Source organism: Triticum aestivum, chromosome 1A (genome assembly GCF_018294505.1).
Source record: "Triticum aestivum cultivar Chinese Spring chromosome 1A, IWGSC CS RefSeq v2.1, whole genome shotgun sequence".
NCBI lineage: Eukaryota > Viridiplantae > Streptophyta > Magnoliopsida > Poales > Poaceae > Triticum > Triticum aestivum.
This window is the reverse complement of record NC_057794.1, coordinates 147,824,488-147,896,576: the sequence shown is the minus strand read 5'-3', so window position 1 is coordinate 147,896,576 and position 72,089 is coordinate 147,824,488.

Sequence of the window (72,089 nt, the reverse complement as noted above, 5' to 3'; positions counted from 1 at the left end):
AGAGAAAAGGATGAACGAGGGAAAGCCGTATTTGCGAACGTGGAGAGGGGAGTGGGTATATTTTTGCAAAATTTCCATAGTTTCCTTCCTATCCATTAGATATAAATCCGACGACCTATATTGCAGGATGGCAGCACACCATCAACCAACTCTGTTTTCTACTCCCTCCGTTCCTAAATATTTGTCTTTTTAGGGATTTCAACAAGTGACTACATATGGAGCAAAATGAGCAAATCTACACTCTAAAATATGTCTACATACACATCTGTATGTGGTAGTCCATTTGAAATCTGAAAAAGACAAATACTCCCTCCGTTCCTAAATGTAAGACCTTTTAGAGATTCTACTATAAACTACATACGGATGTATATAGACATACTTTAGAGTGTAGATTCACTCATTTTGCTGCATATATAGTCTATAGTGGCATCCCTAAAACGTCTTATATTTGGGAACGGAGGGAGTATTTAGGAACGGATGGAGTATAAGAGCAGACATGGAGATATATCTCCAGCATGGTCTAAAACAAAAATGTGCTGGACTGGTTAGCGCCAGATGCTCGCAATGCGATGACATGAGTTCGAATTCTGTCTTTAATTTAGATTTTTATATTATATATTACTTATTTAATATATACTTCTTTCACTACTGTACTGACTGTGGAACCCATAGAGTACTTAGAATACAAGATTACGGATGGACTTGTTTCTTTTTAACTTTCTGTACGAAGTTGTAGCCACCCTGCAAGTCACGTGTAGACTGTACATGCAATTAACTTTTTATAGAGGGACAATCGTACACGCAATTAACTCAAATGGATTGGATGCCACTCTATTATTTCCAGCATAAGAGCATCTCCAATGGCAGCCACCAAATTTCCTCCCGCTTCCTTCCGCGGAGGACGACATCAAACGCCAGCGGCATAAACTTTCACAACTCTAACCAACCAGATGAAATTCGTGCAAACACGGACTGATTTCATATAAGCATGAAGGATTTCGTATAAAAAAGCCAGATCGTCATATAAACATGACGGATTTCATTACATTTACATGAACTAAGCGGTGCCAATCCGGCTCTCTTGGTATAATTAATACTCCCTCCATCCGGAAATACTTGTTCTAGAAATGGATGTATAGAGACTTATTTTAGTTATAGATACATACAATTTATCTATTCTTAGAACAAATATTTCCCGCCAGCTGGAGAGGGAGTACATAATCTAAATGGCCGCCCGCGGATCCCTTTGTCTTCCTCATGTCCGGCAGACACTTGCGGGGTCGACGAAGGTCCTCGGAAGAGACAAAGCAGCAAAGAAACCACCTGAATGCGCAGTTGTCACCTCGGTGGTGCCCTTCATGGGACCCAAGTGGCGGCGGCCTCCCATGTTCTACTTCTCCTCAATAATGGCGGTGGACACGGAGAAGCTGGCCACCGACTCGTTGCTCTCCACGTACTCGGCTTCTGTCTCTGCCTGCATGGTGCTGCCACAGGCACGGGAGGCGCGCCCATAGACACTGGTGGCACGGTACGACACGATAGCAACGACGCCCGTACCGATGTGCTCTCCGCCGTGCCGGCGTGGAGCAACTCGCCACTCTTCATCGAGTTGAACTGGAGCGGCAAGTTGCTGAACCACGCGCCTACTTGGGGCGGCAACTAGCTCCGTCGGGCCAAGCGAGGTTGGTGAAGCACCGAGTGGCCTCGCCCGTATCTGGAGGGCTCGACGGGCCACCCAGCCGGGTAATATGCTGGAGAATGGCTCCTCGGAAGCCATCGGAAGAGTGGAGAAAATGGTGAAGAAGGAGATGGGGGAGCGGCGGAGGGGTGCGATTCTTGCCCGCTATCTGTCTAGCCTCGTCTAAATAGAGGGCGGACGGTAGGAGCTTGGCTGGCGTCTGGCCACGTTTAAACTGAGGGCGGACGGGAGGAGCTCGGCCGGTGTTGCATTTAATTTTGGCCTGCTCATGAACGGACGTGTGGCCGGAGTAGGTTTCTCGGTTTGCATGCGGGTTTAATGGAGGCAAGGAGGTGTGTTCAGCCGGGCATGCAGCGGGCGGCGCAGTACTATTCGATTTGACAGCGGGCGGTGTAGTTCCCGATACGGCTGTAATGTAGACGAGGGAGGGAGTAGTAGTTCCCGAAATGTTGAACGGCCAATGCATCCTTCTTCAATTAATGCATGAGGGAAGTAATGGGAGGAGGACCGGGAAAAGAGGCTGCACGATGTGAATGCAACGCAGTTTGCCCTCATATAAAGGCACCCCTCCATTCCAATGCATCTACCACATCATACACACCTAAGCATTTGCCTAAGCACGTACACTATGCGCAAAAGTCCTCGCTCCAGACCCATGGCGGCGATGTGCGCGAGCGGCCAGCGGCTGTGCCAGATGGTCCACGATGCCGGCCTGCGGCATGGCGCCGAGGATCGTCTCCAAATGGTGTTGGCGACCGACTGGTGGATGGCCGCCGTCGATGCCAACTATGACACTCAGTTGGACCAGATGATCGTTGCCACCACCAACAAGTTCACCGTCCTCAAGAAGCTCACGAACGACATCGCCGTACTCCTCCAGCCCGCGCACCCAGGCTCCTCATTGCCTGCCACCCTAATCGGCCTCCATGGCCAAAACCTCTTTCAAGCACTGGTGGCCCTGCGCCTGCCCGCCGACGCCATGAAGAATGTCCACCTGGAGGTCGCGCTCACCGCGAGGCGCCTCGCCCTGCAAGAATTCTTCGACCTACACATCCACGTGTACGAGCAAATCGTGTTCTTAGGTATCTACAAAGCCAGTGAGGACGCTATGACGTTGGCCTTCCTCAACCGTATGGAAGCCTTGGATGCCTTTGCTGAGAAGCACCTCGACCTCGCCACAAAAGCTACCGCTCCTTAGCCATCGATCGGTGGCCCGACGCACTAAGTTGAGGAGGAGGAGGTCGTACGTTGATGGATGCATCTTTCTTCTTGCCTTCTGTAACCACCACTGTGATTGCATCATCATCGTGTCCTTAATTCTTATTGTGTTGTTGCATTCTCATTCCAGTCAGTACCGACATGTGCGATCCCTTTGCTTAATTATATGCATCACTGTAACTAGTACTCCATCCGTCAATTTATAAGTTGTGCTTACCTTTTCCATCAACTTCGTGCAACGCGCGGGCATCTTGCTAGAAACACTAGAACATGTCGGACCGCGTGTGACCAAACCGACGATGCGCCAACCTAGCTACTACGTACCCTGCTTATCTGGTGGTCGTTATTTCTATCGATTGTGCCAAGGAGCAGAACCAAAATGTTACAATTTATACATGTTTCACTACTCCTACTCCTATGAAAACTTAGTTGGTGACAGTGGTGTGTCTGCCATCCGTCGTTTCTGACCATTAGATCTGCATCTAACGACTGTGTGGTAAGTTGTGGCATTTTTGCAACGATAGCCCACTTCTCTGCTCGAATTTGCAGAAAAACCCCTTATTATCTTGAAAGCAACCACATCCCTCCCTCACCTCATCAAAACAGCGTGAGAAATATATTTTGAGTGAAAAGTACTCCCTCCGTTCCAAAATATTTGTCTTTCAAGAGATTTCAATAAGTGACTACATACGGAGCAAAATGAGTGAATCTACACTTCAAAATATGTCTATATAATCTGTATGTGATAGTCCATTTGAAATCTCTAAAAAGACAAATATTTAGGAACGGATGGAGTAATATATTAGGAGTATATCAAAACAAGAGTGATTTCTTTCAAGTTTGTGAACAAGTACTACTATTCTACTACTTTGGATTCGTCGCAGCGCACGGGCACATTGCTAGTAAAATGAAAAGGTCTGCCGCGTTCACATCACACTCCCTCCCACACACGCCCGGGAATCGGAGTACTCCACGGCCCGTCCGGCATGACACATAGCTTAGGGAAGGCGTGTTGCCTAGCATTTTCACTTTCACGTGGGACCGCCGTTGAGCAAACCGACTATTGGCAAACCGCACCCTGCCCGCCACTGGGTTGGAAAACAGAAAGGTGGGGAAGATCTAGCTGCAGCACGGAAGCCAACAAATTTGGTATCAGATGGGGCTTGTTGATAGAGTAGGAGCATTCTGCACTACTCTACTCCTACTAGTACCAAGTTTGTACTATACAACTAGTACTACCACTATACAACTAGTAGGTACGTGCACGACACAACATCGTAGGAACAAAAAAGGGAAGATCTTGTTTTGGGTGATCTATCTTTTTTCAGTCAACGTAGTATGAATAATATGATGTGGGGGGTACCCATGAAGCTTATGTGGCTTGGTTGCATGGCTATGAAAGGTTAGAGAAAAATAAATAGATATTGTGTTTAGAGTGCACTCCACTAAATAGATATACTTTGGATCCATTGCAACGGGCCAACACATCTATATCTATACCCCCTATATAGTGTGTGAATAACTTTGAAAGTTGGTCGTTGGATGAAGCCAATCTGATGGTACAAAGATGGCAAATCCAAGCACTACTCGTCGTTGGATATCATCTACATTCCACCAGATTCTGCCACATGTAGAATCTAGAAGACTTCATGGTTGAACTTCATTCATGACTAACTTTGCCACAACTAAGCTTAGGCAAAGTGTGTCTACCACAAAAAATGTGGCTAACAAAATGGCCACCACAAGTGTGGCAAGATTTGGCAAGAAGTTAAGTCTATGACATGTGGACCATGTAGCTAGAAAAGTGTGGCAAGCCACAAGTGTAGCAATGAACCAAACACATGCCTGGTGTGTTTGGTAGGGTGTATGAAGGGTGCATGATCCCAAGAGTTCCCTTCTCGACCCACTTTTGGGTGTTTGGTAGAGTGTATGTAGGGTGCATGGGTCCACACTAGCTTAGCACAAATACACTAGAAGCATGCATGAAGAGAGCATACATGAAGAGGGGTGTTGAGTTGAGCATGCATGGAGAGGGAACAACTATGCTGAGAGGAGAACGCAACCAAACACACTTGTGGCACGCCTAAGCTTAGGCTTGGCAAACTTAGCCTGCAAACCAAACATCTATACCCCTATATAGTGTGTGAATAACTTTGAAAGTTGGTCGTTGGATGAAGCCAATCCGGTGGTACAAAGATGGCAAATCCGAGCACTATTGGCCATTGGATATCATCTACATTCCACCAGATTTTGCCACATATAGAATCTAGAAGACTCCACATTTAGAAGCATAATGCACAAACCACCAGAATCTCATATGTGCAATGCATGTGTACCTTACTAGTAGTTGGGAGTAGTCATAAGAAACAAATTCCGGGTTTGGCACGAGCTCGTACTGCGGGAGCACCACAAAGCCTGTCGCAGGAGTTACATTTCCTTCTCGGGGCCCACGGGACCGAACTTCAGTGGCTTAGTACCCGACCTATGAGTTAATGACATGCAGAACTTAAATGCGGCTGGCCCACATGTCATTCTCATGGTGGTGGTGTGGTTCGCGACTCACTCATTTGACATGAACCGGCCGGTGGTGGCATGGCCGTGGCGAGGGTGCCACAGCTGGGTGTCGGGGCGTTACGAGGCGTAGATGGCCACACCGGCGGGTACTACCTGTAGTACAGAAGTACTCCAGCTGAGGATTGATGCCCGAGACGAAATGTGTCACAGCCGCTGGATGAAAATTTGATGGTGCGGGAGTACGGATCGGAGCACAGCAGCGGAGCAGGCAAACCGCGTCCAATCGGGTGTGGCTGTGGTAGAAAGTTGATGGTCGCCGCAGTTCAGCTGGCCCGCATGTCTGCTACCTCTTGAGCACTGCGTTGGTTTTCCCTTGAAGAGGAAAGGGTGATGCAGCAAAGTACCATAAGTATTTCCCTCAGTTTTTGAGAACCAAGGCATCAATCCAGTAGGAGGCTACGTGCGAGTCCCTCGCACCTACACAAAACAAATAAATCCTTGCAACCAACTCGATAAGGGGTTGTCAATCCCTACACGGTCACTTACGAGAGTGAGATCTGATAGATATGATAAGATAATATTTTTGGTATTTTTATGATAATGATGCAAAGTAAAATAAAAGGCAATGAAAATAACTAAGTATTGGAAGATTAATATGATGGAAGATAGACCCAGGGGCCATAGGTTTCACTAGTGGCTTCTCTCAAGAGCATAAGTATTTTACAGTGGGTGAACAAAATACAGTTGAGCAATTGACATAATTGAGCATAGTTATGAGAATATCTAGGTATGATCATGTATATAGGCATCACGTCCGAGACAAGTAGACTGACTCCTGCTTGCATCTACTACTATTACTCCACACATCGACCGCTATCCAGCATGCATCTAGAGTATTAAGTTCTTAAGAAAGATGACATGATGTAGAGGTATAAATTCATGCAATATGATAAAAACCCCATCTTGTTATCCTCGATGGCAATAATACAATACGTGCCTTGCTGCCCCTACTGTCACTGGGAAAGGACACCGCAAGATTGAAACCAAAGCTAAGCACTTCTCCCATTGCAAGAAAGATCAATCTAGTAGGCCAAACCAAACTGATAATTCGAAGAGATTTGCAAAGATAACCAATCATACATAAAAGAATTCAGAGAAGATTCAAATATTGTTCATAGATAAACTTGATCATAAACCCACAATTCATTGGTCTCAACAAACACACCGCAAAAGAAGATTACATCGAATAGATCTCCACAAGAGAGGGGGAGAACTTTGTATTGAGACCCAAAAAGAGAGAAGAAGCCATATAGCTAATAACTATGGACTCGAAGGTCTAAGGTAAACTACTCACACTTCATCGGAAGGGCTATGGTGTTGATGTAGAAGCCCTCTGTGATCGATACCTCCTCCGGCGGAGCTTCGGAACAGGCCCCAAGATGTGATCTCGTGGATACAGAATGTTACGGCGGTGGAATTAGGGTTTTGGCTCCGTATCTGATCGTTTGGGGGTACGTAGGTATATATAGGAGGAAGGAGTACATCGGTGGAGCAACAGGGGCCCCACGAGGGTGGAGGGTGCGCCTGGGGAGGGGGGGCGGGTAGGTGCGCCCTCCTACGTCGTGGCTTCCCTGTTTGTTGCTTGACATAGGGTCCAAGTCTCCTGGATCTTGTTCGTTCCGAAAATCACGTTTCCGAAGGTTTCATTCCGTTTGGACTCCGTTTGATATTCTTTTTTTGCGAAACTCTGAAATAGGCAAAAAAACGGCAATTTTGGGCTGGGCCTCCGGTTAATAGGTTAGTCCCAAAATAATATAAAAGTGAATAATAAAGCCCAATAATGTCCAAAACAGAGGATAATATAGCATGGATCAATCAAAAAATATAGATACATTGGAGACGTATCAATGTCATGCACACAAAGGCAGAGGAGCGGTGGAGCCGAGAGGGATGAGGCGCACGTGGTGGGGATGAGGATCCCCTGACGTGAACAATCCTACCATTCTTTCATTGACATGTGGGACCCTCAAGTGTGGGATCCACCTGTCAGCGAAGGAAAGGCAGGGTAAGGCAGTGATAGCCACATCAGAGGTTCCATGTCCACGTCGGGGGACGTTGTGCTTACAAGTGCGGTTGGAGTGGCGTTGTGGGAATCATGTGTGGGTGTGGCAGTGATGCAAACAAGAAACGTGATGGTCGCCATGGTTCAACTTCCATGGACAAGTTGTCATGTCTGCCGACACATGTATATCAAAACTAGAGTGTTTATATTTCAAGCACATGAACAAGTATTATTCTACTACTTTGGATCCATTGCAATGCACGGGCCAGCACATTGGTAGTAGTAGTGTCTATCTCTATCTCTAGAGGCCTTCCCTCATTCATCCTTTTCTCTCACAAGATAAACTACTCATACAAATGCATCTTGATGTTCCATGGAACGCACGAGGATATTTCCTTGGGGGTCTCTCCAGCGCGGCGTGGCCGTAGTTGCAAGTTGACGCCCCTTGAGATGCAGACGTTGAGGGGCACTCGGATTTCCTCCGATGTACAGGTAAGATGAGTTTGATCATGTAGTAAATGCATTCTAAAGACTACTTCCGTGTCCATTTCCTAATTCTCCCCCTGCCCACTATTTCACAGGTTAGGCTCGGTGCGAGTGGAGATTGGCTTGCATATGTACGGGAGGGTACCAACATCAATTTGCACAACATTTACAATGGTGACACCATTCCCATAGAACCTTTGTCCAACATTGGGATCAGCCATGCAACGGGCCACCGCATGAATTGGTACGATGGAACCACGGTGAGATTGAATAAGATATCACGAACCTTGCACATGGCGGTCAAAGGTGGACCATGCTATATGCGGCTGATTTGTTGCCGTACGAGTACGAAGAAGATGTGCTCCTTTCTAACCACATCTTCGTGGTGACAAACCAGGGGACTTGTTTCGTATGAGACACATCCTACGATATACTCCCTCTCTCCTAGTTTATTTGTTTTGAATCTTTTCGTTTTATATGTTTCAAATTCAAATTTAGAGCTCCCAATCACATGTTGAGATTACAATGTCCATTAAATCGTTGCGTGCATGTATAGTAAAGAAACAAATCTTGGGTTTGGCACGAGTTCGTGTAGCGGTAGCACCAGCCTGGCGCAGGAGTTACATTTCCCTCTCAGGGCCCTCAGGACTGAGCTTCAGCACCTTACTACACCTTCCTTTGAGTCAATAACATGTGAACCCGATAGGTGGCTGGTCCACATGTAATGCTCCCGAAGGAAGAGGGGCAGTGGGGCCGAGAGGGGTGAGCCGCAAGTCGCGGGACGTGTGGTGTCATCGGTTCGTGCAACATCGTGGGAATCGCGTGTGCCTATGGTAGAAACTTGATGCTCGCCGCATTAAAGGTGGCCCACATGTCATGCACACAAAGGCAGAGGGGCGATGTAGCCGAGAGGGGTGAGGTGCATGTCGGGGGACATTGTGTCGTGGGTTGGAGCGGCGTCATGGGAATCACGAGTGGCAGTGGATGAAATGTGATGGTTGCCGTAGTTGAACTTCCATGGACAAGCTGTCATGTCTGTGGACACATGCATTGCATATCGATCACTAGAAGGAGTAGTAGAGAAAGCTAGGTGGATAAATAGTTCCTTATAGTCAAGCGGACCCACGCTACTACTTGTTCCAAAGACATGCACACCATCAAAATAGTCCATCTATATCAATATACACCAAGAGGGAATAATTGTTTTGTACAAGAGAGGAAATAGTTCATCCATCCATAATGCCCTGCTGCTGGTGCAGCCTTATCTTCTTCTTCTTCTTCTTCTTCTTCTTCTTCTTCTTCTTCTTCTTCTTCTTCTTCTTCTTCTTCTTCTTCTTCTTCTTCTTCTTCTTCTTCTTCTTCTCATTTTCTGTGGGAGATGGCTTCGCAACAAGCTCTTTGGACCTTGCAGCTATCTCAAAACTCACACAGGAATCGAGGGTACCATATTTTATCCGCTCGTACGTCAAGGGATAATTCTCCCATCCAGATGACCTTAATGCCACCGTATCGTCACCCTTCTGAAGATTTGTACCGACCACAAAATTTGCTATGTTGAATAGGGATGGTGTCTGTTTATCACTTTCTTCTACATGAATTTTGATTCTGGTTTGTAGGTGAGCGATGCTTTTCAAATCAAGGTTGTACGGCTCCAGCTTCTATTTGTCCCGTTCGATGGCTTCCCAATAGAAGTATCTGTCCTCCCGAGACAAGAAATCATGAAGCTCACCTGGTATGGAGGCGCGTGTATGATGTGGTACACCAAAAGATCATCTTTGAGGCACAACTGAAGGACGACAGTGCGTTGGATCTTCCCAGTGGCATGCTCCATGTACTCTGCGTCAAGACCGATGACCCTTGTCTCTACCTTTTCGAGGGAGTTGGATACATTGTTGATCCACTTCCGAACAACCCTTGGGTGGATGGTGACAGTGGCAACTATGCTCAATGAGCCTTCGACAAGGACATGTTAGACGCTAAAAACTTGTATCTCGATCTCTTTCGCCATTTGGAACTGCTGGAATGGAGGGCTATGGTTTGGATAATTATGATTAGATGGCTAGTCTAACTGAAGTAGTAGATGATTATCTAAAGAGGTTAAAACAATGTGAACGTAGTGGGGTTTGGATGCAAATGGATATGAAGGGGAGGTGAAGAAGCCAAGGAAAATCAGTTCCCGATGGAGAAGTAAATGGGAGAAGTGGCGTGCATGCAGTTGATTAGACGGCTACGTAGACTAAACAAAAAGGCTATGTGGGTAGACTGAGGAGTCGTACCTGTTCGTGTACGTGCCCATCCTTCCTGATAGGTGGGACCTATGCAAACAGATAAAAATGTGTCGTAGATGGTTCAGATGGATATTGGTGCATGTGTGGGAGATACAACATTCTCTGGTTAAGGAATACATGGTTATCCTCATCAAAAAAGAAAAGGCCCATCTTCTCGCTTCCGCATGCACTAGAATTTGGTTCTGCTCGCAATATGGGTGATACCCGGAGGATGAAGTGAATAGGCATGCTAGCACGGGAGACATATTTCCGCTATACAGTACTGGAGTACTCATGTTCCTACTACTACTAGTAGTAGTACAACTGTGGTACACTTGATGGTCAAAATACTATTCATCGGGTCCTCATAGTGATGTGACAACACCCTACGCTTGACACTAGTCCCGGCGGCGTGTTCGAGTTACCAAAGTCAGCCTCACCATGTGCATTGTGCAGTCTGTCACCGCCGTTGTACAACACATTAGCATGCCTCGCCTCGTCTCCCTCTCCCCTCCCATAGCACCACTCCATCTCCATCTCCGTCTCCGTCTCCATCTCATTGTGTGCCCATGTACCATCGCCTCACTCACACCGACAACCTTCTCCCCCGTAAATCAAGCCCCCCAAAACCCCCACCTCCCAAACACCACCATAGCCGAACGCAAACTGCGCAGCATCCATATGAGCCGTGATTAGAGTAGTCTCCCCAGTGACATCGTCGACCTCTGTTGTCCGTGTATGGATATGTTAAGCGCCCTGCGGCTGGCTGCATGCTCGCGGGGCATGCACACGGCCATGGTCGAAGCGAGGTCTAAGCTTTTCAAGGCACCCTGCTTGCTGCTATCTAGTCTTGCGAGATTGGCTCACAAACATACGGATGCGCCCATGATTCCCCTCGACTTCAATCCGATCTCCATTAGCCGAAACTTCTTTGCAGGTATGTAGTGGGTCGCCGTACATCATTTCCCTCGACTTCGATCCGATCACCATCGCCCGAAACTTCTTGGCAGGTATGTATTGGTTCGGCATGAACTCCCATTGGATGGCTGCCTTTAGAGAAGGGGAAGATGGTAAAAAGTTGGTGCTCGTGAACTTCCAGACCTCCCATGAGATTATCCTTCCTCCATTGGATTATATAGAGTTTTACCATTGCGGTCTAAGTCATCTAGATTACCACGTCAGTTGGGTGGACCTTGTTTTGCAGAAGATTGTAATCTGCCAAGTGCCCACACGACATGTGAATTACGCAGACTTCAAGCTAATTGCCTTGTTCGACCGCGGACTCGCCTATCTTTACGCCGGTGCCTTCTTTACCTGGAGACAACTCAGCTTGCAGTGGATCATCATCAAAGCTGATACACACTTCTGTGATGCTATTGAACACAATGGCATCATCTACGCGATCGACAAAGCAGATGGCACCATGTATGGATGGGATGGCGCGTGTAAGTTGTTTCCGTCTCATGTTAATGATGACACCATGACACTCTTTGAACTTTTTGTGATGATTAGCATATCCCTGTTTGAGCAGAGTTCGAGTAGAACTATGGCAATGTATTAGAGACGCCGTAAATCAGCTATATTTGGGATGAGTTAATTCATGCGATTGTGACCATGTCATTACAGCCAATTTGTACCCGTGAATAATCAAACAGTTTGGAATATATGGATATTCTCCTTATTTTACAGTAATCTATATACTACTACTAAATATGAGTGTGTATCAATGGCCATGTTAGTTTCCTCATTTTCATGATCTAGAAACATGCACCACACTGTTGGTTTCATCTAACCATACATTAGGGAAGTAAATGTGCATATGGAGAACTCTATATTTGGAAGTAGTGAAATCCTGTAATGCTTACCATGTGTACATACCTATATTCGCCCTTTAGCAATCAATGGCTAGAATAATATCCTCACAAAAATTTTGCCCACAGAACACGAGTATATAACAATGCATGGTTTGTTAGTTACCTTGAAGAATTTGTTTGTGAGGGCAGAACATGATTACATAACATGTATGACATGGTAGTTTCCTGTGAAGAATCGATTGCGAGATAACATGAGTATAACCATGCATGGCACTTCTATATTTTCGAACCCAGTATACATTTCCCTGTATTTTCCTCCCAGTTCCAACAGGGACATATCAATGTTGTTTCTTGCATTATCCTACTCATACTCTGAACAATGCTGATCTTACATTAACAATGTCTGTCCTTTTTGATATGATGCAGTGTCCCTATAGTTACTGCCCTTGGTAATCACACCACCTTTGCCAAAAACAGGGAAGCACAACTGGTTCCTCGCTCGATCAGACGACGGCAGAAGATTGATGATCATTCGGACACATGAGCCGGAAAAGTTATATTGTAAAAACCCCACTATATACAAGCATCATGAAATACATGAGTATCTGGACAGTTGCTGTTACGTCTATGAGCAGGATACCAGCTTGTTGGGGCCTTCAGGATTTTTTAGTTGGAGGTGGGTAAACAGCCTTGGTTCACACTCTCTATTTCTCGAACTCAATTATCTGATTAAGCAGGAGATCACCGTTGGCAAGGACCTTGATGGCAGAGAGGCTCTATTTGCCATGGAAAACTGTGTCTACATGGCGAGCCCTAGGAGTCCAGGAGCAAACTCCCCAGATTGTCAATGATATAGCCTGCAGCCAAAACAAGGTGAGAATGACAAAGGCATCTGGATTAACTTTGATCCTTGGATGTCTCAATTATGATAGGAAGTGATGTGGTTCAAGCCTTCAGGCTGATAGGCAATTGGGCTGTTGCGTCGAAAGGGTGGAGTACTGGTGTCTCCGGATCATTGCTCACTGAAGCGGGGCTACAAATTATTATGGTGTTGGATCATCTCTTCGAATGACTTTGTTGTCTTTGCTGCTTGTTCTGGATGGGTAGTTCTTTCTTTTGTTATGCATATTCCTTGTCATTTGGTCATCCTCGTCTATGTCACTCTTACTATGTAATAGTTGCCCCTGTTTAGAATGTCATTCTTGTCTAGATCACGAGAGTCTGAGCGTTGCATATGGGTGCGTTTTGGTGGTGTAGCAAGACTTCTTATGAACTATTATGTCTTGTTGTTTATGTCAGTAGTAGTCACTAGTCAGTGTTTGAATGTTGTATGTATCATTGTTTCGAACTGTTTATTGTCTCGAACTACTAGTGGGCTAAATGAGGGCATCACCATTCTCCAGTGTTCAGAGTGTATCTCCTTTTTTCAAGTTATATAATTTGAGCTCAGTATCTTTTCGATGATGTACACTTGTTTGGGCCAGTGAGGTGTCGTTGAATATGGGCTGAGTAGTAACGCAATGCCAAACAAGTCAATTATGACTCTCAGGCTGGGCTCTCAAAAGATCCTCAAAAAAGGCTAGGCTCTACAAAAAAGAAAGAATAAGGACTCTTAGGCTGACATGTGGGCGCCACTGGTGTTTTCGTGCGCTTGCGCGCCGAGAGCATATTGGTGCGTGTTCGAAATTCATGCCACCTTTTCATCCCCAATCTCCCGGCCCTCCCCCACCTCTGGAATCTCGATTCCTACTCCAGTTCCCCCAAATCCCCCTCCTGTACTCCCTGTACTCAAGCGCACTATCCTATCACCGGTCAACGCGGATCTCCCAGCCGGAGATCCTGAGGTCCTTCCTGCCTTCGGTCGTTGCGTGCTGTCGCTCAACAGTGGCATGGCGGTGCTTGACGACCAGTTTGCCAGCAAAGTGCTAATGGTAACAATCAACGGTGACCGGCCTCCCGTCTTGTCGGACGACCTTGTCAAAGCTCTTGGCATTGCGCACGACATCCAAATAAGTGACTTGCTCGTCGAAGTCTGTCCGCCACCGGCTGATTTCTTCGTCAGGTTTTGGACAACTTTCGACTGCAGTCGTGTGTTTGAATCTTCCCGGTGTTTGTTCTGCGATGGCGCGCTGGTGAGATTTGATCGGTGGCACCCAGGATGGGGCTCGGTGCACTCTAAGCTTGAGTTTTTAACAAAGCTTACCTTCCACGGCATGCCTCGACGTGCTTGGAGCAGCGAGTCCATGAATGAGCTTATCAACGACCTTGGAGGTGAGCTCGTAAGTATGTTTGTTCCTCCAAACAACTAGGCTCTGACAGTTATAGCATGGATGAAGAAGCCGTCCACCATACCGAAGGTGATTGGTGTTGACATAGCAGTGTAGTAACCGGGGTTGTACTATTCGTCGCCACCAAGGCCGCCGCGGACCACATTAGGGATGTACTTGTATCGAGTGTTCGTGCATGTCGAAGAAGTGGTCAATCCATCAATCAAAGTCCTACTGCCGCCGCTGGTGCCAGGGTCCGTCGACGACGTCCATTACAGGAGTCAACATCATACTTTCCCCGTGTTGCTTGGAACGATGGATGGCACCGGGCCTACTCCATCACGCGTCGGAGGCCACTGCTTCTTTGGGAGAAGAGGCAGGGCTGGCTGCCTGGATGTGCTCTAATTTGAGGTAACAACCGAATCTTGTCAGATACTAGTTAAATCCGAGCTATGGATGTGAAGCACTGATGTGCCAGTACATTTGATTGTGACCTGTTCTAATTTTGTACCAGAACTTTTTTTAGAAAGGGATGTACGTCAACTTAATGTGCTAGCAGAACTTATTGTGTTGTCTATCTGTTTTCTTTGCACAACATTCAAGATATTTCCATGTCATTGATAAAGACGATGAACAATTATGTACGAGTTCGTTGGTTTCAACATATCCCTACCCGTAGCGATCCACTGCTTCCATCCTAATTGTGCTGCCTGCGTGAAATTTTTGTATGCAAGTTCAGTGTGCTATGATGTTCTATATGATTGTGTCAACTATATAAGTTTTTATTGAGCATCAACAATGCATATGGCTGAAAGATGTATTTACGAGCATTGACCGATGGGTCTCTCTCTCTCACACACACACGCACACACACACGCACACACACACACGCACACACGCACAAGTGGGACCCGTTGAATTATTTCTTTGCTCGTGACAGCTTTTAATTAGGTTCCAATGTAATCTAACTTTTTTCTTAAGTTATTAACTGAGCTCAGTGACTTCAAAAAGTTGTACAGAAGTCTTTTTTGTGCCTTTCTGGCTTCGCTGAATGTGGGCTGAGTAGCCATGTTAGGTTGTACTGTACTACACAGGCCTTTTTCCAACATCAGCAATGCAACTGGGCCGACAATTGTACACAATATCCGGGTCAACTTCTCCGCCCCGCTGGGATACAAACTTTCCTAGGTGGTATGCATTAGGCTTAACAAGAAAATGGACTTTAAGAAATAATAAATGGGATGTAATTATAATAACTGGGCAGTAACTATAAAAAATGCACCAAACGCGTAATTAGTTTAAGAAATATATTATTTTTGGAATTTGAACATTTTAATTTCATTATTTGTTGCGCGCGCAATATTTCGTTGGCTTTTAACATAATACAACTTTATTTTGAAATTATATTTAATTTGACTAGACATTTCGGGTAAAAATATTTTGGATCCCATAAAAATGTGGGAATTTTTTTAGTTCTGTTTTGAGCGGTTGGTTGAAACTATTAATCTTTTTTTTGAGGAATGGTTGAAATTATTAATCGTTGTCCTAGCTAGAAAATGGGATGTACTTTTAACAAACTATAAATGGGCTATAGTAAATTCCATTAGAATTAAAAATGGGTTGTACACTCTTACAAATCGCAAATGGGCTATATGTTCTCTGCCACACACTTGTGGGCCTTCTAAGTTGATGCGTCCCCTAAAAAAACTAAGTTGACGCGTATGCAAGGCTTTGTCAACAACACACGGTTCTGGCAGCTGTGGCCGTTGGATGTCCATCCAACGGATGTCGTGCTTCTTCTTCAATCTTGGATATTCTTGCTTCAGCCGCCCAAAAAATGATTCCTCCCCGTGACATCTGGGGCGCACCATTTCGGAGGCTGACTTGTGGGCCTGCTAAGTTGACGCGTACCAAGGGCTTTGTGAACTTAGTCAATGTAAACAATTCTAGCTGCAGTGACCGTACGATGTCCATCCAACGGCCGTAGTGCTTCTTCAACCTCTGGACCTCTTGCTCCTGTCGGTGTCAAAACCGGCAGATCTCGGGTAGGGGGTCCCGAACTGTGCGTCTAGGATTGATGGTAATAGGAGACGGGGGACACGATGTTTACCCAGGTTCGGGCCCTCTCTATGGAGGTAATACCCTACTTCCTACTTGATTGATCTGATGAATATGAGTATTACAAGAGTTGATCCACCGTGAGCTCATAATGGCTAAACCCTGGAAGTCTAGCCTATATGGGTATGGTAATGAGTATATGTGGTGTCCTTTCCGGACTATTCCCCTCGGTTTATATAGACAACGGGGGAATCTAGGGTTTACATGGAGTCGGTTACATAAGAAGGAATCTTAGGTCGCCAGGCTTGCCTTCCACGCCAAGTAGAGTCCAATCCGGATAGGGTGCAGTCTTCGGCCTTTATGTCTTCACAGCCCATCAGTCCGGCCCATGGATAACAGGCCGGACGCCCGAGGACCCCTTAGTCCAGGACTCCCTCAGTAGCCCCTGAACCTGGCTTCAATGACGAGGAGTCCGGCGCGCATGTTTCTCTTCGGCATTGCAAGGCGGGTTCCTTCCTTCTGAACTCCAAAATAGTCTTCGGATGAGGTAAGTATATCCGGACCTGTATATATAATTGCAGAAAATATAATACCCCTTGAGCCCAACCTTGTTGATAACTGTTCACGACATCGTATCATGCCTGCCCGGTTACTATTTCCAACCGTCGGCTAGCGAGCCGCCCCACGTCTCGGGGCGCGGTTTTACTGGCACGTCCCATCAAGGCAGGGATCGTGTCCCTTTATTTACAGGATTTTCATTAATGTAGGCGTGGGTAACTCAACCATCCCCTGGGTACAACTCCTTGGTGATAGATAAGTTTAGAGACCCCGGGGGAGACGCCCAGTATTCGGGGCCTTTAAATAGAGACCCAGTCTCGTCCTCTCCCCTTGTGCTTGCTCCTTCCTCAACCCCAGCCACTCCAAGTTCCAACCCTCGGGTTCCAATCGCCACCAGCCCTAGTCATGTCCGGATCCAACCGTCAGGGCCGGTGGGTGGCTTCTTCTATCACAGAGGAGGATATTGCGGAGCTCCGCATAGCGAGGTATCTGACCCTGGAAATCTTTCATCGGCTTCCGGTGCAAGGGCAAGTCATACCGACCCCCAGATCTGACGAGAGGGTAGTATTTGTATCCCACTTCCTTCACAGGCTAGGGTTCGCGCTTAACCCCTTCGTACGGGGGCTCATGTTTTACTACGGGCTAGATTTTCATGATCTGGTCCCGGACTCTATTCTCCTCATCTCGACATTTATCGTCACGTGTGATTCCTCACTCCAGAATCCTCCGCACTTCGGTTTGTGGCTCAAGATCTTTGATGTGAGGCCGCAGGTGGCAGAGGAGGAGCAGGTAGAGTGTGGCAGCGTCATAATAGGCAAGCTGGCCGGCGCGGTTTGGCCCGAAGGATCTTTCGCCAACTCTTCCAACATATGGCAGCATGGGTGGTTTTATAGGCAAGCTGAATTGGAGGGCCGGGCCGAATTGCAGGTGTGGCCTCCATTCACACATCTCTTAACAAGATACTGAACAATCCGCCCCTGTACAGGACTGGATAAAGAAAGCGGTGCTAATCTGGTGTCCGACACCTCTTCCCGAAGGCCCTACGACCGACCTGCTGACGAGAATGCTGATCCCGACACCATACCAGGTGGCTACATACAGGGAAACCGATATCCTTTTGCCCAAGGGCAAGAGTGCAGAGGGGTCCCTCCAGGGCAAGAAGAGGGTCGCCTCCGAAGACCAGGAGGGGAATCTTTCCAAGAGAGGAAAAACGCCATCGTCGAGCGGCTTGGGCCGGGCGAGCGAGGCTGCCGTAGAGTTTGATGATGAGGATGAACCTCGAGGCAGACTGTAAGCGAGGCTGGGGTACTTTAAACGCACCTCATTCTTTTCCTATTAGTGAAGTAATCATTCGATATATGTTCGTCCATGCAGGTTAACACCTGGTGCTTCTCAATCGTCCTCCTCCTCGGGAGATCTTCTTCCGAAGATGATGGATAGTGACACGCCTTCTCCGGCCACATTGCCCAATAGGGGAGATGATACCGAGGTATCGTCCCGACAGGCTCCTCCTGAACACCAAGTAGTGCAAGAAGCAAAGAAGGTGCTACCCGAAGGCGGTGCCTCTGTCACTCGGGGTTCCCGGATCAAGACTGGCATCCCAAACCGTCCGGTTCACAGCCAGAGATGATTCTGGATGCAAGTAAGCGGGTTCCTTCATATGATTGTCATACTCCGGAGGCGGGTTCCGAAGACCCAGGAGCGCTGAACATGCTGACGGGCTTGCTACATCGAGCATCCATTTCAGAAGAGCACCGTACCTCGATGGCTACGGCGGTCAAAAGGGTTCTATCCGCGAAGAGTGGATTGAACGAGGCCTTTACGAGCCTTCTAAGAGGTTTTGAGGTTTGTGATGTAGTTTTGTCAATTGAATTTTATTGACAGAATGCACCTGTTGTATATGTAGTAGCCCCTGAGACTCGGATTGTCTTCCAAAGGAAGCGATCGGAGGATCAAAGAGATATTCTCAGATATTAACATTGGTTTAATTTGAAATAGATGCTGTCTCCCCTCCTATGGCTGCCCAGAATACGGAAGTGGCCGAACTGCAGCAAAAGCTGGATATTGTGGAGGATGACCTTGCATTGATCAACAGGCATCTTGATGACTGGCAAGGTATGTATTTCGAGCATTCTTTACACGAGTGTGCTTGATGTGGGAAAGTGCTTTATATGAAATGCGCATGAAATGCAGATGGTGCTGCCGCCATGGAGGCTCTTCGGGCGGAGCTAGTCCGGGCCAAGAAGCGGGCCCGGCTTAGTGATGCTGCTGGTGAAGAGGTATCGGTTGAACTGAAGGCCGAACAAGCTGCGCGATGCCAGGGCGAGGAGAAGGTATCCATGATGACACTCGCTTTGGAGAATGCTACTGGCGGCTGTGAATTACTTGAGAAGGAGAATAAAGCCTTAACGATTGAACTAGACAAGGGCCAACAGGAGGCAAGAGAAGCGCGATCAGAGTCCAGAGCACTCCGTGAGGAGGTTCGGCAGGTGAAAGAGATAGTGTCTAGAAAGCCTTTTCTGCTGCAGACTAAGTTCGGTGACCCGGACTATGCTAAGCTGAACAAAGTGTGGAGTTCTCCGGACGAGTATTTGGACTTGCCGAAGTGTCCTTCGGATGCAACGCGGTATTACCAAGCGGGAGCTGGATATGCAACGGAGAAGCTTTTTTTGTCATAGTTCGGTGCATCGAAGTGCCCGCTGCTGCTCAATGAACAGATGTCCCAATGGGCTGAACTTCATTTGGTATCTGGCGCTGCCATGAAGGATGTTATAATCCGGCTATGGCCAACCGAGCCTGTGCCGAGTAGCTATTTCGGCTTGGTGCAGAAGCTTGTCGATGTGCTGCCGCGAATCGATGTTGTGAAGCGGTCGGAGTGCATTGAAGGTGCACGGATGGCCCTTGCCCGAGTCAATACATTCTGGGGAAAGATGAGGGCCATAGATGTCGCCACCAAGGGTCCGCCTGGTGGCAGGGACCGTCCGGAACATGAGAGTTATTTTGAAGACCTCCTGGAGGCCGCCCGCTTGATAGAGGGTCACTGCTCGAAAAACATAATGTTCGAGTGAGGTGTATGATGATTGTAAGGGACAACATTATAGTTAATCTATTTATGTTTTGCTCGAAGAGCTTGAATTCCTCCTGTGCGGTCGTTTCAATATAATATGTAAGTTTTCCAGTCGTCGACTTTAGCCCCCTCGTAGGAAGTACGGGGGTGTTCGGAAAAACATTTAATCACTCTTTATCCAACATCTTGGTCCATGAAGGAGGTGATAATGCAGCGAACCAGGCAATCAGACTATAAGGAGTTAACACATTCACTTAACCATAGGAGTTTTATGGTGGGGCTACGACATAGCCCCTGGTGTGTATGCGGCGCGTGGTGCCTTGCATATCTGATCTGAAAAAGATCCCTCATGTTACACGGAGAATCGCTAAAGATTCCAATAAGTCATCAAGTGGTTGACCAGCTCTCGCCGCATCATGACAGACAATTTTCGGCTTTCTCTAGTGAGGTGCTCATCCGGTCTAGGCCAGGGCACAATCGTAGTAGTTCTCCCTTTACTACCCTAGCCGATAGAGCGGAACATAGGGTAGCAAACACAGGAGCCAGGCAACCCAACTATTGACCCAAGACAATGATTCGGAGCTGATGCATATAAGGCCAAACTTGCGACGCCGAAGTACGCTATAGAGTTGTTCGGACTTTTACTGGCAGCTCATTCGTTCCCATGCCGAGCCCTTGGCAGGGTATGCCGAGGTGTATTTGCGGAGCAGCCGTTAAGGCCATACTTATTGTTGAAAGAGTATGAAAGATTGGTTCGGATGAGAATTACTGAGAACGGAGCGATGTGCCAATGATAAATTTATGTATATATATAATAATAATAAAATAAACCGCGAACCCGGGTATTTGACATGCTCGGGGTCGGGATCAGAGTAAAGAGGGCATAGTACAGGCTCAGAATAAAGAGTGTGGTCCACAAAAAGTTATGTTGGACCTCCTGTCGCACGTCTGCGTCGCCCGTCCTCGGGGAGGGGTATCCTTAACGGAAGTAGCCCCTTAGGTGAGCATACGGATCTGAACTCCGATAGATTCCATTGTAGATGCTGTCCAGCTGGTCACCTGTTCTTTAGGGATGATACAGAAAAATAAGGTAAGCAGATAAAAAATGTTACGGGAATGCTTGTAGGGTGGTCCATATTGTGCTTCCGCCGATGCCCATGGTATCTTGAGTGCATAGTGATGTGCGCATGGTGCAAATTTTGCCATTATGACACGTGGCCTCCTCCCCTTGTGGTCAGTGTTAAGCTTGCCTGCCTGCTTGAAGAACCAACAGTTTCGGTTGGTATGATTGGCTGGCCTAACGGGGTGACCGTGAATCTGACAAGGTCGGTCCAATATCCTGTCAAGGGTGGATGGTCCATCCTGGTTTGCCTTTAGTGGCTTCTTCCGTTGACCGGGCTTCGGATTGTGAAATCCGGCGGTCACCGCTGTGTCGCGTATATTACTGCGACTATTGTGTTTGGTTCGTCATGGCTTGCTATTGCCATCTCAGATTTCGGAAGTGCCTGGGCCGCTGGCATCGTTGCTTTTACGAGCAAGCCAGTTGTCCTGTCCCGCGCAGAAGCGGGTCGTTAGAGCGGTAAGGGCTGCCATGGATTTGGGTCCTTCTCAGTCGAGGTGACGTGCTAGCCATTCATCCCGGATGCTATGTCTAAAGGGCGCAAGGGCTTCTGCGTCCAGACAGTCGATAAATTGGTTCTTTTTGACTAAGAACCTGGTCCAGAGCTCCCTGGCTGACTCGCTGGGCTCCTGGACAATGTGACTTAAGTCATCGGTGTATAGTGGTCGGACATATGTTCCCTGGAAGTTGTCTCGAAAGGCGTCTTCCAAATCTTCCTAGTTGCCCATGGAATTTTCTGGCAAACTGTTTAGCCAGTATCGAGCTGGCCCTTTAAGCTTGAGAGGTAGGTATTTTAATGGTGTGGAGGTCGTCTCCACGGGCCATGTCAATATGGAGGAGGTAGTCCTCGATCCATACCGCGGGATCTGTTGTTCCATCATATGATTCGATGTTGATGGGTTTAAAGCCATCTGGAAATTTGTGCTCCATTACTTCGTTAGTGAAGCAGAGAGTGTGTGTGGCTCCTCTACGTTGGGCCACACTTTGAAGCACCTCCGGCGGGCTCCATTTATGGTGCTCGAACCGGGCATGGTCGGCTTTATAGCGTCCGAATAAGCGACCATCATCGTCGGTCGGGGTATATCTTCGTGATCTGTACACCGATTTTTGTGCGTCCTGCTCTACCCTCCGTGTCTTGGTTGATATCGCGGGTATTCCCTCGAGCTGTTTTGTTTTGAATGCCAGATGGGTTGGTATGGTGCTCTGCTTGGGTTGCTCCTATGTATGGACCGAACTGTGGTCGGCCCATCGCATTGTTCAATGGTGGTATGGGTTCTATCGCTCTGCCATCGTATTGAGGGAGCCACCTATTCTTGGGCTGGCTTTTGATTGGGATGCTAAGGCCATATTCTTCGGTGGCCAAGACCTCAGTCCATCTATTGTTCAGAAAATCTTGGCTTGCTTGAAGCTGCAGCTGCTTCTTTCTTAGGCTCCTTGTCGTGGCTATAAGCCGGCGTTTGAAGCGCTCCTGCTCGAGAGGTTCGTTGCGTATGATAAAATCCTCGTTGCCGAGGGTCTCCTCCTCCTCGGAGAGTGGGAGATAATTACTGTCCTCCGAGTCCCCATATGTGGTGTGTTCATCAGAGCTGTCTTACCCGCCTTCCTGTTCCTCCTGCTCGGGTTCTACCTCAATAGGGTCTTTGTTGTTCGGAGTATCGTCTTCTCTTGTGCTGGTAGTGTTTTCTCTTGGGCGATGTGACCTACAGCGCGGTGTCCGTGCTGTGTACAAGGTGGTTTATTCTCGACCGGATGCTCTTTGTCATTGTCGAGAGCGCCGTAAGGTGTGTCTATCATACACATGTCATACCATGATGTGGTCATCCTGTGTCGAGCGGGTAGTAAGCTCTGGCCCTACCCCTTATCGTCGTCCACACCGTCGGTGTCTTCGGGGCGGAGGTCTTCAACAGTGGCTACGAAGTGGGTGGTGGGTGGGAAACAAAATTCTCCATCGTCCGCTGAAAGTTCGAACCGAACATAGTTTGGCGACGAGCCGTTTGCCAGGGATAGATTTTTAGTGAGTTTAGTATGTCACCCATGGGCGAGTGTTGGAAGACATCTGCGGCGCTGAACTTGAAGGTCGATAACCGACCGAGTTCGGTATAAGCGGGCTCGCAGGGTCCAGAGCTCGACATTAGAGGTGGGTCCGAGGTTTTGTTGATGCAGATACTGTATGAAGTGGAATCAGTAGCCCTCGTGATGGGGTCAAGCTTCCCATCTTCGGGCGACTTGATCTGCTCCGGATTTAAGGCCAGAGCTGCTACAGGAGCTATCTCCTGGATACGGCCCGATGACAGGTTTAAGCCATGTTCATCGAGCCGATGGGGAGCGGTTGCCGCGTTCTCGAATCCGTCAAAGACCAAATCTCCATGGATGTTCGCGACGTAATTCAAGCTTCCGAATCTGACCTGATGTCCAGGGGCATAGCTATCGATCTGCTCCAGATGGCCAAGCGAGTAGACCCGCAGTATGAAGCCACTGAATATGAAGATCTGTCCGGGGAGGAAGGTTCCTTTTTGGATGGCATCGTTATTGACGATTGAAGGGGCCATCGAACCTCTTGTCGACGACACAGTGGAACTCTCAATGAAAGCACAAATGTCGGTGTCAAAACCAGCGAATCTCGGGGGTCCCGAACTGTGCATCTAGGATCGATGGTAACAGGAGACGGGGGACACGATGTTTACCCAGGTTCGGGCCCTCTCTATGGAGGTAATACCCTACTTCCTGCTTGATTGATCTTGATGAATATGAGTATTACAAGAGTTGATCCACCATGAGATCATAATGGCTAAACCCTGGAAGTCTAGCCTATATGGGTATGGTAATGAGTATATGTGGTGTCCTTTCCAGACTATTCCCCTCAGTTTATATAGACATCGGGAGAATCTAGGGATTACATGGAGTCGGTTACATAAGAAGGAATCTTCGGTCGCCAGGCTTGCCTTCCATGCCAAGTAGAGTCCAATCTGGACAGGGAGCAGTCTTCGGCTATTATGTCTTCACAGCCCATCAGTCCGGCCCTTGGATAACAGGCCGGATGCCCGAGGACCCCTTAGTCCAGGAATCCTTCAGCTCCAGCCGCACAAATCTACACCAATCGTGCCGCGTGCTCCTGCCTCCCCTGGCCGGCTGTGATGCCGCGGAGGCCTCACCACCCCCTACTACTCCCACTGCTGGCCAGGCCATCCCTCTACTCACCCACACCCCTATTATTCAGCGGCGACGGCAACCTCACACCATAGCGAACTAGTGAACCCTCATACTCCTCTACGCGTGGGCATCCACTGCCACGTCTTCCCCGGCTCCGCGTCATCCCCTTCCTAGGCCTCGCCGTCGTCCACTGCCCTGGTGCTCCCGGCGCGGCGTGGTCAACATGGTCAAGGAACGGCTTCCATCGGGCGTGGACTGTACGTGGAGAAGCTGACAGCTGGGTCCACGGCCGTAGCAAGGAATTGCCTCCTTATTACGCGGAAAATAATGATTCCTCCACCTGATAGCAGGGACCCACCGGACAAGCAACCGTATTTCGTGAAAAAAATGTTTCCCCCCTGACTGCTGGGACCTACCAGCTACATCTTCGCACACAAGGAAGTGCGTCCGGGCAAAAAGAAAAATTATTCGCCCCCCTGAATGCTGGGACCCAGCAGCTACATCTTCACACGCAAGGAAGTGCCTGACAGTCTGGACCCACCTGGTCGAAGCGTACGTAGCATTGTCATTCTAGTCATGAATGTGTACGTACATACCGGTCGATGTAGAAGCGCTCACGTGTCATAGTAGAGGCGTGCACGTAGCATGTACATGTACGTACAACGGCTAGTGTGCAAGAAAGAAAATACAGTCACGTACGTACATACGGGCGAGATCTCGAACGCCTACTCACACATACGTACGGTCAGGGCTCGTGTACATGGCTAGGTCGGATCGGAGAAACAGCGTCGTCGTCGCCCACAAAAAAACAACAGTGTCATCGTCGTGTTCATGGGGAGGCAACGGAATGCATCGTGTTCATCGGGAGGCAATGCAACGCATGGGAGCCAACCGACTTGGACGGAACCGCCGATGGAAACGAGGCCTGGCATAACGCAGAACGGAGGAAACAGTCGTCCTGTTCATCCAACCCTCCATGTGGTCCTGTTCATCCAGCCCCAACCGGCTTGATCGATCGAGGTCCTGTTCATCCAGAGGCAACACCACGGGGTCCTATTCATCCACCCCCACCGGGAACTGTTCATCCAACCCCCCCAACAATTCTCACTATTCATCCAGAGGCAGCATCGATCAGCTTCAGTTAGCAGCAGTAGCGAAGGAATCGCTCGATCGGGTTCAGTTAACAGCCATCGATCGATGGCTCGGGTTCAGTAACGCGTAGCTTGTAGTGCAATCGCTCGGGTTCAGTAGGTGAACGCCTCGCTCGGGTTCAGTTAGAGCCCAACGCCTCGCACCCACGCGCGTGCATGTACGAGAGAAACATGCAAACTTCCGTGCATCGCTCGGCCCCGACCACCAACCATAACCGGGAACACCCTGATATTTTCCTCGCCCTCGCTTCTACCACGGTTTTTTCCGTCATAGATGGCCCAAAGAATGTCATGCAGCTGCGTCTCCGGCCCGCCCAGGACGAAAAGCCCATTTTCTGTCATGATTTTTTGTCATAGAAGTAGGAGCTCACCACATCTATGATGATACCGGGTTTTGTCACAATTATCGTCATAAAAGTGTCATAAGTTCGACCCAAAATGTCACGAATGTGTCTTTTTTTGTAGTGTAAACCTTAGGTCATCCACTTGAGGGAAAATTGCTACTATCCTACAAAACTCTGCACTTGGAGGCCCAACACGATTCTACAAGAATATAGTTGCATAGTAGAAATCATCTATCGTGTGGTTTGCTGAACATACCGTGAAGATGCCTCGCTTCTCCTCGTTCCACGCCCAAAAATCATGGATTCTTATATTACAAAGGGTATTTATATATGGCTTCCGCATCAAAGGGTGTAAAGACAGTCCACACCATGTCTTCTTTCCAGCTAGCAGTGTTACTGTCAATGAACTCTGCCACTTGGGTCGGTGGATTTTGGATCAAAGAAGATATAGGGCGCTTAAAGCTGTCCCTCGGGATCCAGTTTTGCTCACAAATAAGAGTTCACTCACCATCACCAATTCTTCTTATGATCCCTTGAGCTAAGATGTCGCGCCCATCTAGAATGGCTTTCCAAATTTGAGAGGGATGAGATCCCAACTCGGCTTCTAATATACTCGCTCCCGGGTAGTATGCCGCTCTCAGGACTTGTGCGCTTAATGATTCAGGGTGATTTAGCACTCTCCATGCCTGCCTAGCAAGCAAGGCCAAATTGAAAATCTCAATATCATAGAAGCCCAAACCTCCCATATCCTTTGGTTAGATCATAACATCTCATGCAACCCAACATGGTTTTATTTTACCCCTTTTGCCGCCCCACCAAAACTGGCATATGATAGAAGTGATTTTCTCACACAACCCTCTAGGTAATCTGAAACAAGACATGGAGTAAACTGGCATTGCCTGGGTAACTGAATTGATTAGAACTTCTCCCCCCCTACCGACAACAATTTCTCCATTCATCCCTTTACCTTTTCCCACACCCTGTCCGCAAGATATTTGCAGGTTCCGTTATTAGAGTGACCTACGGCAGTAGGCATCCATAAGTTGGCGGGGTGGTTCAGGCCCCGCAAGCCCCGGCAGACACTGCCGGGGAGTCTTGGTTGCTTGCTTCTGGTGGTGGCCTGGCCCCATGCCGCGCCCGCCTGCCCGGCGAGGGAGGCCCTTCTCTTGCCGATATCCTACTCCTTTGGCTCGATCTCGATCTCTCTAAGCTGCATGTTGGTTCTTCAAGTCTCTTGTTTCTTCGACCTCTGACTTAAGCTGGTGCTCCAATCTTGATCTTGTGCCTGTGACAGTTGGGTAACATACCCGGGGTCTGTTGCACCGACAAAAGCCCCCGGGCCTGCCCAGATCGCGCTCCGAAGCGTCAGTGGGGTAGGGCTTAATAAGTGCACAGCTAGGGCTGCTGAAGGGTTGCCCCCTTTGATGTTTTCTGTTGCTGCTTCATTAGTTTTTATATTGGGGCGGTTTCTGATTCTTTCGCGCGTGATGTAAAGCCAACAGTGGTGGGGCTGCGATAGTGATGGCCCATGAATGACTTTAGCGCACAGGGTAGAAACCACCAAATTACTCTTCCCACAACACTTTCTTATCCTTAGCCACATATGCCGCATTCATAGCACACGGTAGGTAATGGAGGCGCGTGGTGCGGAAGAGCATCTTGAAGTGGGTCCATCCATCTTGAATTGGCAGAGGACGGTGGTGGTTGCCTATTAATGGAGCAGCTGCCCTTCCCCGCCTGACCTATAAAAGGAGGGGTGGAGGAGGGCGAAGTCATCCACCTCTGCACCCCTCTCATCTTTCTTTCCTGGTTCTCTTCTTCTTCTGGTAATGCTGAAGGGAAGGGCCCGGGGCCAGCCCTCGAGCTTCTGTTCGGGGCAACTGCTGCCTCATGTTGGTGCTGATGCTCGGGGAGTGAGCTTGGTCCTTGGTGTGGTGAACCTTTCAGTCTCTTTGAAGCTTGGCCGGGAAGCAGAGCTGGAGATCACTGGTAATCCCAACATTGTCCCTCCCGGAGGCCTTGGGGCCATTGTTGACGAGGCGTGCGCCTTCCTGCCTGCCAAGGAGGGGTGTGACGCGCCTCGGGTCTTTCGGCAGCTCAGACTGCTTGTTGTTTCTCCGCTGGAGGCGCCGGGTCAGGGGCATGGCGCTTTCTGGGAGCAGCAGTGGTGAGAAGAAAGTGAGGGAATACTGAGAAGGCGGGTGGCAGGGGGTCAGGTCAGAGTATGATGGTGCGGATGCCCTTCGTCTCTGACCGTCGACCTGCCGCCTTGTCTTTCCACTCTTCCCCTCCCTCCCCGGCACCGTCCTCACCAGCCTCTTCGGGTGGTAGCCGGGGAGGGATGTTCTCTTGGCACCTTCTCCTCGCCTCCAACAGTCTTTCGACTGAGCTTTGGTGGATCACTCCACCAGCGCTCAAGTCGGGGCTTCTTGCTAGCTCTGGAGGTGGCGACCAGAAAGGAACTCCTCCATAGCCTCGCCACTCCCGGTCTTGTCCGGCCGTGCTCGACGGGCCCTGACGGGATCGGGGTGGGCTCCTGCTTGGGTGCCCCTTTTCTCGTCTTTTCCTCCTTCCACCGCAGTGCCTGAAGGAGGGGAAACGAAAAGAGGGGATCACGGGGAACTTATCTTTTTTCAATCTTAAACTAGCCGACAATTGCAAAATTTTAATTCAAATAATGTAATCTCTCAAGTCCATATTTGTATCCTATAATGCTTGTATTTGTAACTGCATATGAATGAAAAAGATGATTCTTGTTGGGAACTCGTGCATGTGTATGTCCATGTAGAGGCAAAGTGCCTCTTTAATAGAATAAACGAGTTTTCCTCTTCAGGATATCCTGTCGGCACCCTCTTTGTTTGTCAGAGAACTACGTCTGCCGGGGAACAGACAGAGGGGCCAGCCCCCCGCCAACTCCTTTTTCCCAAAGGCCACTGTGACCACCCTGACTGAAGCAACGTTCGAGTCATGGATGGGAGCACCTAAGTTTCCAAGAGGGAGGCGAAGTTTTCTCATGCAAAGTTGTAGCTTTACAGAATACTAATGGACAAGAGGTGATCTTATCTGTTTGGCTTGCTGGGAATCACCGTGCCGTGCAATCTTCTCATCCTTTGTTGAAACCAGGTTCACGACAAGAACGTGCAACTCATGTAGATGAGAATGAATGCAGGATGCAATCCTATCTATATGCATATGAAAATGCTCATGAAGTGCTTATGCAATGATCTAGGTGTGCTTGTGCATGCATGCAATCTTAGTTGAGCCCCCCTACATCGCTTCATTATTTTCTCTTGCACGGGGTGATTGCCCCGGCTTGTATAAGGGGTTACATGCAACTTCGGCAATGCCATGCACAATGGGTGGCTGCCAGGCAGGGCCCGGCAGCCTCTGCGCCTTACGGGTAGTACTTACGGAGATGCTCAATGTTCCATGAGTTTTGCAATGGTGTGCCATCTCCGGTCTCTAGACGGACTGCACCAGCTCTGGAGACTCATACTACCCGGTAAGGGCCTTCCCACATCGGTGATAACTTGGGTGTACCCTTGGTCGACTGAACACGCCTAAGGATAGGGTCACCTTCCTAAAAACACCGGGCACGAACGGTTGTGATAGCAACGCAGGGCTTGCTGATAGTGTGCAGCATGCATAGCGGCCCAGAGACGGTTCTCCTCGAGTAGCACAACATCGTCACACCGGTGTTGATCTTGTGCTACTTCATCAAAGGCAAGCACCCAAGGAAACCCGTAAATGTGTTCTGTGAGGATAACTACTTCTGCCCCGTAGACCAGGGAGAAGGGAGTTTCCCGGTGGCTCGATTAGTTGTCGTTCTGAGGGACCAAAGAACTATCGGCAGCTCCTCGATTCACCGCCTGTCGTGCTTCTGCAACTTATCGAAAGTCCTTTTCTTGAGTCCACAAAGCACTTCAGCGTTCGCCCTCTCAGCTTGTCCATTGCTCCAGGGGTGTGCCACAGAGGCAAATGAGATCTTGCATCCGAGGGTTTGAACATATTGCATGAAGGCGTGGCTCGTGAATTGGGTGCCGCTGTTAGTGACGATCCTTGCCAGAACTCCGAAACAACACACCAATTCTTTCAAGAACTTGATAGCTGACTAAGCAGTCACCTTCCTCACGGAGTCACTTCCGGCCACTTTGTAAACTTGTCGATGGCGACGAACAACAATTCAAAGCCCCCGATTGCTTGGGGGAAGGGGCCAAGGATATCGAGCCCCCAGACCAAAAATGGGCATGACAGAGGGATTGTCTAAAGAGCTTGGGCAGGAAGGTGTGTTTTCTTGGAATGGAACTGATAGGCTTCACATGTCATGAAGAGCTCAACTGCGTCTTGGAGGGTTGTGGGCCAATAGAATCCTTGCCAGAATGCTTTTCCAACTAATGCCCTTGATCCAATGTGTGAGCCGCACATTCCTCTGTGAATCCCAGCCAGCAGTTCCTTTCCGTCCTCCCGGCAGACACACTTCAATTTCACACCATTGGGCCTCCTTCTGTACAAAGTTTCATCGACAAACTAATACATACTGGACCTCTGGGCTACTTTCTCAGCTTCATCTGGGTCTATGGGGAGTTCTCCAGCTTGGAGGAAGCGGACGATGTGCCTTTCCCATGTTGGAGCCTGAGGCTCGGAAACAAGGACTAGCAGCACCTCCACGGCTGTGGGAGCACCAGCCTCGTTCGCGGGGTCCATAGGCTCGGCTGGATGGGGTGGTCCGACAGGCTATGAGGAGTTGTTTCAAGCAAGGTCTCTGCCAGGAGCGGATGGCTCGATTGGAAGAGGCTTACCGTAGTCCAACTTTCTCCTTTTTCCAGGCCATTTTGGTTGGTGATACGGAGGGTTGAGAGAGGTGGAGAACAAAAGTTCCTGGTTCCATAGGAAGCTTCTGCGCAGCACACTTTGACAGGTGATCAGCTATGCTGTTTTCCGCATGGGGTACGTGCTCTGTTTGCAACCCGTCAAAGCGCTCCTCTAACCTCCTTACTTCCTCAATGTATGTTTCCATCAATTGGCTTTGGTAATCCTCGTTAACTTGTCTCACCACTAACTGTGAATCTCCTCGAATGGTCAGCTTCTTGATTCCCAATTCTGCTGCAATCCTGAGCCCGGCAAGCAGCCCTTCATACTCGGCTGTATTGTTGGTGGCTTCTTTCCGAGCTATGTTCATTTGGATGACGTACTTCAGGTGCTCCCCGGAGGGGGCAACAAGAAGCATGCCAGCTCCTGCACCTTGTAGGGAAAAAGCACCATCAAAATACATAATCCATTCTTGGGGTGATTCCTTGCCAGGGAGAGTTTTTTTTGTTGCTTCCTCATCAGGGATTGGCGTCCATTCTACAACAAACTCTGCCAGTGCCCAGCTTTGAATGGTTGAAGTGCTCTCAAACTTCAAACCAAATCTGGATAACTCCGAAGCCCACTAAACTATTCTGCTAGTAGCCTCAGGGTTTCATAGTATCCTCTACAACGGAAAGCGAGTAACGACCGTGATCTCATGGGCTTGGAAGTAGTGGCGCAGTTTCCTTGAGGCCATGACGAGGCCAAAGATCAACTTTTGCACACCAGAGTACCTCGATCTAGCCCTTGCAACAAGGAGCTGATGAAGTACACTGGGCGTTGCACCACTTTCTTCCTTGCCACGTCCTTAGGGTTGCACTTGTTATCATGCTTACTGCTGTTCTAGTCCTCTTCTGACTCTGTCGCGGTCTACCGCTCTCTGCTTCATCCACTTCTCACTGTGCTACCAAGGCTGCACTGACCACTTGGTTGGCCGCTGCCGAGTAAAGAAGTAATGGCTCTTGAGGTTTGGGTGCAACCAAGGTAGGCACATATGACAGGTAAGCCTTCAACTCTTGCAAGGTTGTATCTACTTCCGGGATCCACTTCATAGGCCCTGCCTTCTTCAAAATTTTGAAGAACGGCAGGGCACGCTCAGCAAACTTGGAAATGAATTTGCTTAGCTCGGCAACGCATCCTGTTAAGCGCCTCATATCCTTAACTATCCTTGGCGCTTGGACCTGCCCAATGGCCTTGATCTTGTCAGGGTTGGCTTCAATCCCACGATGGACAAAAGAATCCAAGTAGCTTGCCGGAGGGAACACCAACCACACACTTCTCCGGGTTAAGCTTCAAGTTGTTCTTGCATAAATTAGAAAATGTCTCCTCCAAATCCTGGATAAGGGTGGCCTTATCCTTGGTCTTTTACCACAATGTCATCCATATATGCTTCTATGTTTTAGTGCAGTTGTGGCTCAAAACGAATCTGGACTGCTCTTGCAAAAGTAGACCCGGCACTCTTTAATCCGAAAGGCATGCAGACAAAACAATATGTACCACATGGAGTGATGAATAATGTTTTCTCCTCATCTTCTTTGGACATGAAGATCTCGTGATATCTGGAGTATGCATCCAAAAAGTAGAGCAGATCACACCCTGAAGTGGAATCCACAATCTGATCGATGCACAACAAGGGGAATGGGTCCTTTGGGGAAGCCTTATTGAGATCTGTGAAATCAATGCAAAGCCTCCATTTCCCATTCCCCTTCCGAACTACCACAGGGTTGGCCAACTATGTAGGGTGCAGTACTCCTCTGACCAATCCAGCTGCCTCTAACTTCGTGATTTCCTCGGTAATGAACTGCTGCCACTTCAAGGCTTGCTTCCTAACTTTCTGCTTGATGGGTTGGGCATGTGGTCAGACAGCAAGGTGGTTCTTGATTACCTCCCTGGGAACACCAGGGATATCAGATGGTTGCCAGGCAAACAAATTGATATTCGCCTGCAGGAAGGCAACAAGCGCACTTTTCTATTTGTCGTCAAGGGTGGCGCTGATGGTGAAAGTACCATCAACACCAGCCATCCCTGTCGGGACCTTCTTCACTTGGGGTACTGCAACCTTGGATCTCTTGCTGTTGGAACACTCCGGTACATCGTCAATGGGTGACGTGCACTTGGAGAGGGCATGCTTCCCGGACTCCTTGCCGGAGGTCCTACAATCCCTCTTCTTTCCTTTTGCTTTTCTTGGCGGGGACCGTTGCTGCCGCAGCCTCTGCTGCGATGGCATCCCAATATATTCTGTCCACACAGGTAATCACATCCTTCTCATCTAATGGGATGATGATGACTCCCAATGGCCCAGGCATCTTCAAGGTGTTGTAAGCATAATGGGATGCTGCCATGAACTTGGCCAAGGCCGGTCGTCCCCGAATCCCATTATACAGCAGGGGGAGCTCGACCACATTAGACACAATCTTCTTAGTCCTATAGTTCAGCTCTCCCCCAAATGTCACCGACAACATAATCTTTCCCTTGGGACAGCTCCTGCCGGGATTGACTCCTTGAAACGTGCCAGTAACCTCTAGCTCTTCTTCTCCTATCTAAAGCTTGTTAATAACTACTGGGGAAATCAGATTCAACCCGGCCCCGCCATCCACTAACATCTTTGTGACCTTGAGGTTACGAATTGTTGGGGAGACCAACAATGGCAAACACCCTACCATGGTGGTGCGGCAAGGGTGGTCCTCCTCATCAAAGATTACGGGCGTGCAGGACCATTTGAGCGGCTTCTGGGCCTCTGGCGCTGGCTCCACAACATTGACCTCTTGTGCCCATCGCTTGAGATGGCGATGGGAGGAGTGCAAGGACGCACCCCCTGAGGGAGTCCTGGATTAGGGGGTCCTTGGACAGCCGGACTATATACTTTGGCCGGACTGTTGGACTATGAAGATACAAGATTGAAGACTTCGTCCCGTGTCCAGGTGGGACTCTCCTTTGCGTGGAAGGCAAGATTGGTAATTAGGATATGTAGATCTCCTCCCTTGTAACCGACTTTGTGTAACCCTAGACCCCTCCAGTGTCTATATAAACTGGAGGGTTTAGTCCATAGAACAACAATCATAATCATAGGCTAGCTTCTAGGGTTTTGCCTCTACGATCTCGTGGTATATCAACTCTTGTAATACTCATATCATCAAGATCAATCAAGCAGGAAGTAGGGTATTACCTCCATCGAGAGGGCCCAAACCTGGGTAAACATTGTGTCCCTCGCCTCCTGTTACCATCAGCCTTAGACGCACAGTTCAGGACCCCCGACCCGAGATCCGCCGGTTTTGACACCGACATTGGTGCTTTCATTGAGAGTTCCACTTTGCCATCATGATAAGGCTTGATGGATCGTCTTGTTGTCAAGGACAACATTACCTCTGGGGGAGCCCTGGCTGTAGGCCAAACTCTCCGACTAGGCGGCTTCGTCGTGACCGCCCGTTCGGCCGTCGCGCCGACGATGACTTCTCGGGTCATCAAAAACAGCCTCCACGTCGGCTCGGGATTCACCGAGCAGATGGATCCAATGGAGCTCTCTTCCTTGAACAAGCTCTTGGATCGCATCGCCGCCTTGGGAGTCGCTACGGACTATGATCGGATCGGGCTTAAACCCGACCAAAGGGAGATTAACTCTCCGCCAGTCACCCATCAAATAGCGGTGGTGGAGGAGCAATGAAGTGATTCTTCCTCTATTTTGAGGACAAACTATGTCCGGATTCCCGAGCTCCGAGCCGGATACCCGTCTACGGCAGGACATGGCCCAAGATTCAAACCTAGAATCAGACAGCGGGCTAGAACTATTGGGCAACATCCCGGAGCCCGAACTGCCAAGCTCCGAAACGCCTCTGCCCCTGGGTCTCAGATCGGGTCAGGGTTTGGACCTAAATCTACCCACCCACCCTAACATAAGTGATCTTTCCCACATTAGACAAGAGCCCCAAGAGACAGTACATCACTATTGGGCCAGATTCCTCCTTGTAATGAGCAAGGTCAAGGACTGTTGCGAGGAAGATGCAATTTCATTCTTTTGCAAAAATTGCACGGACGAGGGAATCCTCAACGCCAAAAGTCGCCATGACATATCACACTTCGCTGACTTGGCGGCCATAGTACAGAAGTACTGGGCGATGGAAAGCGCCTGGAAAACCCAAACAAAATTCTGGGATCCTTCGGCTCTCACTAAACCCCCCTCTGAACTAAAAGGGTGTACTCTAGTAAGTCGCCCGATCCAATTACAAAGAAGCCAAATCCCACTACAGGGCGTGGAACCATATTGGAGGGATGGCTCATGGGCCATGCAAAATTCACAGTACACCGGATACCATGCCAAAACACAACCTTAGAGCATGTTGGATACTCCGGCAGGTGGCCAAGAGTGGCGAGGATCTCCTCATCAACATTACCACAGAGCACCATCCCGTGGAAAATAACAATACAATATTGACAGTCTTTGAGACTTTCGCCTCAAATAATTGGCGCAAGCAAGCACTCCGCAGCCTCGCTGAAGTCTGCCACATTGCAGCAATAAATCCATGGAACGATACGGCCATAACCTTCAATGCCTGTGATGAACCTCAATTCCTAACAGCCCGAGCACCATCCGCTTTGGTCCTTAGTCCAATTGTGGACGTCTTCTGGCTTAGTAAAGTGCTCATGGACGGTGGCAGCGGATTAAACCTCATCTACGAGGAGACTTGTAGCAAAATGGAAATAGACAAGAGCCGCATTGAGCAAAGCAGCATGACCTTCAGAGGAATCATCCCTAGTCGGGAGGCACGATGTGCGGGGAAAATCACACTAGATGTGGTATTCGGCACACCGGAGAATTATAGGTCCGAAGAAATCACACTCCAAGTGGCCCCATTTAGTAGCAGATACCACGCCCTCTAAGGGCGGGAGGCATTCAAGATCTTCCAAGCTATACCCCATTACGAGTACATGAAGCTCAAGATGCCCGGGCCACTCTAGCTAGTGATCCGGACATAGCACTCCGCGCCGAAAATAAAACCGCTGCACTGGCCCTCGAGGCATTATCCGAAGCCCTTGCAGCCAAAGAACTAACTGCGCTGCGCTCCACAGTGGACGAGGACGACGTGATACTTGACAAAAGACCCAAGTCCACCTCTTTTAAACCAGCAGACGAAATAGTCAAATTCTAGGTCCACCAAACAGACCATATAAAAACAGCATCCATCGAGGCACAACTGAACCCCACAACAGACGCCGCACTGCGGGAGTTCTTGCGCGAGAATTGGGACATCTTCGCCTGGCATCCTTCAGACATGCCAGGAATCCCATGCAGGCTGGCCGAGCATAGCCTAAAAATTCTAAAGGGATACAAGCCAGTCAAGCAGACTCTTCGGCGTTTCTCAGAGCCTAAGCGACAAGCCATGGGAGAAGAGCTAGCCAAGTTACTCGAGGCCGGATTCATTAGAGAAATAAAACATCTAGATTGGCTAGCAAACCTGGTGATGGTACCAAAGAAGGACAAATCCTGGCGCCTATGTGTCGATTTCAAGGACCTTAACAAGGCTTGCCCCAAGGATCCCTTCCCCCTCCCCTGCATCGATCAAATTATCGACGCTACCGTAGGACATGACTCATTGTGTTTCCTCCACACATACTCTGGATACCATTGAATCAAGATGGCGGAGTCCAATCAAGCCACAACGACATTTATCACTCCATACGGCCCCTTCTGTTTTAACACCATGCCTTTCGGGCTCAAAAACGCCGGTGCAACCTATCAACGCATGATTCAGACATGCCTGGAAACACAAATCGGCAAAACAGTGGAGGCATGCGTGGACGATGTGGTCATCAAAACCGTACACATCGAATCTTTAATAGACGACTTGAGGCTTACGTTCGACAATCTCCGAACATATGACATCAAGCTCAATCCGGAAAAATGTGTTTTCGGCGTGCCCGCTGGAAAGCTCTTGGGCTTCATCGTTTCCAATAGAGGAATTGAAGCAAATCCGGCCAAAATCCAAGCTCTGTCACAGTTGGCTATCCTAACAGACCTCAACCAAATCCAGAAATTAACCGGATGCGTGGCTGCCTTAAGCCGCTTTATCTCCCAATTGGGAGAAAAGGCATTACCTCTTTATCGCCTTCTTTGATGCACCGAACACTTCAAATGGACGGATGCGGCCACGGCCGGATTGGAAGAAATAAAAGCCCTCTTGGCTAGCAACCCAATCTTGGCCGCGCCAAATATCGGCGAACCAATGCTGTTATATATAGCGGCAACACACCAGGTTGTAAGCGCAGTGCTCGTCATTGAACGAGACACGGACGGACATAATTTCCTGCTTCAAAAGTCGGTATACTACGTATCCACTATCCTCACTCCATGCAAATCACGTTACCCACATTATCAAAAGATAGCATACGCAGTCTTCATGGCATCCCAGAAACTATAACACTACTTTCAAGAATGTTCAATCACGGTGGCCTCTGAAGTACCACTCAACGACATAATAAATAACCGCGATGCCACGGGCCGGATTGCTAAATGGGCTATTGAGCTCCTCCCGTTGACATAACATACAAACCACGACGAGCCATTAAGTCGCAAGTACTGGCTGATTTCGTCGCCGAATGGACAGAAGCCGAACTCCATAAAGAGTATGACACGTACTCCAATTGGATCATGCACTTTGATGGCTCTAAGATGCTGGCTAGTCTGGGGGCGGGCGTCGTCCTGACATCCCCCACCGGAGATACAGTCCAATATGTACTCCAAATATTATACATAGACTCCAACACTACAGCAGAATATGAGGCCCTGTTGCATGGTCTCCGGATGGCGGTCTCCATGGGCATTCAACGCCTAGAGGTGCGTCGGGATTCAAACCTCGCAATATCTCAAATAAATGGAGACTTTGATGCCAAGGACCCAAAAATGGCAGCTTACCGCAATGCCGTCCTCAAAATGTTAGCTCGGTTCGAGGGGCTCAAATTCCACCATGTGGTCCGAAAAAACAATCAAGCGACGGATATCCTCGCCCGCATCAGCGCTAAGCGCGACCCTGTCCCACCTAATATCTTCTTGGAAAGGCTGTTTAAGCCATCCGTGGTGTGGGAAGGGGAGACCGGCAACAACAGTCTGGATCCGGCCACAACACCAGATCCCGAACACTCTAACGTAATCGAAGGCTCCGCCACCGAAATAACACCTTTGGCCCACATGATTATGGTTGTCATCGCCCCGTGGACAAAACCCTTCTTGGCTTACCTAAATAGCCAAGAACTCCGTGAGGACCCAAACGAGGCATGTTGCATTGTGCAGCGGTCTAAGGCCTACAAGGTCCATGAGGGAGAGCTTTATAAGAAAAGCGCTACCGGAGTACTTCAAAGGTGCATCTCCAAAGAGGAAGGACGACAACTTTTGGTAGAAATTCATGCTGGACTCAGCGGCCATCACGCCGCAGCTCGGGCCCTTGTAAGCAAGGCCTTCTGTATAGGTTTCTACTGGCCGACAACCCGAGCAGACGAACAGGACCTTGTCCAACATTGCGTAAGTTGCCAGCTTTTGCAAACCAAAGTCATATACCACCTACCGCTCTCAATACAATCCCCATTACTTGGCCCTTTGCGGTCTGGGGGCTTGATATGATCGGACCCCTTAAAGGAGGAAGCCATAAGAAAAAGTACCTATTGGTCATGGTGGATAAATTCACCAAATGGATAGAAGCCAAACCAGTTAAAACGGCCGAGTCCGGACTAGTGATAGACTTCATGTCCGGGGTTGTACACCGTTATGGTGTCCCCACAGTATCATCACTGATAATGGCTCGAACTTCATAGCTGACGAGGTAAAAACTTGGTGCGGCAACATGGGCATTAAGCTCGATTATGCCTCCGTCTATCACCCCCAAACAAATGGTCAAGTCGAACGAGCAAATGGTCTTATTATGAGTGGCATTAAACCCAGATTAGTGCGATCCTTGAAGGAATTAGACATGCACTGGGTTGAGGAGGTCGACTCTGTACTATGGGGGCCGCGGACCATGCCGAATCGCACTACCGGATACACACCGTTTTTATGGTGTACGGCGCAGAGGCGGTACTGCCCATGCGACATCATTCATGACTCACCTTGAGTGCGCATGTACGAAGAGAAAGAAGCCAAGCTTGATCATCATGACAGTTTAGACGCCCTGGAGGAGGAGCATGAGGTTGCAAAAGCCCGCTCCGCATTCTATCAGCAACAGGCTCGACGGTATCAAAGCAGAGAAGTACGGGACAAAACTTATAACGTTGGCGAACTCGTTCTATGCCTACCAGAGAATAAAAAGGACAAGCTCAAGCCCAAATGGGAAGGTCCCTTCATCATCGACAAAGTTCTAAACGGTGGAGTGTACCGTCTGCGTGATGCATCGGACAATCGACTCGAGCCAAACCCATGGAACGCGGCCAGACTGCAAAGGTTTTACGCCTAGTGCTGGACTCTGTGTTCGTCTCCTTACCTCCGCCTTATATATATATCCGCTATCTATCTTTCTTTCTTTCTTCCATTTTTCTTCACGGCCTTAAAAGGTTAAAATGTGTCTTGACTACACAATCTTGACGCGCCATGCGTGCTCATTATACCTGGGGGCTTCTTATACAGAAGCTTAATATAATTATGTTCCGGGCTCTATGCCCCAGCACATGTGTTACTTTTCCACATGTACCTTTTCTTCGCGATTATATGCATCAATATGACTTAAGTTTTGGCCAAGCTGGGTTGCCTGGCTCTTGTGTTTATGCCCTACGTTCCCGTTAATTCGGCCAGGGCATAAGGGGAGCACCTCTGTGATTGTTATTGCCAGGTCAGCCGGATGTGTACCTCAAACTGGGTGAAGCCGAAAGTTAGAGTTCTTAAGGGAATATTCGGTCGGTGAACAAAAGATGACTTTTACTTATTGCAATACGTGCCCCCAGATGTTTATACCCTGCGTCTCTTTTCGCAGTTCGGACATGCACATTAATGCATGCGTACCCAGGGAAAGGAACCCTTAACGGAACTATTCTCCCTGGAAGATGTTTCTTACTATCCATGTAATATAACATAGCTAGTTGGGTACTTTTCTGTTCAAGCACTTATGACCCCTACGCGTGGTTTCCATGCATACCTTGGTTTTTACATAACTGAGCGGGTATTCGGATACACTCCAGACTGTCGGGTCCGAAGGTCCAAGCGAAAAGGTCCGCCATGACAAATGATTTACAATCCATCTAGGGACAAAATATGTCACTTGAAGTACACAGTCACTTAGACTGACTAAATTCTTCTTCTATACCATCCAATATGCTGTCTAGCCTACAATCCTGTTGGGAATACTTTGCGGCTAATTGTACCTGGTCATATACCAGACTAACGGGGATCTCTTTCCCATCAGACCCTACGGGTCTGACCTCGGCCATGTGGTTCGGGTTAGCCTTGGTATATCACGTCTTCACCATGGCCCAGGCTTCCCTTGCACCTTGTCGGCAGGAAGATATCTTCCATAATCGGAAGCGCCGCCGCGCTCCCTTGAGCATCTCTACAAGATCCCCCATGCCTCCTGGCAGGGAGGCGGATGGCCACAAGGCCTGGGCAATGCCCTGAATCACCTGTCGAACTTGTTCGTGCAGTTGTGAGAGCTCTTGCAGAAGATCGCCCACAGATCCGGGCATCTCCTCTTCAGGACGACCCGTTAGCATACCTACAGATATAACTCTGTTAGCCGATTTCTTCACCGAACTCTATAAAAGTTCGTTCAAGAACTTACTAAAAATGCCGCGTCGAAGCCTCTTATTCTCCTTTACGGAGTCAGCGAGCTGGGCCCGAACATCTTTCAGTTCAATGCCCAGCCGAGTATTGCCATCTTGGAGATCGTTTTTCTCCCGCCTAACCCGCGTAAGCACGCGCTCGCCAGCCTCTAGCTGTCGTTGAGCATGTTGCTCATCCCCTCGCACGATCTTTGCATTCACTCTGGGATTATCTGTTGAATCTATTGTTAGATTTGCATGCATGCCGAATACTAACTAGTACATGTCCTTTCATTCTTTTCGATCAGGGCAAGTATTACCAGCTGGGGCTTTCTTGGACTCCTCCATTCCGGCAACTATGGCCCGTAGCTGGGCTTTTCAGAGAAACCAGGGTCGCGGAGTACGGCCCGGCGACGCCTGTGATTCATGGCACTCTCCACTTCAGAATTCGTAGCGGACATCATATCCGCTTCCTCTGTAGGAGGAACATCCGGTGTTGTCCCCATGTTAGCATCTGCCCCTAAGTCCGGCTCTGGAGTCCGGCTGGTGGAGGCGTGGCCGGCAGGCTCTCCGGACATGGTCCGGCGAGCGTTTTTTATGCCAAGAACCATGGACGTTATTATATTTTAAAGACGTCAACCACAGAGTAGGGTTTTTTTCATACCTATGCGACAGTGTCTCAGTCCTGACTGCCTTCCTTTTAAGCCTACCCGGCTTCGGTGCCCCTGGTTGGTGAGTCACCGCAGGTTCGGCATGGCACCCTGAGGGCCTTCCTTGTAAGACGCAATACGTGTGTGGTGGGTGAAGTGCAAAATAGGGATCCTTCTCGGAAGTTGGGACTCCGGTTTTACTTACATGCGATGCAGGGAGCAGGCCAGGATAATCGGCTATGATGGCCACCAAGGCACCGTCGTAGCTTAACTGATAGAATGTCCTGTCGACGAGCTCCACAAATATGTACGGATCTTCTTCGAGTCTGGGGTAGAGGTCCCGGTCAGGGTCCTCTGGCTGTAGAGACAGGCTCTGGACCTCCCTCACAGATTTTCGCTGTTCCTGCTATGAAATAGAAAGGTAAATATTTATGATGAAGAATGCTGGAAGGTCTGGAGTAAAAGGTAGCAGCTCACCCAGTTTGGGGGGCTGTACATGGAGAATCCATCCCATGGCTTAATGCGTATGAACTCCTCTTCCTCTCCTTTGTACAAATCGGACAGTATTTTTGCTAGAGCAGTGACGGAGTCTGGACCTTTACGACCGCAGCGGGTGGCATCGTCTTCTCCATTGAAGTGCCACATGGGTTTCCCCCGATACTGAAATGGCTGCACCCCCCGCATTATACATATTGACATAACCTCTACTATTGTCAGTCCTGATTTGGCCAGCGTTTTTATCCTGCCCATCAGGTAAAGGCCATCTCTGTTATCTTCCTCCTAGGGGCTCCGAGGGCGCCAGCTGTGATGTTTCTTCAAAGGGGCATTATTAAACTCAGGAAGGCCCATCCGAATAGGGTCCGGAAGGGGGACATCCTCCATATAAAACCACTCCGAAGGCCAGTCTTCGGATGTTTTCTTCGGAGTACCGGACAGGTATCCGGTCCCTGCGATGCGCCATATTTCGGCTCCACCCACTTGATATATTGACCCCTCCTGTGTGTACGGGGTACGAGGAAGAATAGCCTTTCCATAGCTCGAAATGAGCTTCGCAGCCCAGAAACAGCTCGCAAAAGGCAACGTAGCCGGCGATGTGTAATATGGAGGTGGGAGTGAAGTTATGCAGCTGGAGGCCATAGAACTCCAGGAGCCCGCGGAGGAATATATGGATTGGAAATATGAGTCCCCTCAATAAGTAAGGGACAAGGCATAAGTGGCTAGTCCGGCTTGGGAAAGCTCTCCGCTTCCCCCTAGATGGGTTGGGAAAGCTCTCCGCTTGCTCCCTGCCATTATAAGTGGCTAGTCCGGCTCAGACGGGGACCATATACGCAGGAGGGAGAAACCCCTAGGTCTGCAAGTCTACTAATCGGCTGTGGGGGACGGAACACTTCTCCCAATTGCCTGGCTTAGTGCTACGGGAGCAAGAGGAGGAGCTGCGATGGCCGGCCATGATGGGATGGACTTTTCCGGGCGCGCTTCGATGGATACTCGCTGTGGCAGGATGGTGTGATGTGGATCTGAGGATTCCCGACTCTTTAAATAGATGATTTACTTACATGGTTAGGGTGGCAAATGTAAAAATGCCCCGACTTCTCGCATTTTCTCGACACGTGGAAAATAGCCATTATTAAAGCACAGAAGCCGAGGAGTGCAACATTCATGGGAAGCCGGACACTACTCGTTATGACAGGTACTCGGGATTTGGAGAAGAACCCGTCTTGCAATGCTGAAGACAATCTGCGTGCCGGACTGATCGTCATTGAAGCCTGGTTCAGGGGCTATTGAGGGAGTCCTGGATTAAGGGGTCCTCGGACAGCCGGACTATATACTTTGGCCGGACTGTTGGACTATAAAGATACAAGATTGAAGACTTCGTCCCGTGTTCGGGTGGGACTCTCCTTTGCGTGGAAGGCAAGCTTGGTAATTTGGATATGTAGATCTCCTCCCTTGTAACCGACTCTGTGTAACCCTAGACCCCTCCGGTGTCTATATAAACCAGAGGGTTTAGTCTGTAGAACAACAATCATAATCATAGGCTAGCTTCTAGGGTTTAGCCTCTACGATCTCATGGTAGATCAACTCTTGTAATAGTCATATCATCAAGATCAATCAAGCAGGAAGTAGGGTATTACCTCCATTGGGAGGGCCCGAACCTGGGTAAACATTGTGTCCCCCGCCTCCTGTTACCATCAGCCTTAGACGCACAGTCGGGACCCCCTACCCGAGATCCGCCGGTTTTGACACCGACACCCCCATCAATGCATAAGGCGTTAGTGGCCCTTTGAAATTCCTGCTTACTGGTTTCTTCTTCATTCTCTCCATCACCCAAATCATCACAAGTTTCCTTCTCTTGGCCCCTGGCAGGTTTTCCTTGGTTCCGAAAGGGTTTGCCAGGATGGTTTGCTTCACCGCCTCGGCCCTTTCCGCCAGCAGCATTCTGACCTTTCTCCTTATCACGCTTACTCTGCTCTCTGTCTCTTGACAAGCTGCTCAACATGATAACATTCATGGAGGTCATGGCCCTTGGTCCGGTGGATCTTGTAGTACGGCCCATCACCTTTCTCGGCTTTCTCCGCGGCAGCAGCTTCCCGGCTGGAAGTGCACGTGGAAACTCCCTTGCCGGGGGCCTCAGTCTTGGCCTTCTTGCCGGTACTAGGCATGCCAGAACCTTCCGCAATCATCACTATCTTATCTCTTAGCTTCTTGTTGCGCTTCTTGCCCTTTCTTTGACTGGTTGATTCATCTTCTTCCTATGAATCAACATTGATGCAATCCTCCTCCCCGAGCAACTTCCTTCCTTCCTCCATCCGAGCACACTTATCTACTAGTGTGTACAGCTCCTTCATAGTCTTGGGCAACCGCACATTCATCTTAGAACGAATATGATGGTTGCACACATTGGACTGGAAGGCTGCTATAACAGCTACAGGATGGATATTCGGAATATTCATATGGACTTTACTAAATCTTTGTAAATACTTACGGAGAGTTTATCCTTCCTTCTACTGGAGAAGTGGTAGATCGCTGGGCCTGTCGGGCTCCTGATGGCCACCGGTGAAGGCACCGATGAACTCGTGGCATAGGTCTGCCCATGATGAAATGGAGTTCTCCGGCAGGTGCATGAGCCAAGATCTCACGTTGGACTTGAGAGCCAATGGGAAGTAGTTGGCGAACAACTTCTCGTCTCTTCCCCTGGCAGCCTGAACAACGATGGTGTAGATGCTCAGGAACTCTGCCGGGTTCAGTCTCCCATCGCACTTCTCGGGTATCTCCGGATTAAACATGCGGACGGACGGCCAGCGGACTTTCCGCAGCTTGTCTGTAAAGGTAGGGTAGCCGACCTCGAAAGGTAGGCACCCGCCAACACCGAACGCAGGCTCGTCGACGTTGAGGCTGCCGCACCCGTCGATCTGGCAGGGGTCGTCGAGAGGCCGTCCCACGATGACGCGTGCGTCTCCCCGCCGCCTATCCTCTGGGGTTCGCCATTGGCCTGGATGTGCTCGAAGGTCGGAAGAGGCCATCGAGGCATCGTCGGGATCTTGATCTTGCTACGCCCGCGCCTACTGCCATGGTGGGGATTGCACGGTGGGGACAACCCCCTCTACTCGGCCAGCAGTACGAGCAGTCATCGTCACTTGGGAAGGTCGTGGCAGGCCGGCACGCCGCGAGCCCCCAACCTCAGGGAAACCGAGCAGACTCTAGATGGTGGCACACCATTCATCCATTTCCTCAGCTGCTGGCGGGAACCTTAACAGCAACTGGGCCCATGCCATAGCCTCCGTGGATGTGCTTGCCATGGAATTTGATGACCTCGACCGCACCATTGCCTGGCTCCTGATGGTTCCCGCGGAGGCGGCGGCAATGGCACGGCCACGCTGCGGTGGGGCGGCCACCTGGGCAGCGGGGTCGCGCGACGATGGCGCTCGAGGGTCCGCGGCTCCGTCGGGTGCAGTGGTTGGGTCGGCTCGCCTGGGAGGAGACACATGTGCCGTGACCGCCCTCGTGCCAGGGACGGCCGGAGGACGGTGTCTCATCCTGGACCGAGTGCCGTTGCTGTGGCTGCTCCCGTCGGTGGGAGGAGCGGATGTAAGCGGAGTCACCCTCCCATCCATACCTTGCGGAGCTTGACCGTCGAAACGCTACTGAAGCTGTTCTCCTCCGATGCCTTCAGCCCCCGTGTCGGTCGTAGGGGGAGTGGCAATGGCGCCACCTGCTCCTACCATGGCACCAACAGGGCTCACGTCCTCACTTGTCCCCGCATCCCCCATGGCATCTGAGGCCGCGGGCGGCGGAGCCTTCGAGGTAGATGGCTGGGCCGAAGGGCCAGACTTCTTCTTCTTGGGTGCCATGGTCGATGGCCCCGTCGAAGATGAAGATGGTGATGAAGATGACGCGTTGCACACGCTTTTGAGGTTCACACAAGCGAGCCCCCTTCCTGGCGCGCCAAAGATGTCGCGGGATATCCGCGGCCACCTATAGGACCGGGCGGCCCTTGCTGGTTCAGCGGGGGACATCGTGTTGCACAAAGAGCAGACCAGTGCGCGGCAGCATGACAGAGAGGCCGCCGCAAGGCGTAAAACCCTAATCTTGCTTTGGTGGATTGATGGTGGAAATGAACGTGGTGGTGCGTGCTACACTTGCCCAGCAAGGCCTGCCTCAGGGCTACGACGACCACAAGCGTATGGTGGATTGGGTTTGTCAAGTTTCCAACCCTCCAACCCTCCTGCGATTGCCATGGGCCTCCTTTTATAGATTAAGGGGTCACCACAGTGGCAAAACAGTCATTACCCACCGATATGATAGAAAACAGTGCTATCATACCTAACTCTGCGGGCTGGTAGGGTGCATTAAATGCACCGCTCAGTCTCACATCACTAGCTCCCCGGCAAGGCCTGCCGGGCTCATCTTGCTAGCTCTGCATCTGTTCTCTTGACACGTTGCTGGACGGGGGTCACCTGTGGGTTTTTTCCATAGGCGATGGCTGCCATGTGGAAAATACTGCCACTTAATCACCTTGCGGCTTGACACCACACTGATTGACGATGTGGGTCATACTTGTGTGATTGGCGGGGTGGTTCAGGCCCCGCAAGCCCCGGCAGGCGCTGTCGGGGAGTCTCGGTTGCTTGCTTCTGGTGGTGGCTTGGCCCCTTGCCGGGCTCGCCTGCCCGGCGAGGGAGGCCCTTCTCTTGCCGATATCCTATTCCTTTGGCTCGATCTCGATCTCTCTGAGCTGCATGTTGGTCCTTCAAGTCTCTTGGTTCTTTGACCACTGACTTAAGGTGGTACTCCAATCTTGATCTTGTTCCTGTGCACAGTTGGGCAACATACCCAGGGTCTGTTGCACCGACAACCATACTTTCACATTCCACGACTAACCGAATCCATGGGTGCCGTCCATACCAACACTTTCTAGGGAATTTATTATTTTGACAACATAAAGTAATTCATTTTTCATTTCAGGACTAGGCATCCCTAATACCTTTGCCATACTCTCATGCAATGACAAGTGAATAAACACTCATCTTGAGAATAACACATCTAGCATGGAAAAATATCAGCCACCCCTTACCGTTTCATGAGCGGTACGAGCACACAAAAAGAAAATTTAATTTGAAGATTAGAGATGGAACATACAAATTTGCTTAGAATGGCAAAATAATACCGCATATAGGTAGGTATAGTGGACTCATATGGCAAAACTTGGTTTAAGGATTTTGGATGCACAAGTAGTGATCATACTTAGTGCAAGTGAAGGCTAGCAAAAGATTGAGAAGCATCCAACCAAGAAACGAAATATCTCATAAGTGAGCAATAAGCATAACTAACACCAAATAATGCACCATAAGTAAGATGTAATTTCATTGCATAACTATTGACTTTTGTGCTTGCATAGGTAATCACAAACCTTAACACCAATATTCTTACTAAAGCATAATTACTCATCAAAAAGACTCACATATCACTATCATCATATCGCAAAACTATCACAAAGAATCAAGTTTATTTTGTCCAATGATCTTCATGAAAGTTTTTATTATATCCCTCTTGGATATCTATCACTTTGGGACTAATTTCATATGTTTCTTTTGATAGCTGAAACAAATCTAAGTGAAGAACATGAGCATAAAAAATTTCTTCTCTCAAAATAATATAAGTGAAGCATGAGAGAATTTCTTAAAAATTTACTAACTCTCAAATAAATCTATTTGAAGCATGAGAGCATTTCTTGAAAAGTATTCAAGCACACCGTGCTCAAAAATATATAAGTGAAGCACTAGAGCAATTCCATAGCTCAATTTTTTAAGTGAAGCACATAGAGCAATTCTAGCAAATCATAGCATAATTTTGGCTCTCTCAAATAGGTGTGTCCAGCAAGGATACTTGACAACTAAAAAGCAAAACTAGCAAAGACTCATATAATACAAGATGCTCCAAGCAAAACTCATGATATGTTACGAATAAAAATATAGCTCCAAGTAAAATACCGATGGTCGTTAGAAGAAAGAGGGGATGCCACTCGGGGGCATCCCCAAGCTTAGGTTGTTTGATTCTCTTTTAGATAATAGCTTGGGATGCCATGGGGCATCCCCAAGTTTAGTCTCTTCTTACTCCTTATTCCTTCATCCATCGTGATCTCACCCAAAACTTGAAAACTTCAATCACACAAAACTCAACAAAACCTTCTAGAGATCCGTTAGTCTAAGAAAGAAAATCACTACTGTAAGTACTATTGCAAACCCATTCATATTTTATTCTTGCATTATATCTATTGTATTACAACTTTACCATGGCTTATACCCTCCAATACAAACCATAGTTTCATCAAAACAAGCACACAATGCAAAGAAAACAAAATCTGTCAAAAACAGAACAGTCTATAGCAATATGGAAATTTGAATACTTCTGTAACTCCAAAAATTCTGAAAAATTAGTGCAACATGGGAAATTTGTATATCAATCTTGTGTACGGAAACCAGGATTTTATCGTGCTTCTATTAAAAATTAAAATTATTTAACTGGACGCAAAAGTTTTTGTTTTCAACAAGGTCAAATCAGCTATCACCCAACATGATCCCAAAGGCTTTGAAATTTGAGTTCGGGACTGGGAAACCCTATTACCGCCCCTCTCGTGCAAGGACTAGTGAATAAACACTCGCCATGAGAATAACCCCTTTAGCATGGAAGACTCCGACTACCTCCTATCACTCTATGAACAATCCAGGAACACAAAAAAGATATTTATTTGAAGTTTTTGCAGGTGGCACATGCAAATTTACTTAGGACGACAGGGTAATACCGCATATAGGTAGGTATGGTGGACTCATCTGCAATAACTTTGGTTTCAGGATTTTGATGCACGAGCAATATTTCCGCTTAGTATAGGCGACGACTAGCAATTAGGTTGGGAAGCCTCCAGCTAGAGATCAACAATGGTCATGATCATACATTATGCATAATAGACATTGGATATCAGCATGGTAGGATATGGACACCATGAATATAAATATCATAGAGGCTATGTTAGTTTTGATTCAACTACATGCATGAACATGTGCCAAGTCAAGCCACTCGAACATTCATAGGAGGATACCATATCATCATACTACATCACAATCATTTTAACGCAATGTTGACATCCAAGATAAATCATTATCCACTCCTAGATACTTATGCATGGCATGAGAAACTATAATCTCTAATTTTCATTGCAAACATGTTTGATCATAATAGGCTGAATCATGGATACTAGGTTAAACATATTTACAAAAAACAGAACGAGTCGAGTTCATACATGTTTCTCTCTGCCATAGCCAGTTCATCAAATATTTTCATTATTGACTTTCACTTGCATGACCGAATGATATGAAAATAATAATAGTGCAAGAGTGCCGTGGACTAAGCTAGAATCTGCAAACATTTTATTCAAAAGGAGAAGACAAGGTAAAATGGCTCTTTGTTAGATCAACAATAATGCATATGAGAGCCACTCAACATTTTCATCATGGTCTTCTCCTCGGTATGACTCAATAGAAAGAAAAATAAATTCAGAGAAACACACTAAAATGTTTTTGGAGTTTTTGTTTTTCTGGAAGAAATCAAGTTAAAGAGACAAAAACAAAAACGAGAAAAACTAATTACACAGAAAAGCTCCCAACAAGTAAAAGAAGAATAAGGAAATCTTTTTGGGTTTTATTTTTAGATACTACAGCTAACTACGCTAGAAAGAAGCAGGAAATATTTTTGTAAGTTCTCAAAGTTTTTCAATCACACAAGAAGAAGGCGAGAAAATAAATCTAGCATTGATAATACAATGAAAGACTATGGACACCGACAACTAGAATGAAATGTGTGAACATGAATGTAAAGTCGATGGAAATACATACTCCCCCAAGCTTAGGTTTTTGGCCTAACTTGGTAATCACCACTCAAAGAAGCCATGGGGTCCTATGTTGAAGTGTTGGGGAGTGGGTACCTGAGGGTCCCACTCTTGAGGCTCCTCCTCTGCCGCAGCCAGGTTGTTTCGGTAGGCGACAATGTCCTCAGGCATAATCCAGTATCTGCCACTGGAAATAGGATCAAACAAAGCAGGTGCAGACAATGGAATAATATCACGAGTGTCCACACTAAAAACTAGGTTATAACGAACAAGAATGTCAGTGTTCTTGCTACCAATAAAGTGGTGGTGTGTGATACATCTCCAACGTATCTATAATTTTTGATTGTTCCATGTTGTTATATTATCAATCTTGGATGTTTTATAATCATTTTATAGCCATTTTATATCATTTTTTGGTACTAACCTATTGACATAGTGCCAAGTGCAAGTTGCTCTTTTTTCCATGTTTTTTACATCGTAGAAAATCAATATCAAACGGATTCCAAATGCCACGAAACTTTACGAAGAATTTTTATGGGCTAGAAGGAACATAATGGGCCCTGGCTGTGCCTGGGGGTGCCCCGAGGGGAGCACAACCCACCAGGGCGCGCCAGGAGGCCCAGGCGTGCCCTGGTGGGTTGTGCCCACCTCGGGTGCCCCTGAACCACCTCTTTGCTCTACAAATACCCCGATATTCCCAAAACCCTAGGGGAGTCGACGAAATATTGATCCAGCCGCTGCAGAGTCCAGAACCACCAGATCCAATCTACACATCATCTCAGATGGGGTTCACCACCTCCATTGGTGCCTCTCCGATGATGCGTGAGTAGTTCTTTGTAGACCTTCTGGTCTGTAGTTAGTAGTGCGATGGCTTCATCTCTCTCTCTCTCTCTCGATTCTCAATACAATGGTCTCTTGGAGATCCATATGATGTAACTCTTTTGCGATGTGTTTGTTGGGATCGATGAACTTTGAGTTTATGATCAGATCCATCTTTTTATATCCTTGAAAGTATTTGAGTTTCTTTGATCTCTTTTATGCATGATTGCTTATAGCATCGTATTTCTTCTCCAATATTTGGGTTTTGTTTGGCCAACTTGATCTATTTATCTTACAATGGGAAGAGGTTCTCTGTAGTGGGTTCGATCTTACGGTGCTTGATCCCAGTGACAGAAGGGGAACCGACACGTATGTATCATTGCTACTAAGGATAAAACGATGGGGTCTATCTCTACATAGATAGATCTTGTCCACATAATGTCATCGTTCTTATTGCATTACTCCATTTCTCCATGAACTTAATACACTAGATGCATGCTGGATAGCGGTCGATGTGTGGAGTAATAGTAGTAGAGGCAGGCAGGAGTTAGTCTACTAATCTTGGACGTGATGCCTATGTAATGATCAATGCCTGGATATCTTCATGAGTATTTGAAGTTCTATCAATTGCGCAACAGTAATTTGTTCACCCACTGTTTGCTATTTTTCTCGAGAGAAGCCACTAGTGAAACCTACGGGCCCCCGGGTCTCTTTCTCATATTATTTGCCTTTGCGATCTATTTTCCATTGCTTTTATTTTTAGATCTACTAAACCAAAAACCCAAAAATACCTTGATGCAATTTATTCTTATTTATTTATTTGGCGTTCGATCTATCAATCTACTACAAATTTACCTCAGGTTCGTTTGCCTATCTTGAGGTGCCGTACCCGGAAGGGATTGACAACCCCTTTAACATGTTGGGTTGCGAGAAGTTGTTATTTGTGCGCAGGTGTTGTTTATGTTGTGTTGCTTGGTTATCCTACTGGTTCGATAAACTTGGTTTCACATCTGAGGGAAATACCTACCACCATTGTGCTGCATCATTCCTTCCTCTTTGGGGAAATACTGACGTAGCTTCAAGCGACATCAGTGTGCCATAGCCGCGCGATCTAGGTAAAACTTGGGCAAAGGATAATCATGATGGCGTATCTGAATGTTGAAGCGAGTCGCCAAGCAAGTGGCGTGAATACCATCATGTATTTTTCCCTTGGATCTGTTAATGTGGAGGAAAAGTGCCACAATAGCTCCCAAGCTATAAGTGTTGTCACCGTAAAGTGCACGGCGTAAAACAGTGAAGTATAGGGCACTGAGTGCACCTACCTTCTCTCTAGCAAGCAAACACTTCACAATGAATAGAGTAAAATAATGCACGACAGGAAAATGTGAGCTAGTGGCGGTGACACCTGACACCCCTCTCTCACCCCCCTAGTCAGAGTGCGGTAAAACCCATCAAACTCTGCGGGCCTAGGCTCTAATAAATCCCCATTAGAAGGGATCAAGCATATGTCACAAAATTCAGTGAGTGGTATCTGACGGGTTTCAGCATATAAATTAAACTACACCTCAGGAGGATTATTCCTACTCAAGAAATTAAAACTTTGCACAAAGTAATTTGTGAGGAGATGATACTGTTCACATTCAGCTACGATGAAGTCGTGAGGCCGGCATTAGCAGCATATTGTGCAAACTCTTGACGGATTCCGGCTCCCTCCATGAATGGGTTATGTGGCCATTCGCACGGCCATACTTTTGCCATTCTCCAGGTGCGGAGATCACTGTCAGATGACTCCCCAATAACTCCCTTGGAGTTCTTCTTGGAAGCAAACTTCCTAAAGATACTCATCTTTTTCCTATGAACAAAATTCTGAAATTTTTAGTCCACAAATTTTTTCTCAACAAAACTTCACAAGATTGAAAGCAACTACTCATAAGGATGCATAGAGGCCATAGCAAGCATTGAAACTACTTAGAACTCTAAGAATTCAACATGCAAGCTCATCTACAGAAACACTAAGAGTAGCTAATTATTCAAAATACAAACCACTAGAGCAAAAACTAATTGGACCAACGGAGGAGTCACATACCAAGCAACAATCCTCCGAAACAGTTTCGGAAACGGAGCTTCGAGCAAAGAGATCGAAATCTGCGGGTTCGGGAGCAAGAACACGAGAGAGAGAGCAATGGTGATTTTTTTCTAGAGGTTGGTGGTGATGAAGAGATAAGTGAGGGGCCCACATGGGGACCACAACCCACCAGGGTGCGCCTAGGGGTCCTGGCGCGCCCAGGTCGGTTGTGCCCACCTGGTGCACCTCCCTCTGATGTTATTTGCACCAAATATTCTTAAATATTCAGAAAAAATCATATTAAATTTCAGAGCATTCTTAGAACTTTTATATTTGGGTATTTTTTATTGCACGGGAAATTCAGAAAATAGACAAAACATGGCATTTTATTTTATTTAACTAATAAAAAGAGAAAACAAAAGGTAGGGACAGAAAGTAGTGCTCACTAAATTCATCAACTTCATATCTCTCAAAAATGATCAATTAATAAGGTTGATCAAGTCTTATTAACAACCACTTTAGATTAGCATGAGATCGAAGAACTTCTGTAAATCACTAAGTTACCTCATGAGGGATATGAATGTCCCCAACAATAAGCATTTCATATTTCTTTTTAACAATAGGTAGAGGTAGTTGAAAACTTCCAATAGTGATTGTCAGAGATTTTTCAATAACATTAATACCATTCACTTGGAATTGTTTCTTCGCAAAGTGCACCGTATGCTCATAACCATTGATATGAAAAATGACCTTGCTTTTATTGCAATCAATAACAACCCCTACAGTATTCAAGAAGGGTCCACCAAGGATAATCGACATGTTGTCATCCTCGGGCATCTCAAGTATAACGAAGTCAGTAAAAATAGTAACATTAGCAACAACAACGGGCACATCCTCACAAATACCGATAGGTATGGCAGTTGATTTTTTAGCCATTTGCATTTCAGTAGGTGTGAGTTTATTCAAATCAAGTCTTTTATATAAAGAGAAGGGCATAACACTAACACCAGCTCCTAAATCACATAGAGCAGTTTTCACATAATTTATTTTGATGGAGAAATGTATAGTTGGTATTCCCGGATCTCCAAGTTTTTTAGGTACTCCATCTTTAAAAGTACAATTAGCAAGCAGGATGGAGATTTTAGCTTCTGATATTTTTATCTTATTGGTGATGATGTCTTTCATGTACTTTGCATAAGGAGGCATTTTTAAGATATCAGTCAAGTGTGTACGCAAAAAGACTGGCCTCAACATTTTAGCAAAGCATTTAATTCTTCATCATATTTCTTTTTAGTTGACTTAGGTGGAAAGGACATAGGTTTTTGAACCCATGTTTCTCTTTCCTTACCATGTTTTCTAGCAACAAAGTCTCTTTTATCATATCTTTTATTCTTGGGTTGTGGGTTATCAAGATCAACGACTGGTTCTATCTCAACATCATTGTTTGGTTCTTTATTATTTGTTTGAGTATCTTCATGAACCTCATCATTACCTTTTTCACTATCAAAAGGTGAGTGTTCACTACCAGATTGAGTTTCAGCATTAGAGATAGAAACTTCATTATCAGGAGGTTTTTCTACTTCAGGTTCACTAGAGGCATGCAAAGTCCTATAATTTTCTTCTTCTTTTTCTTTTTAGAAGGACTATGTGCATCAGTGTTAACCCTTTGGGAGTCTTGTTCAATTCTTTTTGGGTGTCTCTTAGGATAAAGTGGCTCCTGAGTCATCCTACCTCCTCTAGTCATTACTCTAATAGCACGATCATTGATATTATTATTCATCTCATCTAACAACTCTCTTTGAGATTTAGCAACTTGTTCTAACTGAGTTTGAACCATAGAAGGATGCTTCCCCACACCTCTAACATCATTTGAGATTCTAAATAACAAGTCACTCAAGCGAGCAATCATATCAGAATTGTATTTCAATTGTTTCATAACATTTGCATTGAAGTGATCTTGCTTTTTGATGTAATTTTCAAACTCATAAAGGCATTGTCTAGGGTGCATATTGTGAGGATTATCATTATCATTGAATTTCATTAGATAATTTACCTCTACCACCTTAGGTGGTGGTGGTATATCAAGCCCATGTATTTCTTCAATAGGAGGTAAATTTTTGACATCCTCAGCCTTAATACATTTTTCCTTCATAGATTTCTTTGCCTCTTGCATATCTTCAGGACTGAGATATAAGATACCTCTCTTCTTCGAAGTGGGTTTAGGCGGTGCTTCAGGAAGAGTCCAATCATCATAATTTTTCAATATGTTATTCAATAATTCTTCAGCTTGCCCTATAGTTTGTTCCCTGAAAACACAACCAGCACAACTATCTAGGAAATCCCTACAAGCATTGGTTAGTCCATTATAGAAGATATCGAGTATTTCATTTTTCTTAAGAGATTGATCCAGCAAAGCATTAAGCAATTGAAGAAGCCTCCCCCAAGCTTGTGGGAGACTCTCTCTTCAATTCGCACAAAGTTAAGTATTTCCTGTAAGGCAGCTTGTTTCTTATGAGGAGGGAAATATTTTTTAGAGAAGTAATAAATCACGTCCTGGGGACTACGCACACAACCAGGAGCAAGAGTATTGTACCAAGCTTTAGCATCACCCTTTAATGAGAACGAAAATAATTTGGGAATATATTAATAGCGAATTTTCTCATCATGAGCAAAAAGGGTGGCTATGTCATTCAACCTAGTAAGATGTGCCACAATAGTTTCAGTTTCATAACCATGGAAAGGATCAGATTCAACCAAAGTAATCAACTCTGGGTCGACAGAGAATTCATAATCCTTATCGTCAACAAAGATAGGTGAATTAGCAAACCGAGGATCACATTTCATTTTAGCATTCAAAGTCTTTTCTTTATACTTGCATAATAATTCTTATAGATCATCTCTATCCTTACAAGCAAGAATGTCTGTAGTTGTCTCCTCATTCATAACATAACCTTCCGGTACCAATTCATATCTAGGGGGGCTAGTTCTAATAGGTCTTTCAAGATTTTCAGTTTCAAGCTCTTCATCAGTTTCAACAATTTCACCAGTTTCAACATTCTCAAAAGCTTTAGTTCTAGCAAGTTGTTCATCAAGAAATTTACCTAGTGGCACATTATCGTCAAGCAAGGTACAAGCATCATCATATATATCATTCGTAGCATAAGTAGCGTCATCAATAACTTGCGACATATTAGGACAAATATCATGTGGTGGTGTTGCAAGTCTACTTATAACACAAGGTGAATCAAGTGCAGAGCTAGATGGTGATACGTCCATTTTGCATCATGTTTTCCTACTGTTATTTATGATGTTTTATGCATAATAATGCTTTTTGGAGTAATTCAAATGCCTTTTCTGTCACAATATGCAAGGTACACACAAAGAGGGAGCATTCTGGCAGGTGGAAATCTGGACCTAGAAAAGCTATGTCAGGCCACCTATCCTGCACAACTCCAAACAAGTTGAAACTTTACAGAGAATTTGTATGGAATATATGAGGAATATTGGAGCCAATAAGTACCAGAGGGGGCCCACCAGGTGGTCACAACCCACCTGGGCGCGCCCTGGTGGGTTATGCTCACCCAGGCCCACCTCTGGTGCCTATCTTCTGGTATATAAGTCATTTTGACCTAGAAAAAATAAAGAGAGGACTTTCGGGATGGAGCGCCACCGTCTCGAGGCGGAAGTTGGCAAGGAGCACTTTTGCCCTCCGGCGGAGCGATTCCACCGGGGGAACTTCCTTCCCGGAGGGGGAAATCATCATCGTCATCATCACCAACAACTCTCCCATCTTGGGGAGGGCAATATCCATCAACATCTTCAAGAGCACCATCTCATTTCAAACCCTAGTTCATCTCTTGTGTTCAATCTTTGTACCGGAACTATAGATTGGTGCCTGTGGGTGACAAGTAGTGTTGGTTACATCTTGGAGTTGATTACTATATGGTTTATTTGGTGGAAGATTATCTATTCAGATCGAATATGCTATTTAATACCCTTCTGATCTTGAGCATGATTATCATTTGTGAGTAGTTACTTTTTTTCTTGAGGTCACGGGAGAAATCATGTTGCAAGTAATCATGTGAACTTGATATGTGTTTGATATTTTGATAGTATGTATGTTGTGATTCCCTTAGTGGTGACTTGTGAATGTCGACTACATGACACTTATGAAGGAAATATGCCTTAGAGGAATTAATAAAGTTGTTATTTATATTTCCTTATATCATGATAAATGTTTATTATTCATGCTAGAGTTGTATTAACTGGAAACTTAGTACATGTTGGAATACATAGACAAACAGAATGTCACTAGTATGCCTCTACTTGACTAGCTCGTTGAATCAATGATGGTTATGTTTCCTAACCATAGACATGAGTTGTCATTTGATTAACGTGATCACATCATTAGACAATGATGTGATTGACTTGACCCATCTGCTAGCTTAGCACGATGATCGTTTAGTTTGTTGCTATTGCTTTCTCCATAACTTATACATGTTCCTATGACTATGAGATCATGCAACTCCCAAATACCGGAGGAACACTTTGTGTGCTACCAAACATCACAACGTAACTGGGTGATTATAAGGGTGCTCTAAAGGTGTCTCCGATGGTGTTTGTTGAGTTGGCATAGATCGAGATTAGGATTTGTCACTCCGATTGTCGGAGAGGTATCTCTGGGCCCTCTCGGTAAGGCACATCAATATAAGCCTTGCAAGCAATGTGACTAATGAGTTAGTTGCGGGATGATGCATTACAGAACGAGTAAAGAGACTTGCCGGTAACGAGATTGAACTAGGTATTGAGATACCGATGATCGGATCTCGGGAAAGTAACATACCGATGACAAAAGGAACAACATATATCGTTGTGCAGTTTGATCGATAAAGATCTTCGTACAATATGTGGGAGCCAATATGAACATCCAGGTTCCGCTATTGGTTATTGACTGGAGACGTGTCTCGATCATGTCTACATAGTTCTCGAACCCGTAGGGTCCGCACGCTTAACGTTCGGTGATGATCAATATTATGAGTTTATGTGTTTTGATGTAACGAAGGTAGTTTGGAGTCCCGGATGTGATCATGAACATGAAGAGGAGTCTCGAAATGGTCCAGACATGAAGATTGATATATTGGATGACTATATTCAGACACCGGATGAGTTCGAGGGGTCACCGGATAATTATCGGGGTGCCGGGGGGTTATCGGAACCCCCGGGGAACTAATGGGCCAACATGGGCCTTAGAGAGAGAGAGGAGGGGCCATAGGGCTGCCCCCCCTTGGAAGTCCGAATTGGACAAAGAGGGGGGGGGGCGACGCCCCCTCTTTCCCTCTTCTCTCCATCTTCTTCCTTCTCCCTCCCTCCTCCTAGTTGAACTAGGAAAGGGGGAGTCCTACTCCTACTAGGAGGAGGACTCCTCCCCCTCCTTGGCGCGCCCCAAGGCTGGCCGGCCTCCCCCTTGCGCCTTTATATACGGGGGCATGGGGCACCCTAGAACACACAAGTTGATTGTTTCCAGCCGTGTGCAGTGCCCCCCTCCACCATAATCCACCTCGGTCATATCGTAGCGATGCTTAGGTGCAACCCTGTTCCGGTAGCATCATCATCACCGTCACGCCGTCGTGCTGATGAAGCTCTCCCTTGACACTCTGCTGGATCGTGAGTTTGTGGGACGTCACCGACCCGAACGTCTGCAGATCATGGAGGTGCCATACTTTCGGTACTAGGATTGGTCGATCGTGAAGACATACGACTACATCAACCGCGTTGTCATAACACTTCCGCTTACGGTGTACAAGGGTACGTGGACCTACTCTCCCCTGTCGTTGCTATGCATCAGCATGATCTTGCGTGTGCGCAGGAATTTTTTTGAAATTACTGTGTTCCCCAACAGTGGCATCCGAGCCAGGTTTATGCGTTGATGTTATATGCATGAGTAGAACACAAGGAGTTGTGGGTGTGGGTATATACATATTGCTTGCCATCACTAGTTAATTCTTGATTTGGAGGTATTGTTGGATGAAGTGGCCCATACCGACATTACACGTATGCTTATGCGAGACTGGTTACCGACGTGCTTCGCACACAGGTGGCTAGTGGGTGTCAGTTTCTCCAACTTTAGTTGAATCGGATTCAATGAACAGGGTTCGTTCTAAAGATCAAAAAACAATCACTATTGCGTTTTGGTTTTTGATGCGTAGGTAAGAACGGTTCTTGCTTAGCCCATAGCAGCCACGTAAAACTTGCAACAGCAAAGTAGAGGACGTCTAACTTATTTTTGCAGGCCATGTTGTGATGTGATATGGCAAGACATGATGCTAAATTTTATTGTATGAGATGATTGTTTTGTAACGAAGTTATCGGCAACTGGCAGGAGCCATATGGTTGTCGCTTTATTGTATGAAATGAAATCGCCATGTAATTGCTTTACTTTATCACTAAGGGGTAGCAATAGTCGTAGAAGCAATAGTTCACGAGATGACAACGATGCTTCGAGGGGGATCAAGGTGGCAAGCCGGTGACGATGGTGATCATGACGGTGCTTTGGATATGGAGATCAAAGGCACAAGATGATGATGGCCATATCATATCACTTATATTGATTGCATGTGATGTTTATCCTTTATGCATCTTATTTTGCTTAGTTCGGCGGTAGCATTATAAGATGACATGTCACTAAATTTCAAGGCATAAGTGTTCTCCCTGAGTATGCACCGTTGCTACAGTTCGTCGTGTCGAGACACCACGTGATGATCGGGTGTGATAAGCTCTATGTTCACATACAACGGGTGCAAGCCAGTTTTGCACACGCAGAATACTCGGGTTAAACTTGATGAGCCTAACATATGCACATATGGCCTCGGAACACTTAGACCGAAAGGTTGAGCGTGAATCATATAGTAGATATGATCAACATAGTGATGTTGACCATTGAAAACTACTCCATCTCACGTGATGATCGGACATGGTTTAGTTGATTTGGATCATGTGATCACTTAGATGATTAGAGAGATGTCTATCTAAGTGGGAGTTCTTAAGTAATTTGATTAATTGAACTTTAATTTATCATGAACTAAGTACCTGATAGTATTTTGCATGTCTATGTTGTTGCAGATAGATGGCACGTGATGTTGTTCCGTTGAATTTTAGTGCGTTCCTAGAGAAAGCTAAGTTGAAAGATGATGGTAGCAACTACACAGACTGGGTCCATAACTTGAGGATTATCCTCATTGCTGCATAGAAGAATTACGTCTTGGAAGCACCGCTAGGTGACAAAACCGCTGCAGGAGCAATGCCAGATGTTGTGAACACTTGGCAGAGCAAAGCTGATGAGTACTCGATAGTTCAGTGTGCCATGCTTTACGGCTTAGAACCGGGAATTCAATGACGTTTTGAACGTCATGGAGCATATGAGATGTTCCAGGAGTTGAAGTTAATATTTCAAGCAAATGCCTGGATTGAGAGATATGAAGTCCCCAATAAGTTCTACAGCTACAAAATGGAGGAGAATAGGTCCGTCAGTGAACATATACTCAGAATGTCTGGGTACCACAACCACTTGACTTAGCTGGGAGTTAATCTTCCTGATGATAGTGTCATTGACAGAGTTCTTCAATCACTACCACCAAGCTACAAGAGCTTCTTGATGAACTATAATATGCAAGGGATGGATAAGACGATTCCTGAGCTCTTCGCAATGCTAAAGGCTGCGGAGGTAAAAATCAAGAAGGAGCATCAAGTGTTGATGGTCAACAAGACTACCATTTTCAAGAAAAAGGGTAAAGGGAAGAAGGGGAACTTCAATAAGAAAAGCAAGCCAGTTGCTGGTCAAGTGAAGAAACCCAAGTCTGGACCTAAACCTGAGACTGAGTGCTTCTACTACAAAGGAACTGGTCACTGGAAGCGGAACTGCCCCAAGTATTTGGCAGAGAAGAAGGATGGCAAAGTGAAAGGTATATTTGATATACACGCTATTGATGTGTGCCTTACTAATGCTCGCAGTAGTGCCTGGGTATTTGATACTGGTTCAGTTGCTAACATTTGCAACTCGAAATAGGGGCTACAGATTAAGTGAAGATTGGCTAAGGATGAGGTGACGATGCACATGGGAAATGGTTCCAAAGTTGATGTGATCGCCGTCGGCACGCTATCTCTACATCTACCTTCGGGATTAGTTTTAGACCTAAATAATTGTTATTTGGTGCCACCGTTGAGCATGAACATTATATCTAGATCTTGTTTGATGCGAGACAGTTATTCATTTAAATTAGAGAATAATGGTTGTTCTATTTATATGAGTAATATCTTTTATGGTCATGCACCCTTGATGAGTGGTCTATTTTTACTAAATCTTGATAGTAGTGATACACATGTTCATATCATTGAAGCCAAAAGATGCAGAGTTGATAACGATAGTGCAACTTATTTGTGGCACTACCGTTTAGGTCATATTGGTGTAAAGCGCATGAAGGAACTCCATTTTGATGGACTTCTGGAATCACTTGATTATGAATCACTTGGTACTTGCGAACGATGCCTCATGGGCAAGATGACTAAAACTCCGTTCTCCGGAACAATGGAGCGAGCAACAGATTTATTGGAAATCATACATACTGATGTATGTGGTCCAATGAACATTGAAGCTCGCGGTGGATATCGTTATTTTCTCACCTTCATAGATGATTTGAGCAGATATGGGTATATCTACTTAATGAAACATAAGTCTGAAACATTTGAAAAGTTCAAAGAATTTCAGAGTGAAGTGGAAAATCATCGTAACAAGAAAATCAATTTTCTGCGATCTGATCGTGGAGGTGAATATCTGAGTTATGAGTTTGGACTTCATTTGGAACAATGCGGAATAGTTTCGCAACTCACACCACCTGGAACACCACAACGTAATGGTGTGTCCCAACGTCGTAACCGAACATTCTTAGATATGGTGCAATCTATGATGTCTCTCACTAATTTACTGCTATTGTTGTGGGGTTATGCTTTAGAGACGGCTACATTCACGTTAAATAGGGCACCATCTAAATCCGTTGAGACGACACCTTATGGACTTTGGTTGACTTGCTCGATGATCAGCAGGCCATAGAGAATAAATGGATCTTCAAGAAGAAGACTGACGCTGACCGTAATGTTACTGTCTACAAAGCTCGACTTGTTACAAAAGGTTTTCGATAAGTTCAAGGAGTTGACTACGATGAGACCTTCTCACCCGTAGCGATGCTTAAGTCCATCCGAATCATGTTAGCAATTGCCGCATTTTATGATTATGAAATTTGGCAAATGGATGTCAAAACTGCATTCCTTAATGGATATCTTAAAGAAGAGTTGTATATGATGCAACCAGAAGGTTTTGTCGATCCAAAAGGTGCTAACAAAGTGTGCAAGCTCCAGCGATCCATTTATGGACCAGTGCAAGTCTCTCGGAGTTGGAATATACGCTTTGATAGTGTGATCAAAGGTTATGGTTTTATACATACTTTTGGAGAAGCCAGTATTTACAAGAAAGTGAGTGGGAGCTCCGTAGCTTTTTTGATATTATATGTAGATGACATATTGTTGATCAGAAATGATACTGAATTTCTGAATAGCATAAAAGGATACTTGAATAAATTTTTTTCAAAGAAAGACCTCGGTGAAGCTGCTTATATATTAGGCATCAAGATCTATTGAGATAGATCAAGACCCTTAATTGGACTTTCACAAAGCACATACCTTGATAAAGTTTTGAAGAAGTTCAAAATGGATCAAGCAAAGAAAGGGTTCTTGCCTGTGTTACAAGGTGTGAAATTGAGTCAGACTCAATGCCCGACCACTGTAGAAGATAGAGAGAAAATGAAAGGTGTTCCCTATGCTTCAGCCGTAGGCTCTATCATATATGCAATGTTGTGTACCAGACCTGATGTGTGCCGTGCTATCAATCTAGCAGGGAGGTACCAAAGTAATCAAGGAGTGGATCACTAGACAGCGGTCGAGAACATCCTGAAATACCTGAAAAGGACTAAGGATATGTTTCATATATGGAGGTGACAAAGAGCTCATCGTAAATGGTTACGTCGATGCAAGCTTGACACTGATCTGGATGACTCCAAGTCACAAACCGGATACATGTTTTTATTAAATGGTGGAGCTGTCAGTTGGTGTAGTTCCAAGCAGAGCATCGTGGCGGGATCTATGTGTGAAGCGGAATACATAGCATCTTTGGAAGCAGCAAATGAAGGAGTCTGGATGAAGGAGTTCATACCCGATCTAGGTGTCATACCTAGTGCATCGGGTCCAAAGAAAATCTTTTGTGACAATACTGGTGCAATTGCCTTGGCAAAGGAATCCAGATTTCCGAAGAGAACTAAGCACATCAAGAGATGCTTCAATTCCATTCGCGATCAAGTCAAGGAGGGAGACATAGAGATTTGCAAGATACGTACGGATCTAAATGTTGCAGACCCGTTGACTAAGCCTCTCTCACGAGCAAAACATGATTAGCACCAAGACTGCATGGGTGTTAGAATCATTACAATGTAATCTACATTATTGACTCTAGTGCAAGTGGGAGACAGAAGGAAATATGCCCTAGAGGCAATAATAAAGTTGTTATTTATATTTCCTTATATCATGATAAATGTTTATTATTCATGCTAGAAATTGTATTAACCGGAAACTTAGTACATGTGTGAATACATAGACAAACATAATGTCACTAGTATGCCTCTACTTGACTAGCTCGTTGAATAAATGATGGTTATGATTCCTAACCATAGACATGAGTTGTCATTTGATTAACGGGATCACATCATTAGACAATGATGTGATTGACTTGACCCATCCATTAGCTTAGCACGATGATCATTTAGTTTGTTGCTATTGCTTTCTCCATAACTTATACATGTTCCTATGACTATGAGATCATGCAACTCCCGAATACCGTAGGAACACTTTGTGTGCTACCAAACATCACAACGTAACTGAGTGATTATAAAGGTGCTCTACAGGTGTCTCCGATGGTGTTTGTTGAGTTGGCATAGATCGAGATTAGGATTTGTCACTCCGATTGTCGGAGAGGTATCTCTGGGCCCTCTCGGTAATGTCAGTATAACCCTTGCAAGGAACGTGACTAATGAGTTAGTTGCAGAATGATGCATTAAGGAATGAGTAAAGAGACTTGCCGGTAACGAGATTGAACTAGGTACTGAGATACTCACGATGGAATCCCGGGCAAGTAACATACCGATGACAAAAGGAACAACGTACATCGTTATGCGATTTGACCGATAAGGATCTTCGTAGAATATGTGGGAGCCAATATGAACATCCAGGTTCCGCTATTGGTTATTGACTGGAGACGTGTCTCGGTCAAGTCTACATAGTTCTCGAACCCGTAGGGTCCGCACGCTTAACGTTCGGTGACGATCGGTATTATGAGTTTATGTGTTTTGATTTACCGAAGGTAGTTCGGAGTCCCGGATGTGATCACGAACATGACGAGGAGTCTCGAAATGGTCGAGACATAAATATTGATATATTGAATGACTATATTCGGACACCGGATGAGTTCCGGGGGTCATCGGATAATTATCGGAGTGCCGGGGGGTTATCGGAACCCCCGGGGGAACTAATGGGCCAACATGGGCCTTGTGAGAGAGGGAGGAGGGGCCATAGCACTGGTCGCCCCCTCCTTGGGAGTCCGAATTGGAAAAGGAGGGGGCGGCGCTCCCTATTTCCCTCCCTCTCTCCCTCTACTTCCTTCCCCCTCCCTCCTCCTAGTTGGACTAGGAAAGGGGGAGTCCTACTCCTACTAGGAGGATGACTCCTCCCCCTCCTTGGCGCGCCCCAAGGCCGGACGGCTTCCCCCTTGCTCCTTTATATACGGGCGCAGGGGGGCACCCTAGAACACACAAGTTGATTGTTTCCAGCCGTGTGCGGTGCCCCCTCCACCATAATCCACCTTGATCATATCGTAGCGGTGCTTAGGCGAAGCCCTGTTTCGGTAGCATCATCATCACCATCATCACGTCGTGCTGATGAAGCTCTCCCTCGACACTCTACTGGATCGTGAGTTCGTGGGACGTCACTGAGCCGAATGTGTGCAGATCGCAGAGGTGCCGTACTTTTGGTACTAGGATCGGTCGATCATGAAGCCGTACGACTACATCAACTACGTTTTCATAACGCTTCCGCTATGGTCTACGAGGGTACGTGGACAACACTCTCCCCTCTCATTGCTATGCAATACCATGATCTTGCGTGTGCGTAGGATTTTTTTGAAATTATTGCATTCCCCAACAACTTCACCATATTTGGGCCTAAGGGAATGCATTGTTGAGTAGTTATTAGATGATGGGTTGCGAGAGTGACAGAAGCTTAAACCCTAGTTTATGCGCTATTCTGTAAGGGACCGATTGGATCCAAAAGTTAAATGCTATGGTTAGGATTTATCCTTAATACTTTTCTCGTAGTTGCGGATGCTTGCGAGGGGGTTAATCATAAGTAGGACGTTTGTTCAAGTAAGAACAACACCTAAGCACCGGTCCACCCACATATCAAATTATCAAACTAGCGAACACGAACTAAATCAACATGATGAAAGTGACTAGATGAAATTCCCGTGTACCCTCAAGAACGGTTTGCTTACTATAAGAGAACGTTTGGCCTGTCCTTTACCTCAAAAGGATTGGGCTACCTTGCTGAACTTTTGTTACTATTATCATTATTTGCTCGTTACCAAATATCCTACTATCAAACTACTATGTTACTTAGAATTTCAGCACTTGCAGACATTACCTTGCTGAAAACCACTTGTCATTTCCTTCTGCTCCTCGTTGGATTTGACACTCTTACTTATCAAAAAGAGCTACAATTGATCCCCTATACTTGTGGGTCATCAAGGCTATTTTCTGGCACCATTGCTGGGGAGTGAAGTGCCTTTTGTAAGTGGAAATTGGTAAGGAAACATTTATATACTGTTGTGAAATTTGTTGTCACTTGTTACTATGGAAAACAATCCTTTGAGGGGTTTGCTCGGGGTATCTTCACCTCGACCGGAACCACAATTAGCTACCCCTCAACCTACTGCACCCACTGAAAATATTTAATATGAAATTCCTTTGGGTATGGTAGAACAACTGCTAGCTAATCCTTATGCAGGAGACGGAACCGAACATCCTGATATGCACTTGATATATGTGGAACAAATTTGTGGATTGTTTAAGCTTCCAGGTTTACCCGGAGATGAAGTTAAAAAGAAGGTTTTCCCTTTATCTTTCAAGGGAAAAGCATTGGCATGGTATACGCTATGCGATGACATTGGATCTTAGAATTGGAATTGATTGAAATTGGAATTTCACCAAAAAAATTATCCTATGCATCAAGTTCATCGTGATCGGAACTATATATATAATTTTTGGCCTCGTGAAGGAGAAAGTATCGGTATAGCTTGGGGGAGGCTTAAGTCAATGTTATATTCATGCCCCAATCATGAGCTCTCAAGAGAAATTATTATTCAGAATTTTTATGCTCAGCTTTCTCATGATGATCAATCCATGCTCGATACTTCTTATACTGGTTCTTTTAGGAAGAAGACTATTGAATTCCGATGGGATCTTTTGGAAAGAATTAAATGCAACTTTGAAGATTGGGAACTTGACGAAGGTAAAGAGTTAGGTATTAAGTTTAAGTATGATTGTGTGAAATCTTTTATGAATACAGATGCTTTTCAAAAGTTTAGCACTAAATATGGGCTTGACTCTGAGATAGTAGCCTCCTTTTATGAATCATTTGCTAATCATGTTGATCTCCCTAAGGAGAAGTGGTTTAAATATCACCCACCTATTAAGGAAGAAATAAAGAACCAGAAGTAGCTAAAGAGGAAACTATACTTTATAATGTTGATCCAGTTCTTCCTACTACTTATATTGAGAAACCACATTTCCCTCTTAGGATAAAGCAACATGCTAAAGTTTCAACTGTGGTTAACAAAAGTTATATTAGAAAACCCAAACCTGATGAACAAATTAAAGTAGAACCTAGTGTTTCTATGGTTAAGGATCTCTTGAAAGAAAATGTAGATGGGCATGTTATTTACTTCTGTAATGAAGCTACTAGAATTGTCAAACCCGATAGAACGGATAATCATAGACCTGTTGTTGGCATGCCCGTTGTCTCAGTTAAAATAGGAGATCACTGTTATCATGGTTTATGTGACATATGTGCTAGCGTGAGTGCTATTCCCTATACCTTATATCAAGAAATTACGAATGACATAGCACCCGCAGAGATAGAAGACATTGATGTTACCATTAAACTTGCTAATAGAGATACTATATCACCAGTTGGGATTGTTAGAGATGTTGAAGTCTTGTGTGGGAAAATAAAATACCCTACTGATTTTCTTGTTCTTGGTTCCCCACAAGATGACTTTTGTCCCATTATCTTTGGTAGACCTTTCTTGAACATCGTTAATGCTAAAATAGATTGTGAGAAACAAACTGACAGTGTTAGCTTTAGTGATGAGTTTCATGAGTTTAATTTTTCAAGTTTAGTAAAAATCTTCATGAAAAAGAATTTCCTAGTAAGGATGAAATAATTGGTCGTGCTTCTATTGCTATGCTTCCTACTGATCCTCTAGAACAATATATGCTAGACCATGAAAATGACTTACATATGCATGAAAGAAATGAAATAGAAAAGGTTTTCTTTGAACAACATCCTCTGCTTAAACACAATTTGCCTATTGAAACTCTAGGAGGTCCTCCTACACCTAAAGGTGATCCTGTGTTTGAATTAAAACAATTGCTAGATACTTTGAAATATGCTTATCTTGATGAAAAAAAGATATATCATGTTATTATTAGTGCTAACTTTTCAGAACATGAATAAGAAAGATTACTGAAAGTTTGAAGGAAGCACCGAGCTTCTATTGGATATACTCTTGATGATTTAAAGGGCATTAGTCCCACTCTATGTCAGCACAAGATTAATATGGAACCTGATGCTAAACCCATTGTGGATCACCAACGCCGGTTAAATCCGAAGATGAAGGAAGTGGTAAGAACGGACATATTAAAACTTCTAGAAGCAGGTATATTCTATCCTATAGCTAATAGTAGATGGGTACGTCATGTTCATTGTGTCCCTAAGAAAGGAGGTATCACTGTTGTTCCCAATGATAAGAATGAACTTATTCCACAAAGAATTGTTATAGGCTATAGAATGGTAAATGATTTTAGATAATTAAACAAAGCAACTAGAAAAGATCATTACCCTCTTCCATTTATTGATTAAATTCTAGAAAGACTATCTAAGCACACACACACTTTTGCTTTCTTGATGGATACTCTGTTTTTTCAAAAATACCTGTTTGTCAACCTGATCAAGAAAAGACCACTTTTCCTTGTCCCTTTGGAACTTATGCTTATAGACATATGCCTTTTGGTTTATGTAATGCACCTGCTACCTTTCAAAGATGTATGACTGCTATATTCTTTGACTTTTGTGAAAAGATTGTTGAGGTTTTCATGGATGACTTTTCCGTTTATGGGAAGTCTTTTGATGATTGTTTAAGCAATCTTGATCGAGTTTTGCAGAGATGTGAACAAACAAATCTTGTCTTGAATTGGGAGAAGTGCCACTTTATGGTTAATGAAGGTATTGTCTTGGGTCATGAAATTTCTAAAAGAGGTATTGAAGTGGACAAAGCTAAGGTTGATGCAATTGATAAAATGCCATGTCCTAAAGATATCAAAGGTGTCCGTAGTTTATTAGGTCATGTTGGTTTCTATAGGAGATTCATCAAAGACTTTTCTAAAATTTCTAGGCCTCTTACAAATGTTTTGCAAAATGATATTCCTTTTGTTTTTGATGATGATTGTTTAGAAGCATTTGAGACACTCAAGAAAGCCTTAATTTATACACATATTGTTCAACCACCTGATTGGAACTTGCCTTTTGAAATTATGTGTGATGCTAGTGATTATGATGTTGGTGATGTTCTAGGACAAAGAGTTGATAAGAAACTAAATGTTATTCATTATGCTAGTAAAACTCTAGACAGTGCTGAAAGAATTTATGCTACTACTGAAAAGGAATTTCTAGCAGTGGTGTTTTCTTGTGATAAATTTAGATCTTACATTGTTGATTCAAAAGTAATAGTTCACACCGATCATGCTTCTATTAAATATCTTATGGAAAAGAAAGATGCTAAACCTAGACTTATTCGATGGGTTCTCTTGCTACAAGAATTTGATTCACATATCACTGATAGAAACGGAGCAAAGAACCCCGTAGCTGATAACTTGTCTGGGCTTGAAAATGTGCTTGATGACCCACTACCTATTGATCATAGTTTTCCTGATGAGCAGTTAGCTGCAATACATGTTTCTCATAACACTCCTTGGTATGCTGGCTATGCTAATTACATTGTTGCTAAATATTTACCACCTAGCTTTACATACCAACAAAAGAAAAAAAAATCTTCTATGATTTATGAAATTTACTTTTGGGATGACCCACATCTTTATAAAGGAGTAGATGGTATTATTAGACATTGTGTACCTGAGAATGAACAGGGATAAATCCTACAGAAATGGCACTCCGAAGCTTATGGAGGGCATCATGCGGGAGACAAAACTGCTCACACGGTATTGCAATCTCGATTTTATTGGCCTACTCTCTTCAAGGATGCTCGTAAGTTCGTCTTATCTTGTGATGAATGTCAAAGAATAGGTAATATCGATAAGCATCAAGAAATGCCTATGAATTATTCACTTGCTATTGAACCATTTGATGTTTGGCATTTTGATTACAAGGGACCTTTTCCTTCCTCTAATGGGTATACTCATATTTTGGTTGCCGTTGATTATGTTACTAAGCGGGTACAGGCTATTCCAACTAGTAGTGCTGATCACAACACCTCTATTAAAATGCTTAAGGAAGTTATTTTCCCAAGGTTTCGAGTCCCTAGATATTTAATGACTGATGGTGGTTCACACTTTATTCATGGTGCTTTCCGTAAAATTCTTGCCAAGTATGATGTTAACCATATAATTGCATCACCTTATGATCCTCTGTCTAGTGGTCAAGTTGAACTTAGCAATAGATAAATTAAATTAAATTTTGCAAAAGATTATCAATAGGTCCATGAAGAATTGGTCTAAGAAATTAGATGATGCACTTTGGTCTTATAGAACAACATATAAAAATCATGTGGGTATGTCTCCTTATAAAATGGTTTATGGAAAAGCTTGTCATTTGCCTCTTGAGTTAGAACATAAAGAATATTGGGCAATCAAAGAACTCGACTATGATTTTAAACTTGCCGGTGAAAAGAGGTTGTTTGACATTACACTACTAGGGAAAACCTTATACACAGAATATTACCAGCAGCACTCTTCAAAATACGATGCTACTGCTATTTAGCAACAATGCGTGCCGGAAAAACGCGCTGCTGAAAGAAAAATAGCAGTAGCGCGTCATCTCTAAACCGCGCTACTGCTCTAATTGCCATGACCTCACCGTCCAGCTAGTTATAGCAGTAGCGCCTTACACCGTACCACGCTACCGATATTCTCCTTACCTGTAGCGCCTTTTCATACCCGCGCTACTACTAACCCTACCTTATCACCACACGGCCGACCCTCTCTCTCCCTCTCAGTCACTCTCGCCCGCGCTGATAACCATTGTCGTTCGTCGCTGCCGCCGCTGTTATCCGTCCGCCACCGAGGTACTCCCTCCTTCCGTCCCTCCTCCTCCCACCGCGCCCTCCACCCTCCTCCTCCCACCGCGCCCTCCTCCCTCCGCCTACGGCCGCCCCCTCCTCCCTCCTCCGCCGGCAGCCCTCCTCCCACCACCCCTCCCTCCTCCTCCTCCGGCTGCCCCCCCTCCTCCTCCGGCCGCCCCTCCCCCTCCTCTCTCCTCCCTCCCTCCCTTGTCTCTTTTTTTGCAAATCATAGGTAACTAGTTTATTTAGCAAGTGATTAATATAACTAGCTTATTTATATTAAGTGCTTAATGGACCTAGTTTATTTAGTAAGTGCTTAATAGAGCTAGTTTATTTAGTAAGTAGTTAATAAAACTAGTTTATTTAGTAAGTAATTAATAAAACTAGTTTAATTAGTGTTAGGATTATATATAAGATATTTTTGAATATTTTTTTTCATATTTTGAACCATTGAAATGCAATGACCATCGATAAGTGGCCTATGTTTTGCCGGAGTGTTGATTAATTTCTGTTCCGGCAAATTTCAGGCACTTGATGTGTCCTTTTCTAGCAAAGGTCATGCCGGATTTTTTGGGTTTTGCTGTCGAGTTATAATCTCTGAATTTTGAACATAGGAGATGTCTGATGACGATGGGATCCTAGAGTGCGGGTACTACTATGATGACCAGGGTGTGTGCGACAGGTTTCCTCACCTGCAAAATGATAGGTTTTTCACCATGAAGCTGGAAGAGACCTTCGATGTTTGTATGGTATGCAACGACAAGCATTTCATCGTAATTAATATCATCACTTGTGCTTCTTTTGTTCAACCTATAATTTATGGATTTTTTTCAATTCGATTAGTCCATCCCGTGCCATCCTAGACCATATGTATTGGAGAAGCTTAGTTTTGGTTTAGATGACTTTGAGAATGTTGAGACGAGGAGGGCTCACTTCAGAACTAAACATGGTTACGACTTTCTGGTTAAATTCTACAATGCAGTCGATCGCTCCCATTTCGGTTGCTCTAATTGGGAAGCACTCTGCAAGGCATATGGATTTGAGGAGGGAATGCGAATAACATTTGATATTCGTCCCGAAGATTATGATGATGATGATAATATCGACATCTGGGTGGATGTGGATATGCCTCCAATTTTGCCTAGATGTGAGTTTGTCAAACTAATTTGTTAAGTTCAGTAATTTATGTTGTTAATTTAAAAATATTTGGTGTTTGTCCATACTAAACTTATTTATTTATAATTTTCAGCTTATTTCTTATCTTCAAGAAATACTTGGAAGGTAGTAGACAACACAAACTATAGCTATGACTCCAAGCTTAATTGTGAGGAGAAAGGTTACCTTGTCTCATTCATAGAAGATGTTGAGGCCTTCAAAACCAGTCACTCTATCAGCCAAAATTATATTAGATACGTGCCACTAGTCCATACATTGCTTGATGATAACTTCATTGCTAAAAACTTGGTAAGATTTTGTTAATGAGTAACTTCATTGCATACATTATTCTTAAGTAAACCATTGCTAACTATATATGTTACTATTTCGTTTTTGAACAGAGGCTCCCGAAGCAGGTTGTGCCTGACATGCTATTTACCGAAGGTGATATGCATACGGTTAGCTTACGACCAACTCCTTTGGAGGCTTACCATACTGCATACTCGATTTTTTCAAACAATGGAAGGCTCAAAATCAAAGAATGGAGCAAAGTGATGAATGTGCACATGCAAATAATTGGAGACAAAATGAATGTGCGCAAGCCACAAGTTGGAGATAGGTTTATGTCCATTCTTCATTATGGTGAAGGACCGGTTTATCTGTTTTATGGTATTTTAGCTAGGAGAGAGGAGTAGGTCCTAAGTATTAAGAACAATTAGTTAGTGTTGATTATATATGACTACAATGTCTTAGACTTGATGGTGATGCTGAGTAGGAGTAGTGACTATGAGTACTATGATGATGATGAGGACGAGTTGTTATTATAACTAGTGACGAAGTTGTTATATGATGTCCCATCATGGACAAAAATGATGATTATGAGGAGTTATATGACAATGATTTATTATGATGATAAGTTGTTAATGATATTATGATGGTGATGATG